The following is a 71,556-nucleotide window of genomic DNA, read 5'->3' on the forward strand; positions in this document are numbered from 1 at the left end:
TTCCCCGTCAAAACGGGGACGGGTTCGGGCAATACCCACGGGGACGGGTTTATTTGCCATCTCTAATTATAATTGATTTTTAATGTAGAATTAATAAGTGTTTAGTTTTCAAAATTAATTAAAAGATAAAAAATTCATGTTGAATGAAAATTTTCTTTAATTCTTAATTAAAAAGTTTATTTTAATATACCTAATAACTTTTTATCTTGATGTTAAAATTTATATTTTTTTCTTTAACAAGATATTTTTTAAAGATAAAATTATTAAAAAAAAAATTCAGATAACAAAACAATTTATAAAATAATTGATCTTATTGATTTTTTTTAGATTTAGACATGTAAATAAAGAAACCAAGAATGTGATAAATAAGATAGTTATAAAAATTTCATCATTTAAAAGAAAAGTTATTGCTAGAATGAATTTTCTTGAAAAATGTTTCATAATATATAGTTTTGTTTCAATAAATTTAACTTTCACATGATAAGAGTGTGTAAATAGTTGAAAAAAAAAAAGAAAATAGATTAAAAACTTCAAGTAATTTTGACAAAATTTTAAAATAAATGAATCAATTTTAGCCAAAATTTTGTTACAAGTGATATTAATAGTTTTGTAGCATAGACTAAATAAACCGTGTTTGAATTTATGTTACACTCTTTTAAGTAAAAAATAAAAAGTTACATCCTAACTAAATTATAACTTTTAATCTAATAATAATCTCAAGTAAAAAAAAGTTGCTTGCTAACTAAATTATAATTTTTAATCTAATAATAAATACTCAGATCCCGACAAATTCTCACTATGACCCAACTTTTTGAAAGATTTTATTTTTTCAAAAAGCGGGAATAATACGTTTTAAATTATCGTAAGTTAATACGAGTAGATAAGTAACTCATGTTAAAATATATAAAAAACATTACTAAAATATTGATTTATAAACAAATTTTAACATCTTAAAAAAACTAGTTTCTAATTTGCAGTTGACAGTTCAATAAACCATTAAATGCAGTAAGCTTTTTGTAGATCTACTCTTGTACGACACTAATGCAGTATTAAATTGTAAAGTGGTACCTTTTTTAATTTATTTTTTATAATATATATAAATAAGAGTTTTCATTAAATATAATAAATTGTGATTTGATTGACGACTTTATTTATTTAAGAGAGAGAGAGAGAAGACTTATATTTTTTAAAGAAAGTAAATTATAAGTTTAGAAGATCATTGTAAGACTTTTATAGTATATGACAAAAATAGTCATGACTAAAAATTAATTTCTTTTGATAACTATAATTAATAAAATATTTAACATTAATAATACATAGGAAAATAATGGTTTGACAGTCTTTAAAAAATATATTCTTATTTTATTACCCTCAATAATAATAGAATAAGATAATAATATATATTAAAATTTTATATATATATATATATAAAATTAAAATATTATTATTTTAAGTTATCAAATGAGTGTATTTTGTTTAATAAATCTCAATATACACTACTCTAATAATTTATATTAATATTATCCTCTATATATAAAAGAGATAAATATTTTTACACAACTTTATAAATATAACTATTACCTTTATTTTTAGTGAATAAGATTGACCTTTTAATAGAAGCTAATAAACAAAATTGTTTTTTATCCAAGGCAAATAAAAACGACCCATAGTTTCAAATTTTCATTAAGTACCAGTAAATCTATGGAAACAATCTGAAGAAAAATACTTTTCTCATAACTAGGCTTTTTAACCATATCATAGGTCACCAAAGTAGTTATTAGTTAAAATTTGATGAGCTTAAAAGAAGTATTAAAACAAAAGTTGAGATGTAAATTAATATTCTGGTTAAACAAAAGGTAGATAAATAAGAAACAAGAACAAAAAATCAGTAAGGCGGAAAATTTTCAAAATTTAACAAAAAAAACTATTTTTTAAATTAATTATTTAAAATAACTACTTATATTTATAATGTAACAGACAAACTTTTCCAATTGTAATGACAAATATTATGCTAAACAAACACGTCACATGACATGACTAGTAGTTGTTCGGTGCAGGGGACCACATGCGACGACTTTATAGACTTTTGGTCTACTAAAAAGCGCGTTTGGGGTGTAAACATGTTAAAAAATTTAGTTTACATTTTTACACATTTGATTTAGAGAAAATAATTTTATCATCTCTGCATCAATTGTTTATTTTATCTCTTCATTTCTCAATTGTTAATTACATTGTTTTATGTATTTTATTTAGGGATTATTTTATCGGGATTTCAATGGTAAATTTCTAGTTTATTCGGCATAAAGCAGTCCAAGAAGATGTGCCATGTAATTTTCAATAAACATCCGTCCATAAAAAAAAGTACATTATAAAGATAATCCTAACTTTACTTTTATGAGTTGCAAATCTAGTTATTTTACTGTTGCAAATCATAATACAAAGTTTATTAGTTGAGCGTCTCGTTCTTTTTACTTTACTTTCTTTTGCTAGAAAAAATATATTTCTCACCAAACTTTTATAATTAGTCACAAAATATCTCAATGATCTCAAGTTTATCAGTACAGTTAGTAGTTTTAATAACTTACCTAATTCAATTTAAAATAACTTTATATCACAATTTGAATTATTTATTCCAATTTTACAATATAATTTCTATATTTAAAAAATATTTATGTAACAGTTTTTCTAAAATAAAAATTAATAAAAATAAAAATCGAAAAAGAACAACTTTTTTTATTTTAAGTAGTTCAAGAACGACAAAGAGAATCATTTATTGTATACATGCCAAAGTGGACCAAATCCATTAGTCTGTCAAGAAAAGGATGAGCCAAGGAAATGATGAGTTGAGTTAGAGTTTTCAACCTGCCAATTCGTTATAGCTCAGCTCGTTGGTTTTTTTCTTTTATGTTTAAATATAAAATATAACTAATTTTTTTTTATATATTATATAAACAAATTTATATATAAAAAAATTTATACATTTAAACAAAAGTAGTGGGCCAACCCGCTAGCTCGTTCTAAGATAGGACGGGTTGCAATGTCTAATCTTGTTTTTCAATAGGGGTAATCCGACCCAACCCATTTTTGGCGGGTCAAAGACAAAGCGGGACAAAATGGGTCGGACTAACCCGTTTTACCACCCCTATTTATTAGCGTTCTTAGTTAGAGTATTTTCTCATCCACCCAATAGTTTATTCCTTCCTCTATCATCAGGAGGTGTGTCAAATATAAATATGTATAAACTTCTACACCTCTTATTATATTACAATTTCAATTTCTTTCTATTAGTTAAATATATTTTTAGTTTATGAACTTTAATGTAAAATTAAATTTTGTTTGTGTTTGAAATTTTAATACATTTTAGTTTTGAATTTTAAAAATGAATGAACATAATTTTTTTAGCATAATTCATTAATTTTGTTTACGCGTTAAATGTGTTTCATAATAAACATTGAAGTGAAAATATGTCAAATAGTATACACAACTAAAATGTTAGTATGAAACGTGAAGTAGAAACATGTCAAATAATATACACAACTAAAATGCTAATATGAAACTCAATTTGACACCTAAAAAAATAAATCTAATATAATTGAACTAAAAACAAATTATATCCATTCATTTTAAAAGTTTGAGAATCAAAATATGTCAAAATATTTAACATTATGAATTCTAATTTTACATCAAAAATTTAGAAACTAAAACCATACTTAACCGTTTATGTATCTACATTTTTTACGTTTTGCGTTTTTTCTACTTGGAAAAAAGAAACATATTACATTATATTTTGATGGAAATTCTTTCGATTCCTAATCATAATTTTTGGATCGTACTATACAAAAACTTCTTTTATGAAAAAAAGATGACTTTCAAATTATATAATTTGGAAAGACTTCCTAAAAAGAAAACTTTAAACCAGAGAGACAAAATAAGAATTTTCATATTTATAAAGTGTAGAAAGAAAATACGTGGGCGCGGAAAGAAATACTCTTACTTGTTGTAATGCACCATGGTTCGCCATTGACCTCTACTAGGAAATGGGCTTTAGCTGGAAGTATACGGGCCGACTCTGATTTGGGCTTGTTTACATTTTTCATCATCCGAAAATTAGTGCATTCAGATCCAAAAATTAGTCAGTTTCTTTATGAAGGTAAAATAGTGCAACTTTTTGTTTTTCTGAAAACGAAAATACGGTTAGGAAAAATAATGAAGATGTAGTAAATGTTTTATCTTAATATTTTTTCAAAAGTAAAACAAATGTGCCAAATAAGATCAGGAAGAATGACTAAAAATTTAGAAAAAATCACAAATAACTATCAAAAATATAATTTTATAATTTTTTTAATTTTTTATTTAGACTTGTGAAATTAATTTTTCGTTAAAACAATATTATTTTTAACTTATATTTGTTGGTGTAATTTCTTTGAATTGTTTTTAAAAGACTAAATTTATTTATACCAATATGATTTTATTCGAATTATATTTTACGATCAAAATTTTATCTGAGTTTGTACTTTATAGAATTATTAATCTTATTTAAATTATTTTAGAAAATATTCGTATTCATATATATATATATATATATATATATGTTGTATATAAAACATTTTAGATTTTTTTTTTATATCTACATGTAACAAGACAAATTATTTAAATAAAACATGTGCAACCCGACTCACTATCATTTTAAACCCAACCAAAATGCTTCTTGCAAAAAAAAAAAAAATCATAAAAGATAATATGTTTGTCGTGAAAACTTTATACATCCAATCAATGTTGAATCTACTTTCACTTTTTTATTGTGCATTTTGATTAATTTTAAAAGGTGTGAGTAATGTACCTGTGGTGGTGTGGAGAATGAGTTTCAAATAAAGAATGTGAAAATTTTCAATAATAAAAGAATGTATATATATACCATAAATTTATTTTACTATTGTTATTTATTATTATCATTGTTTTCTTAATATTAGTATCATTATATAAACTTATTTTTTATTTTATTTTATAATATAGTAATAAATTATGTCACATAATCCCACATAACACCTAGTTCATGCATCTTAAATATATAATATACACACACTAATGCATCTCTAATGTTACGCTGTTTTATAGGCAGACACAGAAGTCTAAAATCGTAATCTAACATTAACTTAACTTTAACTTCACTTTTTCCTCGTTTCGTCACACATTTGAGGGTGGAAAAAAATTGGTTATTTTCAAATATGTCTGCGACTTTCATCGCACACCATCAAATCCAACCATAATTTTTCTTTGCTTTTGTTTCTGTTACCACACTACTCATCTTCAAACAAACACAGTATAAAAATAATAAAAAAAATACATAAATGAGATTTTGAAGGAATTCACTTCTGCAAATCAACATTTCATGGCTCCTCATTAAAATTTATCGAAGATTATGGATGAAGTTTTTATATGAAAAATGTGTCAGATACAAATGTAACATATGTCACATTGTGTGGTTAGTAAATAAATAAGCAAGCCTGAAAAAAAGTATGAGGAGATTATGAAATAAATTTATTTTCGAGTAATTATGGATGAAAGGAATGAAAGTATGCTCTTATTTGTAGGAGTCAATGTAAGATTTATATTACTAAGAATCAAATATACCATAAAATTAAGAACTGAAAATATAAATTATGTCAGCCATAATTTTGTAAGGAAAATGATTAGAAAGAGAGAGATAATTCTAGAAAAGATTTACATAATTGATTATTTTGTTGAAATTAATCAAGGCATTATTTGACTCTAACTTCAAATATTATTGGAAGATTTTAACTCTTTTATACTATAACAAGTTATATTAAGTGTTGAGACTATGTGAGTTTTTTTTTTTTTTTTTTGGTTAGAAGGTGATTAATTTAATTATAATATAATATCAACACTAGTTAATTATCAGTATTATTTTTGCATCCTATACACAATATTGTAATTGATTATTTTTGTCAATAACAATCTTTTCCCCTAATCTCTATGAATCATAGTTTCTTTTACAAAATGTTCTATGTGAGGTTATATTTATGAGAAACTCAATATTTGCCTTTAATAACTTTTTGATGTGTAGTAACTTCTTGAGCATTATTATTTGATCAATTATCATAGAAGCCGTCATATTTTATTTATTTATTTTTGCTAAATGTAAACATATTATTAGATGAATTAGTTAAAGAGACGAGTCAACAAAGTTAGAGGAACTAATTGAATATAATTTTTTTATAAATATTAAATTTTATTATAAAACTGTAATTTTGGATAAAATAATATTGTACAATTTAAATCGAGTTGCTGGGTTTAGATTGAATTTTGACATGGTTGAACTGATAATGAATCAATTTTACTTTTATTTCGTAACTATAGTTCAATTCAAACTCTATCCAATTTGTTGTTTGGCATTTTTACTTCTATCATAAGAGAGCTTTACATGTATAACAATAAGATAAGATTAGTACATTTAATTAGGACTAATCATATCAATTCTATCACCAGAATAGGTTCAACAAAATTCCACGTCAAAGCATTTGAAAATTCGCATGCAATATATTATAACTTACAATTTAAAAAAAAAATTATCAATTAAATATGTTTTTATAACTTACAATATTTTAATATTTTTATGAGTTAAATATGCTTTAATTTATTAAATTTTAACACGAATTTAGAATTTGTTCTCTTCCAAACTTGAATATAATTTGGTTTTGAACTTTAAAAGTGAATTAAAAATGAATAGATATAATTTTCGAAACCCAAGTGAGTTAAAACAATTCTGAGACACCAATTTTAGATTCATTATGTGCTTCATCTACAATTATGCAAAATTTAGAATCTCCAATTTCTTCTTAAATATGACTTCTTACTTTTCTAGAGAAAATGTGTAAGATTTCTTTTTGAATATGATGAGAAGTATACTTAGCATTATACAACGCATTTTCTAACACAATTTGTGTCACTTTATCATTATATGATGCTAGAAGTTTAATCATTTCAAGAAAGTTATCTCTATTACTTGACTATGATGTTTCCTTGTGGCCTCTAAATGCACAAGCTTAAAATGTCAGCCAATGAATTGTGTCAATAGAAGTTTTCATTGCATTGTTATGCGATGAGCAAGGACTATCTCCAGTGTGGTTGAGAAATGCACATCTTTTTCTTGCATTAACCATTTTTCATTATCTAAACCTTGTTTAATAAACACATCTGACCCAGGATGACCATCTAGCTTTGAACTAAATAGAAAACATGTCAAACAATAAGTTTCATCATTAGCCGAGGAATACTCTAGCTAAGAAGGAAAATTTTTAAATCAATTAGATTAAAATCACTTTGGATGTTTTTCCTTAGAAAAAAAAGATAGTTTTCAAGTTGTATTTGATATGAACCTCATTTTAAATAAACTCTTCCAATTTCATCTTTTTGGCTCATTGAATATTCTCATATTTGAAGACATTTTCCTGGATCGTGTTCCAACATATTAATATGAAACTCCTCACTTATAATTCTTTGAACCTTAAGAAAGGGCTCTTCTGCTTGAACAATTGCATCATTAATATCATGCTTCAAAATATTTAGAGGAGTTTAATTTGTCCCGTTTTCATCTTCACGAGTAGCTTCCCTTTTATCACTTTTAAAAAGTAATCTATTCTTTTATTCTTCATCAATATACCTATTTTTAAAAAAATAAGACTAAAAAATAATTTATCATTCTAATAAAAAATTGAGAGATGTAAATACTAAAACAAAATTCGATGATAATCAAACCACAATTAAAATCCAGTTATAAAAAAACACATAGTACAATACTTTTTCTTCTATGTTCATAAAATAAAATATTAATATACAAGAGATTCATTAAAAAAATTATTAAACTAATATTTCACTATCAAGTGAGAAAAGAGAGAATTCTCTTCTTCTTTATTCCTTCGAAAATGGAAGAGAACAAATGAGAAATGAAAGCAAAAATAATGAATCTTTTTCTTTTAAGAAACAAAAGAAAATAAGTGAGAAAGGGAGATGAGAACAATTTGTGAGAAACTCAAGACATATAATGGAACCACAATTAAAATCCGATTATAATATAACACAGTACAATATTTTTTCTTCTATGTTCATAAAATAAAAAATTAATACAAGAGACTTATTAAATAAATTATTAAACTAATATTTCACTATCAAGTGAGACGAAAAAATTATCTTCTTCTTATTTTCTTCGAGAATGAAAAAGAACATATGAGAAATAAGAGCAAAAATAATAAATTTTTTTCTCTTCAGAAACAAAAGGAAACATGTGAAAATGAGAGAAGAGAACAATTTGTAAGAAACTCAAGCCATAATGGAAAAAAAAATAAAAAATATCTTGATAAATCTTTTTATTCTTTATTCTTTATTGTGCTTGATTTTATATTTTATTATTTATTAACATTAATTATTATGTTTATAAATGAAATAAAATATTTGATTATAATCTTTTTTAAAATACCTATAATATCATGGCCCCCTAGTTACCACAATGCTCTACCACTACTTATACCTTTACAGCAAAATAAAAATGGTCTTAATTTAAAATACATCACAAAACAAGTGATATGTGTTTAGAATACGTAAATTTTCATATGATTTTGACACTTATAATGCATGAATTGTTCATATTTTAGAAATAAACATCCATTTTTAGCTTAAAATGATATAATGAGGTATGGAAAATTAGAATTTCTTGAATTTTGGCCTTATAGTTGAGCAACATAGAATGATGCTGAGCCACACAAGAAAACACTACAAGAAAATCCTCTATTAGAAACTAATTTTAGAAACCAAAAATAGTTAGTCACTATAGTGATCAATTTAGATACCAACTTACAAAATTAAAAATTATGGGTTACCAAAATAGTCACTATTATAAATAAAAAATTATAATTGGTCACTAAATTTATGATTAATTAATTAGAGACCAATTTAGAAACTAAGTCATATTGGTAACTAAAACCTAGGTAGCTAATTTTTAGTGACCGATTTTGTAACGCCCCATTTAATTATTAAGCAAAATTAAAAGAAACGTCATACAAAGATAGTACAACAGTGCAATCTTGGGATCCGTAACACAACCCCTACAAAACTAGGCACACCACGATGCCAATGGAAAACCAGATAAAAAGATATCCAACATATAAGAGTAGAGTAATGAAGCATAAGGCAATACATGGGTCATAACCCTTAAGAAAACCCATTAAGAAACAAAGTCCAGCCCATGGAGACTATGCGGTGGAACCATCACCTCCTTGTTGCCCACGGGTGTTTCTCGCATATGCTCACATCAATAAGTTGATGATCATCGCAAAAAAGAGTACCACACAACAAAACACACAACAATAAAAGTAGGGTAAGCTAGAGCACAAAAGATTTCATCCATCAAATCATATATAATTTCACAATATCATACACTCAAATCAACCATGCATGTTATGACTTTTCAGGCAATACACTACAACACGACTCGACTCATCCGGATACGTATAACCTGGTCGAATTTAGCGGATGCTTGCACTTGTGGTGGATACCTCTACTCACCCCCGAGCTGCTCACCCCCGAGCTATGTGTTGCAAGTGTTACAATGAATCAATCCCACACACACAAAGTTAGCCCTTAATGAGTTTCGGGCCTCCTGCTACTCTCACCACAAGAGTCAGTCCGCTCTAAGTGAGACTAACTGACTCCTTAGAGTCTCAGGATGCAATCCTTACCTTGAATCCTTACCAAATTATATAGATGGGGCACCACCATGGACACCCACTAACAGGGACCATGAAATTACGTCCCGACCATTGAAGCACGACCTTGAAATCTCACATAGAGATTCCAAGGAATTACGTACTGACCACATACTATACATATTCAAACAAACAATAATATTTATTATGCTTATAAATATCATGCCAACCTTTATAATCCATCCTCATACATGTTCCATGTTGAATCCATTCCAAATCATCCTTCCCAATTCATGAATATAGAAGTGTAATTCATACGGACACCATGCCACTTTGATTACCAACCATCTCATACAAGTCACATGCCAAGGTCATGTTAAACTTATCAATCACAGACCATAAACCATTCTACTCATACCCATTCGCCCAATTCATGCTTTTAAAAGTAATTGAATCAATCCACAAGTTCAAGTTAAAGTAAGGAATTAAAATTCTGCAGCAATTATCGCTTAAGCTAGACTGATCTCGCTTAAGCTAGAAATTCTCGCTTAAGCGACTTAAGCAAGACTGATCTCGCTTAAGCTAAAATCCCTTGCTTAAGCTAAACTGACATCTTTTTAATGATTTCAACATGTAAAAACACAAAATCCCAAACAACAAAAATTTAAGAAAACACAAGCATGTTGTATAAAACGTTGGCATCATATTTCATGCTTTAAAAGAGTAAACAAATCAATCATGGGAGCATACAAACATTTAACAACTGTCAATCTCGCTCAAGCTAAGGAGCTCTCGCTCAGGCAACAGGGTCTCTCGCTCAAGCGAAAAACTTTCAGTTAAGCGAGATTGAAAACAGAGAGTACTTCGAGTTCTCGCTCAAGCCAGCCCATCTCACTCAAGCGAGAGGCCTTCGCTCAGGCGAGCACTCGAAACTAAAAGGGGGCGCTTAGGCGAGAGCTCATCGCTTAGGCGAGAGCTTTTCGTTTGGGCGAGAAACAGCTCGCTTAGGCGAGCATAGTAGATCTCACCTGCTCTCACGCATGCAAAGCCAAAAATCCATCCAGAAACAATACACCGATTATTTTCACACCATCAAAAGCACATCAAATTATTTATAAAAGCATGAAAAATCCTAGCTTCCCTCACCTGGACAAATGCTAGTGGAAAGCACAGGCACCTACGGCAACGAACCCAACAACTTTAGGAGCATACTCAAGAGGTGGAGCAGAGAATGAGGTTGAGCTGACTTGAATCTGAATGAGCTTCGAGCCCTAGCAGAGCACTGTTTGAGGAGAAAAAAGGAGTAAGATGGTTGATTTTGCAAAGTGGGCAGAACATGAGAGGGTTAGGCTGGTTTAGGAGTTTTGGGATGTCCTATGGGCCAGCCTTAGGCCCAATTGACTAAGAGAGGCCCTTAAATTTTAGGACAAAATTAAAGTGAATCTTACATTAAGGATCTTCTTAAAATTCTTGTTCATCATCCTTATTAATCATATCATGTTGCCATACATTGACGACATTCAATTTGTTTATTTATTTATTTTTTTACAAAAATAGTGTGTTCAACCTACTAGTCTACTTAGACTTTCCATTGATAGATAAATCAACCCATAGTTAGTCATGATGGGGTAATAATAATATGGTATGGAAGATGTTTTTGTCCCTACATTTAATTATGCGTTGCATGATATGATGAGCTCAATTAATCAGTATATTATTTTTCATGACTCATTGCATAAAAATATTATAATTGTACAAAATTAGTCGCCTGCGAACTCAACAATATGCACGTAAAAGTTACTTAATATATTTTTTATTTAAATTAGTTATTACAAAATATTTCAATTTTAAAAATATATTCAAATTTTAGAAATTAGTTATTATTTTAAATTAATATTAAAATATTGTAAATATTTTATCATACATGACATATCAATAAACTAAAAAAAAACAAATTCCTTCATACATATATTTTATATATTTCTTATATATTTCATGTATTTCATATATTAAAAGCCCTAAAATTTCTAATATATGGAGTTGTGATAAACACAAATTATGCAAACCCTTAAAAAATTCATAAATCCAAACAATCACTCTACTATTTATTATTTTTTACTTCTTCAAACTCACTGCTTAAAACAAAACCACAAAGATGACATTTTGTGACTATTTAACCCAATGCTCTATTTTGATTTGTCCTATTCTAAGAAAGACTAATCCTTTTTCTGATATCATTATTGTTGTTGATCACATTAATACAACTCAACAAACATGTGAATTTAAAATGATGAATTTACTGCTTGCATTTTTGAGTAACATCTAGAAAAAAATGTATTTTCCTGGAAACAAGATTTTGAGGATGATGAAAGAAATAATTAAAAATATAAAGTAAGGTGTAAAGGAGTGGATGGGCTATGTTGTGAATTTGAGGGTTTGACCTGTCTCGTCAATTGTGGTAAGCCATATCACGCCCACAGCTAACGCCCCTCACGTGAGACTTTTGGAGTGACAGACAAGTTACAAGAATTGGTCTGGTATGGTTTCTCAACTCCCACTCTCACCTAACATTTCAGTTCACCTTCCTCCAGTATCATCAAAAACCAAACCTCAAACCCCAATCCTTAAAAACATCGAACAGTATCATTAATCCCACGTCCAATTCCCTTCCAATGGACAATTCAACCCAAGATTCTCACCTGCGATCGGAAAACTCCGTCACCTATGAATCGCCATACCCAATTTACGCCATGGCTTTCTCACCCTCCCACCCCCACCGTCTCGCCCTCGGAAGCTTCATTGAAGAATACACCAACCGCGTTCACATCCTCTCCTTCCACCCTGAAACCCTCTCCCTCTCCCCACACCCTTCCCTCTCCTTCGATCACCCTTACCCTCCAACCAAGCTAATGTTCCATCCCCGCAAACCTTCCCCCTCTTCCTCCTCCGACCTCCTAGCCACCTCCGGCGACTACCTCCGCCTCTGGGACGTCCGCGAAAACTCCGTCGAGCCCCTCTCCCTCTTCAACAACAGCAAGACCAGCGAGTTCTGCGCGCCCCTCACCTCCTTCGACTGGAACGACATCGATCACAACCGCATCGGCACCTCCAGCATCGACACCACCTGCACCATCTGGGACATTGAGCGCACCGTCGTGGAGACGCAGCTCATCGCCCACGACAAGGAGGTCTACGACATCGCCTGGGGCGAGGCAAGAGTCTTCGCCTCCGTGTCCGCGGACGGCTCCGTACGAATCTTCGATTTGCGTGACAAAGAACACTCCACCATCATCTACGAAAGCCCCCACCCGGATACCCCTTTGCTTCGTTTGGCTTGGAATAAGCAGGATCTCAGGTACATGGCTACCATCTTGATGGATAGTAATAAAGTTGTGATATTGGATATTAGGTCCCCCACTACTCCTGTGGCGGAATTAGAGAGGCATCGTGGGAGTGTCAATGCCATTGCTTGGGCTCCTCATAGCTCCACGCATATTTGTTCTGCTGGGGATGATACTCAGGCTCTTATCTGGGAATTGCCCACGCTCGCTGCTCCCACCGGGATTGATCCCATGTGCATGTATTCTGCTGGCTGTGAAATCAACCAGCTTCAATGGTCCGCGGCTCAGCCTGATTGGATTGCTATTGCTTTCGCCAACAAGGTGCAGCTTTTGAAGGTTTGAGGTGAGGTCACAAACAAACATAGTTAACTTGGTTGTGTGATAGATAGGACTCTTTTGCCGGATGCTGCTGCAACTTGTCGGTTCTCACTTGTTTTCTTTGGGGTTTTTAGCTTGTGGATTACAGTATGAGTGAGTAAGTGTATACCAGTTAGCGCAAACTAGTTTGCCTCTTCCTCTCTTGGGCCAAAATCGATGTTTCACTTGTTGTTTTGTTGAAAAGATGGAAATCATAGTTGTACAATGTTCAGTGTATGTATTCCCATTTGATCGTTACTAAATTCAAGCACCTTGCTCCTGCTACGAATGGATCTGTGATTTTTAGCATCTGCTTTCCCGCCTCCATAACTTTGCTTTGCTGATGCCTTTGTTTGTTATCACTTAGAGTGTCCTTGCTAAACATTTATTCGTCTTATTATAATCTCAATTCTAAGACCTCTGAATATTATGATGTTAGTAGACCACTATAAGATTATCAGTTTTTTTAACTAACTGCAACTCAAAGATTGGCTTTGGCAATTGCATGTTCATTTGGGGCCCAGCCTATAAGTCGTTGCTCATTAAGGATATCCACTTAGTGAGGTCCGTCTGGTATTGCTGGTGGTTTGGTGTTAAATTCAGGCATTTGTCTGGAGCCATGACCCTAACTCACTTGAGAGGGGGTTTTGGAGGTTAGGGTTTTTTTTGGGTCTCTCAATTCAGACCCCCCCCCCCCTCTAAAAGTATTTTTTTTCAAAGATGAGCTAAGACTGACTCATAGACCATGAATCAAGTTGACAGCGAAAAACACTGATATGCGAGAGGAGTATTTACTAAATACTACAAAAAGAAAATGATGATGAATAAAGTAAATGTAATCACTTTGATATTCTTTTCTTGTTCATTCATGATAAGAGTATTTTATTGACAATTGAAATGTTAATCCAGAAATATTTGGCGCTTGAAGTGGGAAGCAATAATATATAAAGTGGTTAAATATGTTTCCAATTCCTACTATTTGACATGAAATTATAATTCGTTCCAATATAAAATTTTGATACATTTATATTCTAAAACTTTAAAAATGAATGAATATAATCCTTTTAACTCAAACATGTTAAATTTATTGACGTGTCAAATGTATTTCATGCTAGCATTTGAGTCAAATGTATTTCATGCTAGCATTTGAGTTGTTTACATTGGTTGACACATTTTCATTTTAATGTCACATGAAAAAAGAAAAATAACGTAGTTGAATTAAAAAGATTAAATTTTTTATTTTTAAAATTTCAGAACTAAAATATATTAAAATTTTAAATAAAAATATATTTTAATTTTACATTGAAGTTTAAAAACAAAAAATATTTAACTCTAAATAAAATAGAAGAAAAGAATTCACAAGTGCTAATATTATTTGGGCCTGTGAAGATGCAGGCCACACTGGCTAGTACTGGAGTCCAAGTACAGAAAAAAGTGGGACCATAAGAAATGAGAACCACAGAGAGGGTGTACAGTGAATGAAGCAGAGGGAAGCCACGTACTGAGAAGAAAACCCAAAGGCCCCAAACCACAGAGGGAAGCAGAGGAAGTAAAAACAAAAAGAAATCAGAATATAAAAGAGAAGCTGAAGGATGAATATCTAATCCCAAAACACAATTTACAAACCCATCCCTACCTCTTATTTTATTTTATTTTTCTTTCCACAAAACAACTTAATAAATAAAATTGACCAACACCAACCCAACCCCATTCCCCACAATGGACCTCACCCCCAACACGGCGCAACGCCACGCCACCCTCCGCCGCGCTTGAGATGTTCCCACCGCCGCCTCAGCCACTGACGACCCTCCCCTCCCTGCCGGATCTCCTCCTCACGGCCCTCTCCGTCTGCTTCCTCGTCTCCTCCTCCAAGCCCCACATCGCCTCCACCCGCTGCCCCTTCCCGCGCCGCTTCCTCAAATTCCCTGCGATGTCCCTCACCGCAACACCCTCCAAAAGCACCACCACAGCCACCGCCCTCAACACCCTACCCCCGCGCCGCCACAATTTCGCGTCCCCGCAATCCCTTTCCGAGTGGCTCAAGCCCCGCCTCCCCTCCGAGTCATTCGCCTCGTGGGGCGTCAAACCCGGCACCAAAAACGTGCACAACCTCTGGCTCGAACTCTCCCAGGGCGAAACCTCCCTCGCCGACTCCACTCCTCCGGTTCGGACAGTCCACGTCGTCCTCGTCCACATCACCGCCAAACACGGCAAGTTCCTCGTCGAATCGCACCAGGAGTTATCCGATGGCAACGTCCGGAAGCGTGGCAGGCCCTTGTCGGAGAAGATGAAGCCCAACGAGGACCCCGAGTCCGCCGCCGTCAGAGGCATTTTCGAAGAGCTTGGCTCTGCGATTGTTGGTGCCAGACCCAATCCCGAAACCTCTGACATTGTCAGCATCGATCCCAATTCGTACGAGATGCGGGTCGAGGAGCGCGATTCGGGTTCTTACCCGGGTTTGCCCGGTTGCTACGTTTTGCACACGCTAAGCGCCACGGTTGAGGGTTTGCCCGAGGGTGATTTTTGCACGTACGAGGTTGATGAGTACGATGGGGTTTTTGAGGAGAAGAAACTCGCGGACAGGGCTGTGTCCGTGAAGAAGCACTATTGGACTTGGGTTAGTGATGATTCCATCCAGACATGATTCAGATATACCTTTTTTTTTTTTGTGTTTTCATAGTTGAGTTTAAACTGACAATTTTTTCTTTATGTTGGAAGTTTTTATGGATATCATATGAAATATTGATAGCATCGGTTTTTTTTTTTTTTTTACTTGTAATATAGTATTTGAGATGATAAACTGGGATAAATTATGAGAGTGAAGCTGCTACTTGTAGTTCATATCAATAAAGCACGGGCATAGAATTTGCTGTAATTGTGGCGTTTCTTTATTCTCTTTTCTAACCTCAATGATCTGCACTCTTAGGTTTCATTGTATGTGAATTGTCAAATTTCTGAGTTGGGTGTGCTGCTGTTTCCTTCTTGAATGCCAACCACTTCATTTTGTTCAAATGAATTCAGAAATAGGAGTGGTAATGAGATAATTCTGATGTTTCTGTCTTGGAGGACTTCAATGCGTTTTTTTTTCCTTGATTGAAAAAACATGTCTAAGTAAAAAGACGATTACGACTCTTGTATTATTTGTGAGTGAAGCAAGGTTATAAATTTCTGAGAATTTGGTGAGGATGATGACCCATCCCCTATTTTCCATGACAGTTTCTGTATCACTCTGAATGCGGCCATTGCACTCTAATTGTTAGAAAGTAGAAGCCTATTTGCTCGTAACATAAACACGAATCAACCACAATAATATCTGACATCTTTGTCTCGAAACTGGTCATGATTACTCCATATGCAGAACTAGATATAAATATAATTTCCACTTGTGACTTGTGCAATAGTGTTTACTAATTTCATGAGTATCAAGACCAGCCTGTAACCCAAGCCTAAGACTGGCTTGGGCCTAACCATATTTTCTATCTAAATTTGCATTGTGGTTTTGGCATACTAGCCTAAATTTAAAGGAGATTGAATATGACCAGTTGAGAATCTTCTGCAACCAAAATAAAGTGCCTGCAGTTGGGAATACGCAAATGATTAATAGAGACAAATATTTAATACCGCGGGCGGAGAAGTTTATAAAAAGAAAACAAAAAAAACTCAGTTAATAACGCATAGTGATCCAAGTTTAAGGAATTTGATTTCCTTTAAATTAAACAAAGCGTTCCTAAATGAAGAAAAAATAACAAGTTCAATTGTCTCAACCTAGATTAGTCCGAGCCAAAATAATTTTTAAACACCAAACGTGCAATACTTTCTGTATATTTTTTAACAAAATTGTTTCATGACATGAAACATATTACCGTTCATTAATTTTGCCAAAATGGTGTTTTCACTGTTGAAAATTCCTCCTTCACCTCGTGGTCCCAGTTTCTAACTTTTGTAGTGAAATGGCATCACAGATTAAAACAAGCACCATTTTCAGATTTAACAGTTATTTTAAGAGAGGTGGTTCCTATGCTTAACCACTAAGTCTGCTTCAGAAATTCACAGATAAAAAAGAAAAGGTGTACTTCCTAATCTGTGATAGATGAGTACCTACTCATTTGAGTATATACTAATAATGGATTTGGAGTTGGAGAAGGTAGAAGCAAGCTATACGTATGTAACAGACTAATAATATGTACTCAACTAAACTTTTTGACAAATTTGTTAGATACCTTCAAAAAGTTACACGTTGTTCAAGCAAACCAAGTTGAATTTTCGGGGTTTTCACTGACCAACAAGTTGCCTAACATTTGGAACAGACTTTCATGTCTGCAGATCAGTTTTTTCAAACGTGAAGCATCAAACTAACAAGCCCAGCAGAGCAGCACTTCCAAATTGCTGTTTCTCATCAAAGAAATCAACAGCCAATTTTTGGGTCACCTTTTGCCTCAACGTCAAGGTACACTTTTTTAGGTCAAGTCTTATAGGACTTTAGTCTCATTAGTAATTTAGATAAAAAGAAGAAGACAAAAGTATGAATGATTTTATATTTTCTTTCTTTTTCCACTCAAAACAAATAACAGAGTAATGACTTGTGTAATATTCATGGTCTGAATAATGTTACCTGAAGCGACATTGTAGTTTCTCAAAGTAGACGAGTTTAAAGTTACTTTTTGTGAAGAATTTCCTCGTTGGCTGACTTTGTTTATCAAAATTCGAAGTGGGACAAGTATTTGCCATGATGCTTTCTTTCTACAATGTGGAAGAGGGTTCTCGTTTTGAAGACTTGCATTTGTATTTTGTACCAACCTCCTTGTTACACCAATTGAAGTTACTTTATCAGCATTCATCTTTTGGGACTCTGGAGTTTTTTAATGGTGTGGAAGTGATTGCTATTCTCAAGTTCCTTTGTTTTTCCTTCCCCTTTTCACGTTAATATATATAAGTTCCAATTTGTAGGGACCGGTAGGTAGAGATTTTTGGCTTTTATAATCCTCAAAAACTTATCTGAATTTACATTATTTGAGCCACTATAATTTTATATTATAATATGATAGTCTCATCTCAGCTTAAAACTAATTACCAAACCTTCTGCTTTAACTTTTGTAGGTTTACGTTTTACGCATCTGTTTGGTGAGCCATTCGCTTTCAATAGCAACACGTGTGTTCAAACAATTCTCCCCTTCATAGTTCATAATAGGTTAAAATACTTCGATGGTCCTCGTTTTGGTTCAGAAACCTCAAATTGGTCCTCGAATTTTAATTGATCTCAATTTCGTCCTCATTTTTGTAAATGTATTTTAAATCAACCCAATCGTTAACATTGTTAAAATTATTAACGTTAACTTCATTTTAATCTACTGACGTGACTTTATGCCTTATTTTAGGGATTGGAATTAGGTGATGAAGGTAGCACTGCACCATGAAAAAAAATTGCACCCAACAACTTCTTCACTTCCACCCTATCCAAGGAAAAATCAACACCACCAATTACATACCAATTACAAAATTAGGTTTTTCAAAACCAAAATACGAAAAAAAACGTCCACCAAAACAACAAATATCATACCGTGAACTTTGGATAACTCCAAAATTTTCTCCCCCTGTTCTTAGCAGTTCTCGTGATTGTCTTTTCACCGCAATAGCAAACAGGTGTTAAATCGAACCTCCTCACCGCACCTCCATGAGAAGAAACGTTGGAATTTTTCATTTCCCAACCATTGCAAGTGCAGGACGAGCAAGAATGAGAGGGAGACATTACCAATCTTACCAAATCAGAACACAGGAGACAATTTCACCTCACCCTTTTCAAACCCTAAGCTTCAAATGTTATGAACATAAACTCTTTTTAAAAGAGAAACCAAGAACACGTGTGCCAAAACAACTGAATGATACGTCAGAATACACAAAACAGCCACATCATCAGGAATAAACGCCGTTTGTCAACTGATAACGGAAAGGGTTGATTTAAAATATATTTACAAAAATGAGGACGAAATTGAGATTAATTAAAATTCGAGGACCAATTTGAGATTTCTAAACTAAAATGAGGGTCATCAGAGTATTTTAACCTTCATAATACTTACTGTTTTTTTTAATTGTAAAATACTCAAAATACTACAGCCTTTATAAGCTGAACACAAAATTATCAGAAATATAAAATTTGATTTGTTGGTTTTTATTTTCAGAAGGTCTAATTTAATCAAACGTGGAATCTTCATGTAAATTTTTTAAAATACTTGTATAAAGCCTGACAACAACCACTCAGGCCTTTTGACTTGGTTAAATAAATATATTACAAGTAAAAGTTTTTCAAGTGGCAGCTTCAGCATATGCATTTAATCAAGAATTCCGAAAATGCTGGCATGGTTATGGTTGCATTGATGAAGGAGTAGTAGCTCTTGACAAGAATGCAGTAAATAGATAAATAATTAAGTTTTTAGCTATGAATCCCACAGATAATTAGCATCCCCTGGTATATTCGTTTGAGACATGCATGGCCAGTATCATCTCTTATTGTTCAAAAAAGACAGAAAAAATGTAAGCTGATTCATAGTTACCAAAAGTTTGATTAAAGTAAACCATTCATGATTCTTAAAGGCAAGGAATTGACATGTAAAATCTGCAGATTCTTCAAAGAAAGCTACCAGTTTTCTCTCTTTTCTTTCACTCTCTCTTCTCCGAATCACATCTACAGATTCTTCAATCAAAGTTTTTTTTTTTTTTTTTTCTTTTTTTCCTTCGCATCCACAAAACAAACCAAAGAAACAAAGATGACCCAACATCTACTCATGCCTCCACTTCCAAAAGCCACCATGAAATCCAACACTCAACTCCTTTTCGCTTCTATTTCTACCATCCCGGGTGAAGCAAAAGAAATTTCAATAGATAGTGCGATGAAAAAGAGAAAGAGATAAGATAATAAGCATTCTCTTTTCATTTTTCACTCACAAAGTGTAACTTTTTGTCCTATCATTAACATATATTTTATTTACAAATCACTTAGCGGCTGCAAAAACACGTTTCAGTACAAAGGCAACCGAAATCTGCAAACAAGAAAGCCTTGGATTATATCATTACCATTTATACATTGAAGTCAGGAAGAAGATGGTAAAAAATTTAAAGTGTGGTAGAGCACTGCGTCCCTTGGTTGGAGATGAGAGGAGCAGAAGGAACAGAGGGTCCAAAGGCATTGATGGCAACACAGTTAACATTGAACCTGTAACGGCCAGAAACCCAAGTTCCGACCTTCCAACGAAGCTTTCCATTGGCTTTGAGATTCAAAACTAGTCTTCCAACAGTTTGATCACGACCCAGTTCGAAGCCGAGAGAGGGAGCCACAGGTAAAATGTTTCCCACCAAAGAGGCCGTTATGAGGTTACTCTCTTCTTGGCCCTGGTAGAAGGGTGGCACAGGAGTGTCACCGGTAATTTGCTGGCCCTTGTAGGTTGCATAAACTTGAATCTCGTCATAGTAAATGGCGACTTTCTGGTTTGGGTTTTTGGAGAAGAGGGTGAGTTGGATGGAGGAGTTGAGGTTGGGGCCTAAGAGACTGAGCTGGTAGATGTCAACTTCTTTGAGGGAGAATTGAGGCTTGGCAGGGTGGAGGATGAGCCAGATGAGAAGTATTAGCAGCAGAATTGAGGTAAATAATGCTGACAGAGTGAAGTAGAGCTTCTTGTAGTTGCTCTTAATTTTCAACCCTTCTTTGGCACCACAGTGTTTTGGAGAGGTTATTGTGATTTTAGACATTTGTGAGAGAAAGAGGAAGAAAGAGAGGGAGAGAAAGTTGAAAGAAAGATGCTCACAACGTTAAGGAAGAGGGGGTGGGGTGGTTTATAAAGAGAGCAGAAAGTCACAATTATTATGTCTGCTACCATGCTTTTGACTGGTAGCACTCGGCTTCTCCCTCTGCTCATTAGTGTTTAATAATTATTATTAACAAATGTTAAAGCACAAAACTTCTGTAACATTGCTTCAAACATTGTAAGGAAATTCTGGTGTGGCTCAGATGCATACGCGTCTTACTACCATGTAACTTTGCTGAAAATTTACATCACTTTTTTAGGTTTCTGAATCATACCCTTTGTCAAAAGAATAATGGACATCAATTCAGATAATATATTTACTATTTACTTTGGAAGTAAAACTAGTAAAAAGTAAGAAACGCATATTCTAACATACTTTTTCAATATAATTACTACTAAAGAAGTATATATATATTCACAAGATTTTTAAGCAATTTAAACAATTAAAAAAATGATTAAAAATAATAAATTTGTCTGTTGTTTTAAAGTTATCATCCTTTCATGTTTAAAACTAAAATATTTGAGAGAGACATTGGTAACCCATGAAAGATGAGGAAAACTCCTTGATTGTGTATGCACTTTGGGACACAAATGAACTACTTTGAACTTGTAGTTTGGTGCATCCTAATGTCACCGAATCATTTCCGTCACTTTTTCTTACCGAACTATTTATTTTTTCCAAAATCTTTAGCAAGGAAATATTAACGAAGTTTCAGCTTTAACCTTTTCCCTTGAAAACAAAATCTGCAAGTTGATAGTTAAAATGTTAAGAGCACTAAAGTTGAGAGAGAGACAGAGTGTAGAAATGGTAGAATAATGTAACGAGTTGTGTTGTGTTAAGGTAATAGGTATTTACGTTGTTTCCACGGTAGTTCTAAACCGCTATGGTCGTTGTCACCCTTTTCTGTAATGAGATGATTGAGACTGCCACACAACGCTAAGAACCAAATATGTGGCAATAACTGTCCCCTATCCAACCTGTTCTTTTTGGCGCAATTGGGTCTGCACCACCTTACTTTTCCGAAACATCTTAATTCAGACAAAACCTTGTTTCAGCAATTTAAGCAACACCCAAAAAAAATAAAGTGCAAGCTGAATTGAACATCCAACCTCCTGTAATTCGTATGAACTTCGATATTTAATACTCTCAAACATTCATTAAAAAGGCGTTACTTGAATTAGCACCAAATTAAAAGTGTTCTAAACATTACCGATCAAAACTTCCAAGTAAAGGAAATATATCTTTAATGTGTTCTTTGTATACTGCTTGGTTTCTTGGACATTGAAAAGTTATGTATGTAGCATGAAGAGCAAAGAAGAAGTAACAATAAGATGGTAAAGAGAACATGGCAAATAGCCCTATGAAGTGCACGTCACTGGTTGCTATTACCAACTGTAATCACCCAAGTAGGACACATCAGACATAAGAGGGTACACCATAGTTCAGTGGGCCCCACTTCCTCCTGCTAAATACATCAAATATATTGGATGCCCTATTGCCCTAAGATAACTCACATAAGGATAATTTTTGGGAATTGCAAATTAAAATCATAGTATATTGATACCCAAAAAAATAATATTTTTACAACTAATTTTTGACCATTTTTTCTCAATAATATTATTTAAATGATTTTAGAATATAAAAAATTTAAAATAATAAAAAGAATGAAAAAATTACAAGAAAAAATTATTAAAAATTATTTTTTATTGATATTTTTTGTCTGAAACATCAAGTCTAACCCATATAAGAAATTTACATCAGTTTTAGCTAAAAATATTGAGACATTAGTTTTGAATTTTTTTTATAAGGTATTTAATTTTATCATTTAATATGAGATTTACACTCACACACTTAAATTATGTTATATATATATATATGATAGTGGGAAGATGATTGAAGGAAGGGGATACGGTTATAGATGATAGGTCTTTAAGCAATAATGGGATGATTAGAAAAGAAAGGCAAAAGCAAAGTTGCTTTTGTAAAAAGAGACGTAGAGAAAATAGACTAAATAGCCTTTTTTTTCATGATTGGAGATATGGCAGAAATGGCATAGTGCCATCCCCTCTGCCTTCTGCCCATTGGAAACTATATCCTAGCGGCATAGTGTGATATGTTATTCAGAAAATTATGATCTCAGTTTCTTGGTTATGAATAATCTTCATGAACTTTTAAGCAGTTGATTAACCAAATAAATAATAATTATAGTAGTAGTTAAGTAAGGAATTACCAACTGAAGTTCCATCAATAAGACCCTTCTAGTTACAAGTTTAGATATCCCCACAGCAGATTAAAAGTACCTTTTTTCTGTTATTATTCGGTGTTCATCCCTTCAATCAACAGAAGTTGATGACCCCATCATCAAGGGGAAATTTTTTTCTTAGTTTTAGGAGATAAAAGAAAAGTTCCACACTTATTTATATTTGTTTATTTCCTTTTATTATTTCCAGAATGCCAAAGGCTCATCTCATGGAGTATAAGCATTTGGCTGCTACCATTTGTCCATTTCTAAACTATGTATTCTGTTTCTGTCTGCACACATTTCTTCTTGAATTTTATCCACAAACTGAATAAAGAATGCAAATGCTTTATTGCTACCTGCAATTCTTGAAGCAAATACGACTCCATAATTTTCAATTACGCAATTCAAAAATTCAGGTGATAAGGATCCGAGCTCTGATATTAACAGGTGAAGAGGTATTGTTTTAAGCTCTGCCTTTTGTTTTACTTATTTGTATGCAATCGAAAGTGTGTGGACAAAATTTTGAAAAGAAAAAGAAGTTTTTTTTTTCTTTTTCATGATGTAACATTTATTTGACAAAATTAGATAGGACTTGAGAAAAAAAAATTGTATTAAGCTTTTTGTTCTTTTAAAAATGAACTCATCTTAAAATTCTTCAAACAAGTTCTTTTAAAAAAAATTCTTCAAAAATGCCTACTTTTAGAATAATATCTGATGGAGGTACGCTTTCCCTCTAACTATAGAGGTTGTACTTTCCTTTCTCATAAATTAACATGTATTGTACATAAATACATTTTAATCTAAACAAAATTTTACAGTGATGCTTTTTTTCTCTCAAACTAATTTTAAACCATTAGTATCAATTTGATGACTTCGAAAAGTTAAATGAAAATAGTAAACAAAATTTATAACTAATAATAAGAAAGCTTAATATTTTGATTTTATCTCTTTTAACAATAAAATTAATATTAGTGGACATAATAACCCTCAATAACATAACAGATGTAAAAGAAAGAAAATGCATTCTAAAAAGTAAATAAATCACTATTTTGAATTACATTGAAAAGTTGGTGAGAAAGTAAGAAATAACATGGCAAAGGTGCTAAAAAGGTAGATGGCGTCCTGATATCATGCAGCTTCCAATGGAAATCCATGTTACTTCTTTTTCTATTTTTCAATTCTTCTTTTGTGGGGAAGGAATATATGGGTGGTGGTGGTGGGACGGGAATCACTTTCGAAACTCTTTCATATGCACTCTTTAAGAAAAGTTTGCTTGTTAAACCTGCAACCACCTTAGGTAAACCAAATTTTTACAAAAAAAAAAAAAAGGTGCAAATCTTGAACAAAACATAAAAAGTTATTATAAAATATTATAAAGTTATGGCATTATGTAAGAACTCTTGTACGCGATCAACCAGTAGGGAGTCCTTGTAAGAAACAACTTCCTAAAAGTTAATAAACAATGTGGCACAAATATCTCTGTAAAACTTTATAAAATTACAATGATATAATAATACATTAGGTATATTATTCACGATCTACAGCGAGGGAAAATGAGAAAATTGGTTTTAGAAAGCATATACAGAAATCTGGTATTTAAGAATTCAGGAAAACAAAATTTTGAAGCAGCTATATACTATGAGTTCATGCTCTCCTCTCCAGTGAGTCAGAAATCTGTGAATGATCATATTCTTTACCATCTTGTTCTGCAACAAGAGAATCAGGATGAACTTGACGAACAAACTGTCCTTTCACTCTTGGACGCTGCTCTGCTAGTTTCTTTCTGCTCTCATATCGAACCTGTTTAAAAGTACAAGAAAAAGTTAGCATCTTTCTGAAACAATGGTAGACTTAGTATAATAATGTTAAGGGGATAGTGATGAACCTTCTTCTCATAGCATCTCTCTTTTCTTTTCAACCGGAATTTGTTTAGTGCTGCTTCTCTTTGGATGGATCGATGATTGTTTACATTGTTTGTGAGGTCCTCATTCTTGCTCTCTGAAGCTACCCTGACAACGGTAACTTGATCGGCATTGCTGCTACTTCCACAGTTGCTTCCATAACCGATGCTGTTAAGATGGCTTGCATTGCCATTACAGAAACTACTTGACACACTTTGATCAGTTGTAGGAGAGAAATGCCTTCGATCCTCCGCATGTTCTGGTTTGTGTTCCTGTGTGTACACAATGTGGTTCTGGGAACTGTTCCCATTTGGACCAAGAGGTTGATAAAGCTGCTCTGAACTACTCTCTTTAATGTTTGACTGATAAAATGCATTCTGAAAGTTTGGTTCAAGGAGCACAACTGAACTTGGACTTGGCATTGCTTGTGGACCTGACTGTGTACTAAACATTGAAGGAAGTACAGAACGATAGGCTGTGCATAGATCATTGAACCTTACACCCTTTACTGGAATTGGGAGAGAATGCCCTTGCTGAGAGTGTGAGGTTGCAACTTCAGACTCTTTTGATTGGACTGTAGTTGGAGACACGATACATCTTTGCATACCTGGTGCTGAACTATCGGAGTTGCAGCCATTAACAATGTGTGAGATGCTTTTCTCACCATTTGCACTGTGATCTCTTTGATGGTCAGACAAGTTAACTAACGCTGTAGGCGTCAATACTTGCAATTGCCTGTTAGTATACCTGCATCCATTTCAAATATAAGCATATAGTAATTCAAAAGGGCAGTGAATTTATACGAGGCCAATAGACAAAATTCATAAACTTACAAACCTAACAACGGAAATTTTAGTTATCAAAATTTAAAATGTTTTTTAGTTCCGAGAAATTGGTGCTTCATTTAAAATTAAAAGTTTCTCAAAATTATCACTCGATAATCACCATCCTTTAATATATTTCAGCAGGTAGTTTTAACAAAACTGAACTAAACCTTTTAATACATAATTTAGACTAGAGATTTGTTATTTCCGCATCAGTTAGTTTGTTTAAGGCCCTTTCATCCCTGGAACTCCTTCATAGTAAAATAATTAAATAAGGAAAGGTGCAGACATATACAACCAACTGATTTCTACTGCTTAGAGAGAACAGGGAACTTCAACACAATTTAAAATGAGGATAACGAGATTTTAGTAGTTACCGCTTGAAGGCTGAAGCATTCGAATGCATCAGGGTATGCCTTTCTTCAGTGAGTTCATTCTCAAAGCTGCTGGGACGAGATCTTCTCAGAGAAAGATCTAATTGAGGAGAAAAGTCAACCTTGCTTGTGCTATCAACTGTGGGACTTTTTACCGTGCAGTTGGGATGAGTATGAAACGCTCCAATCAAGTCAATAGCTTCCTTAGAAGAGTTAATTTGAACATAGTGATTGTCATGAGCCTCACCACTGATGCTAGCATTCCCCAAATGCTCCGGATCAGCATCCTTGTCATTAGTTGTGCTTGCTTCACCATTTCTGTGCATAGTTAATCCTAAAAAAAATACAAGTTTGGTTCAATTTTAGACATTCTTCCCTTCCAAGTAACTGTATAACAGAAGATTTGCAGTAATGTGGTAGAAACTTACCTCCAGCATGACTGCCATTCATCACCAACGTCTGTCCTAAACGAATGCATGTTTCAACCTCTTGTGTCTCGGCTCCACTTGGATATTCTTCCCCACATTTCAGCGGAGAAAATTCCTGCATGTTATCAACAGGCCCACTCTCAGCTTCCAAGTCAGGCTTAGTACAAGAGCTCTGCAACAGAAAGCAAACATACAGAACCTATATGAAAACTTCATCCGGACAACCCAAACTGAAAGCAATTTTTTCTTTAAACTATCGGAGGTTTATAGAAGTACACAAACATCGAGTTGCATTTAAAAGTACACCAAGGAAATGTAAATTTTGGAGAATTGTTGCCTTACAAAAAGGTGATATGGTTTGGTAGTGTTCCAAAGAAGTTGAAAAGACATTTACTTATGAAACAACTGCTAGGCAATTTCAGACACATACGATTGAATTTCCAAGCTGATTAGAGATTGGCATGCAAAATAGACAACAGTGGATACTGTAATGAGTGTAGTATCACATTATCCTAGCATCTTATAAGAAACATTCTCATTGGCAATGAATTAACCAGAAAAAAAAATTATATTGATAATTAGATGGTTCTATGGAAACTCTGCATCTCCTGGAATCTGGTGAAATACCCAATGTATGCGATTGTGTTGTTCTTAGTCCTTTGCAAAAATGTCTTCAAATAAATGCAATAATAATAACTTCTAGGTTTGGAAAACTAACCTGTGCATCACTTCCTTTCTCAATTAATTCCATATTTCGCTGAATGCAAGCAGCATCACCACTTGAACGATTACTAGCAGCATTATTTTCAGCAGTGGCTTCGACCTTCTGCTGTGCAACACTCTCATCTTGGGGACCATTTATGCCAGTGGCTGACTGACAAGGAAAATATAATAAATTAAAATTTCAATCAGTTGCCAATAACATGGGATATTTTAAGTAAGGAAAAAGGAACTGAAAACGAGTGAATAAGAGTCCTACTGATTGTCTTCTCCAAACATGTTGCCACAAATTTCTCAGTTCATTTTTTCTTATTGGCTTAACAAGATAATCTGCAGCACCCCTCAGCATGCATTTGTATACCGTGCTAATTGAATCTTGGGAAGACATCACTGTAAAAGAATTAAGAAATTCAGATCAAATAATTTAGGTGTTAACAAAAGTTGGAAAATTCAGTAACATCTAAAAAACATTTAGCAGTGATATCATACTTATGACAGGGATGTTTTTGCAAATATCATGCTCCATAATTAAGGTAAGAAGTGCATAGCCAGATATGGATGGCAAATCCACCTCCGTCAGTATTAGATCAACATTGCCCGGTCTTCCCTTGAGTAATTCCCACGCCTTCAATCCATCAGGAACAGCAGCCACTGCTCAAAACAAACGGACAAAGTTATTTTGAAGTTCTAAGAGGGTGTAATTAGTTTCATGCACTTAATATTCTCAAATTAAAGCATTAAACAAGAAGAAAAGGTCGATAACAGAAATTCTTTATGGAAATTGACAACTAAAATAATTATATCATGTAAGAAAATAATTGAATCATGTAAGCCTGTAGTTTCCAAACTGCCAAGACTCTTAAAGCAAGTTGAAAGGAGCCATTAGTTCCTTAGACTTTCATTGAACCCAGATCCCCATCACATAACCTGTCAGAAAATAGATAATTTCTTTTAAAAGGGAAAAAATCATTAAAACGTTATAAAAAGAAATAAAAGGTCCATTTTTGTGTACACATAGTTTTTCTTTTTCATTTCTCTTCCTAACTTATTTTTCTGAATTAAATCCTCACGAGCTTTCCGACTGCTGGCACACTTTATATTACCAAAGATCATATGTCAATCCTTTCTCATATTGGGACTCCAGAGACTTCGATTTCCTATATTTTCTTCCTCTTGCTCCCCCCCTCTCCATTGAGTGTGGTCAATAAAATCCTTAATGACTCTCAGGCCCCAGAAAATAACTCAATGTTTACAATCAATCAAACTCACGGTTTCATCCCCGAAAAACGGAACCGAGACAGAGGAAAAAAAACAGAACAGACCAACTCACATGTTTATTTCACAGCAAACCATTGAACATGCAAGCCACAGAATACAAGATGGAACAGAAGCTAACATAATGCAAAAGGAAAAACGAACCGTAAAACTTCCAAAAAGAAAAAAAAATGCAAACAGTGATATTGACCATGAAAGAAGCAAGCGAGTTCTCATATGCAGGTCGAGTCAATCGAAGAAAAAATACATTAAAAAAAACAAAAACCCAAATTCACAAAAAAAGGAAAAAAGAAGAATGAAAGAAAAGCAACCCGGTGAAATTAAAGACAGAAGAGATAGAAGAAGGTTTTCTAACCTTTGTAGCTGCATTTTCTGAGAAGCGCAGCTATAATCTGCCTTGTTGAGTCATCGGCTTCAACCAATAAGACCCTCAAAATCATCCTTGGAAGAAACTTCTCCCACCTCATCAAGCCCTTCAATTCACCCTTACTCCCACTCCCACTCTCTTCCTTCTCCACTCTCACTGACTTCTCTCCACTCATCACCACCTCGCCCATATTCCCACAGAATGAACTCAGCCACCGGAATCGCACTACAGCATCAGAATTGAGAATCTTGGCGGAAGTAAAACCTCTCTCAACACGCACAGAGAGAGCAACAATCTGATATCTTGTATCCAAATTTGGAGGGTAAAAAAAACATAAAAGGAAGAAAGAAAAAGGCGATGTGTGGAAGCAGGGGTGGACGGGGAGACACCGTTAAGTTTAACAGCGAGTCGATCGAACGGCGTGGGAGAAGACAGAAACATTAACCGCCCTCTGATCCAACGGCCAGCGAAAATATCCTTGTTTCCGAAAATATCTAGACACTTGGAGGCGGTGGCCCACATGGTCCACGTCATCAATCAGATCTGATTTTCGACCAAAGATCTAAAGCCAAAAAGCCATTGGGTTCTCGTGGTTGGTGCTGGTGGTGGATATTTTTTCGCCCTCCTTTTATTTTATTTTTCTTTTGCTTCTCATTATTTCGCTCCTCTCGTTCCCATCCAAATCCAAAATATCAGAATTTATTATGTGTGTGCGGGCATTTGGATATTTTTCCTGTGGGACACCCATTAAGATATTAACACTAAACTCAGATATTTTTCGGTGCTTTCACCCTGCCATTCTATCACATGGTCGACACCGAGACACGTGGCTCTGTTCTAGGGGATACTCTCGTTTTGTGGCTTTGAAGTTGTCAAACGCTATCTACCACACCTCACGCGCCACACCTACATCGTCTCCCAAACTCGCTCTTCCGTTGGATGCCAGAATATCCCACACCGTGGGTCCTCCCTTCTTCTTTGACTTTGTGTTGATTAGAGAGGGAGAGAGTGCGTGTTAATTTTATATTTACCACCCGAGCGTAGGTGTGGTGGAAGCCTCACCTCAAATCAACCTAGGACATTTTTCGATATCCTATTGGTTCTCATAAACCCTTCTTCTTATCTCATCATTAACTATTTAATTACTCCTTTTTCTATCTCTAAATCCTCTAACAACCTTATAAATTAAATTAATGTTTTCGCACTCCTTCCAATATCTGCTACCACTATTTTGTTTTTCCTCCACTTGTCTCTTTCTCTCTTTTTCTCCTCCTTCATCTTCAACTCTTTTTTTTTTTTTTTTTCTCAAATTATAATCTTCAATATCCATAACTTTATTTCTTGCCAACCACTCTTTGTTGTGTATTGGTTTATTTTCAACAATAGTGAAGCTGTACGACAACTGAACTTGAATTTTAAACCAAAAAATCTTTTCTTTTTATTAACTCTAAACGACAAAAACAATTTTGGTTTACGAAAATTACTACTTCCGACGGCAGTACTCTTTTCGAAAACACGTGAAGAATTTATTTAGTGTGGATTTGCAACTGTTTGTTCTTTATTAGTTAGTGTTGATTACTGCCACAATAGAACTTAAAATTCTAAATAACTAAAATTAGAAATAGTATATTGGTAGAAAGCTAAATTATGCAGACATGTATTTGGCCATTCCAGCTATTTGAGGTTGTTATTAATCACGTTTAAGCTCATAATCTCACTCCTATAAACATGCACATGTGATTGGTTTGAAGTCTTGTTTGATGGAAAAAACTGTTGGGTTCCTGTATATGTGAAGTTGTGTCACTTTGGATATAAAATATCTTCAAACATTAATGGTCTTAGATGTTACCACGCGCAAGATATTTTATTTTCAAGATAAATGAAAATTATTAATAAAATTTTATGCTACCTGAATTTAAATTGCACAGCAAGGGATACTAAATGTTTAACCTTTAAGCTGAAGAGATTTAAAAGTTCCCTGCTGAAAGTGATAATGAATTTTTTTTTTTTTTTTGAAGTGTGTGGTGAGTATTGATGAGTGTTTAAGAGAAGGGAAGGGAGAAAAAGAAGGTTAGTTATTGTGATGTGTATGAGGCAAAACATGTGGAAAGCACGTGAAGATAGGATGTGCAAGGGCGATGAGGCTTTTAAACCAGCTTTTTTTATGCAAAATGAAAGCTACAGAACACAAATGCATTCGTGATGAAATAACTTGCACTCTTTTATTTAGGTATGGATGGGACCGTTAGCATAGCAAATTCCTTTTCCTTTCCAACTTTCCCAGGAAATGTAGATATCTTGGTTAAGGATAGTAAGGAGGATTTTCCTCCATCCCATGTTTTTTCTTATTGCACCCTCAACATTTTTAAAACATCACTATTTGACTTAACTTAAGATAGAAAGGTTAAGTAAGATAAAAATCCTCTCTTCTTTCGTAAGTTTCATTTCCTCGTACCCTCAAATGTGTGGGCACCAACTCCTCCGATATTTGGTTAAGAGACGAATTTAAGAATGCAAAACTTAAAAATAAAAAGAAAGCACAAAAAAACAATAAACAAAAAAATGACTTTTTTGTATTTGGGATCCCTTTTTACTCGGATTTGTAAAAAAGAGTCTCTCAATTTTATTTTATTTTTGTAAAACTGGGTTAAGTCGCTAGGATGAGGGTGAAGTCGTCCTCCATGATGACAATTTTTTTTTAAACAAAGTCGTCAGGCAGGGGAACGGTTTTTGTTTGGCGCGTGGTGAAGTCATCTTTGCAGATGACAACTTCATTTTGAGTTTTTTTTTAATTCTTTTTACAATAAATGATAATACTTAAATTAAAAATAAAAATAAACATTAATATATTTTTTAATTGATTAAAAAAAATACAATAATTTAGTTACTGGAAAATAATAAAACAGTCATCTATGTCCTCCAGTTCCACATGTTGGTCTTCTTCTGGGTTTGTTGGGACGTCTTGGTGGTTGTTGTTGTTGTGGTTCATCATCATCATCATCATCTTCATCTTCATCTTGATGACTTTGGACATTTTACAGAATTTGTGGTGATTGGGAAGGCATTGGCGGAGGATAGAATGGCATTGATGATGAAGATCCTGGATAATAGGCAGATGGTGGTGTCATGGTTGTGGTGCCAAACATATGTGATGGACCAACACCATAACTTGACTGATGCGGGAAGAAACCATATGAAGAAGGGACGTGTTGGAATGAGGTGTTTGATGGGTTGCCAAATTGAGGATGTGAATGTCCAAACATTTGACCCTGACCCATAGGCGACTGTCGGAAAAAGGGTTGGGGATGATGTATGAGATCTGGAGAAGACCCAACATGGCCAGTGTAGGGTTTTGAAGCAGGCTGGGAAGGTTCTTGTGACATATCGTACTATAAAATAAATAACATGGTTATTGTCATGAATAAGTATGTAGGATAAATAGATGTACAACATTGTAGTATAAATAACCTCATTGTCGGAAGATTCTATCGATGGAGATATATAGCGGATAATGTGGTTTATGTACCATTGCATATACAGTGTTTCATCACGCAAATGTCTGTTTCCGCTAAACGGTGTACCTTGAATGATCCGATTTTGTCGATCATTCCAAATTGCAATCCACTGGTGATGATGTCCTACCCAATCTCTGTCGTTTCTCCCCCTCAAGTCATCCCTGTGAACTTGATCCAGGTTAACCAGCTCAAGCGGAATGTTTTGTCTTAAACCAAATTGACGCATCACCCTATCCGCCTAATGGATTTCTATTGTGGCGAAGCAAATTATTGGGACTGTTGCTCTGAATACCAAAGGGATGTCAACCACAATCAATCGACTAACTTCTTGTCGAGTGTAAGGCCTCCACAAGAACTAAAACAAAATTGTAGACATTAGTTTGAAATGTTAAAAAAGAAAAAGCTTTGAATTACCTTAAGTATTACCTGTCTTGTACGTAGTTGATCAAATCTCAACCGAAATTCAGTAACTGAAATTGAAGTTGGATTTATCCGATGCGTTACATTCATCCACCTAAAAAAAGTAGCAATTTCAAGTTAGTTAAATGACAAGAAAAAATAATAATTTAAAAGTTAGCTTTTTACCTTTTACAGACAGGGAAACCATCCCCATCAGCCACCTCCTGATCACTTAAAGGTTGAAGTTGTGGGGCTATAGAAGTAATCCTCTCCCAAGCCCAACATTGTAACAAGATAATGCATCCACCAATATTTTCTTGGCGTAGGTGAATGCCATGATCTAGGCAACGATATAGGCAGGCCAAAACTGCAGACCCCCAACTACAATTCCTGACTACATTCAAGTTAGCTAGCCTAAGTAGATACATGACATGTACCCTAGCTGCAGACGTGTCTGGCATTAAAATGCTTCCAATCAATTTGAGAATGTAAGCTCTCGCATATTGAGCAATAACCTCATTGTTTGCATTTGGTGGAAGTTGTTGGAAAGTAGAGTTTAACCAAGATACTCTAATTGAGTTCCCTCTTATAACCGTCGGCGGTGGAATGACACCTAGATGTTCATGGAAGGTGGCGAATATGTCTTGAACCGTAATGGGACCAGTGACCACATCTCCGTCTATCGGTAGGTCAAGGAGGACGACTACATCCTCTAGTGTTACAGTAGTCTCTCCATGGGGGAAGTGAAATGTGTGAGTTTCTGATCTCCACCTTTCTAATAAAGAACTGATGAGGAAGTGGTTGACATCCATGTCTGGGATATATAAGTCCAGTCTGTTGAATTAAATTTATGACACGGGGATCAAGTATGTCTTGGTTGTTTAGTATCCAAACTCCAGCTCTTCTCGGTCTAAGAACTCGTTCTCGTCCTTCCCATAAGTCGTTAGTGATATGTTCGTGTTGAAGCCGAAATAGTGACATATCCCGGGGTAGACGTCCATTTTGTGCCATGCTAAACGTGTTTAGAAATTGAAAATAAAAATTAGAACATAAGTCTGGAAATTAATTGATAACAAAATATTAAAAGATACTTAAACCTTAAAAGTAGAAGCAATGAAAGGTGTGCTGAAGTGTTGAAAACTCTCCCAATGCGCGCAACCTCAAAGGATTTTCTGCCAATCCAAGTTGAATGCACAAAGTGATAAATATGTGCAAGTTGAGAGTATTTGAACCAATGCTAGAATTTTCTTCACGTGATTACACAATGCACTGTCCATCAAACTTTAAAAGTTGTTCGTGGCATGTGGTTGTGAGAGCATTCAAATAAAGCACAGTCAAAGTTGTCACCATTTTGGATGAATGCATGCAAATTTTTATTTGTGCATGGCATAGGGAGTAGGAGGAATCTCTGCCAGTCCATTATTTACCCTGATTTCGTGGTGGTGCAGCGCACAGTCAACAACACAGTCAAACAAATTATTTGCGCGCGCGTGATGGTGTCAGGCTGAGTAAAGACAAAGTCATCATTAACGCGGACGACATGCACCAATTAAAGTCATCATCCGTGCGGACGACAACCCATTAAAGTCGTTAGGCAGCCTAACAATTTCGCTTTAATGGCCACCAACTCCGTCCTGACATGCACCAGTTTGTGTTTAATGAAGTGGGTGGTTTAATTAATGAAGTCGCTTACTTTTAAGAGAAAAACGTTGTCATTAAAAGCGGCTTCAGTGATATTTATTACAAAACCGTTGGCATTAATAGCGGTTTGTGTCCAGTAATAAATGTGTTGGTGCGCAAGAAGTAGGGTTTCTTAAAATTAATATTTATACTCATTTGAGTATCATTTCAGTAGAGACTCCTTCATTTTGTTCGTACCTTCATCAAATTTACATACAAATGGCAGATCAATTGAATCAATATCCATATATTTTGTCTGATTTTAGTGAAGATGAGTTGGTTACCAACCAATAAACAGTCCATACAACGGATCATAGTGGGTCATCAAGTCACACCTCACTTGAAGCTTCAAATCCAGTGACTAAAAATTCACTATGTATTGGCATGTCTTTTGACACAAAAGAGTCCACAATGTCATGTATCAAGCAATACCATATTGACAATGGTTATAGATTTGCTGTTGTTGAGAGCAAATCTGAAAAATTTATATGTCGATGTGTCGACTACAAAAAAGGTTGCTCGTGGTGTTTACAGGCTGCTTATAGCAAGCAGAGTTTGAATTGGGAAATTAGAAAGATTGACGGATCACACACGTGTTTGTCAACCATGCAACCTGCAGATCATGTCAATCTTGATTCCAACCAAATTGGTTCTATTGTGATGAACTCTGTAAAGGAAAATCCTTCCATACCTATCAAAAGTTTGGTAGCTAAAATTAAAAATCGTTTCGGATATTCAATTCATATGACAAAGCCTGGAATGGTAAGCAAAAAACGCTTGCTAAGGAGTTCGGAGATTGGGAAGAGTCTTACAATGAACTTCCCATGTGGTATCAAGTTGTACAAGAAAGCAATCCCGGCACAATAATTCAATGCACTGGATCTCCTGTACAAGTAAGTGGCCAACCTGACCCTTCTTGCTATATTATGGAACGCGTATTTTGGTCTTTTGGACCATGCATCCAAGGGTTTAACTATTGCAAGCCAATTGTCCAAGTAGATGGCACATTTCTGACAGGAAGATATTAAGGGACATTGCTAACAACACTAGCTCAAGATGGGTCACGTAATAAATTCCCTTTGGCCTTCACAATAGTGGAAGGAGAAACAAAGGAGGCCTTAATATGGTTTTTTCAACTCTTAAGGGAGCATGTTACACCACAATCAAACCTCTGCTTGATAACAGATAGGGGAAAAGGCATATTGGCAGCCCTACAATTTGAAGAAGTACAATGGGAAGCAGATAGACTACAATCAATATACTACATACGTCATATTGCTTCAAATTTCAACAAAAAATTCAAGAATCACGAATTGAAGAACCGGTTAAAGAATATGGGTAATAAATTTTTTCTTTCATTCACCACATTCAATAATTAAACTAACTAATATAATTGTATTTTTACAGCTTACGAGGTGAAGCAACCGATATTGGATGCTAAATTGGCAGCTTTGAGATCCCATTCACCAGAAGTGGCATCTTGGATCGACAGGATACCATTACAAAAATGGACTCAGGCCTACGATGGAGGTAGTAGATTCGGGCACATGACAACAAACCTGGCAGAATGTATGAATTCTGTTTTAAAAAGAGCTCGTTCATTACCAATTTGTGCTCTAATTAAGGCAACATTTGAAAGGACCGCAACATGGTTTGTTGAGAGAGGGGTTAAGGCAGACTCCATGTTATGAGCAGGCCACCAATATACAGAGGAAATTAATGCTATCATTAGAAAAAATCAACAACAAACAGGAATGTGTCAAGTTCGTCGATACTCGAGAAAATAATGAATTTCAAGTTCAAGAGATGTTTTCTCCACATGATCACCGCCTACCAATGTCTTTTACAGTTAGATTAAATGATTGGTGATGTGATTGTGGTCATTTTCAAGCTCTTCGACTGCCTTGTCATCACGTAATAGTTGTTTGCTCTTTCTCGCATATAGACCTAACCTCATACATTCATCCAGTTTATAGCCTCTACAACATCAACAAAGTTTATGAAATACAATTTCATCCGGTTAGGAATAAAGAATATTGGTCACCATACACCGGACCAAATTTCATTCCAGACCCAAACATGCACCGTAGGATAAGGGGAAGACCACCAACTAATAGAATCCATAATGAGATGGATGAACCAAATCCAAATAGACGAAGCAAATGTTCTTATTGTAGAAATGAAGGACATCATAGGGGCAATTGTCCCTATCGTTAGTAATTTTATTATGTAATTTTTATTGTGTTATTTTTATTATGTAATTTTTATTATGCTATTTTTATTCTATTATTTTTATTATGTTATATTTATTATGTATTTTTAGGTTGTAAATTTAATTATGTTATTTCTATTATTATGTAACGTATTTTTTAAAATTAATTTATTGTACCAATAACAAAATTAATTCCCAATAAATTAAATGTAATATCGACTCTTAAGAAAATTGTGTAAAATAAATTGATCAAATTTTAGAGGCTAAAAAAAAAGAAAATTGAAAATTTTAAAAAATAAAATAAAAGTGCAACGTTAAAAAAAAAAATTGAAACCGGTCTTCTACCTGACGACTTCAGTGCAGAAACTGGCTTCCTGCCTAGCAACATCGATTTTTTTTTTTGAAAAAGGAAAGCAGCGTTGGGGAGGACGACTTCACCTTTAATGTCGTCCTCCCCCTGACGACATGACCCAAATTTACAAAAAAAAATTCAAAGGACCCATATTTACAAATTCTTGGTCAAAATGACCCAAAATTACAAAAAAGCCCAAAAAAATAGTTAAAAACGAACAACAAGAGAGAACTCTCTTTGCTAACTTTTTATAATAAAGATTTGCAAGGAAAATTGCTTAAATATGATAAAATATCAATGAAAATTTATAATTACCATATTTCTTCCTTATACACAATTGAATAAATTTAATTCACATAATATCAATAAATATAAATAATAAAATAAAATAAAATAAAAAATTATTATTATTATTTACATAATAATAATAATAATAATAATATAATTGTGAGATTCCTCTATTCTAATATTTGGTCTAAGTATACCAGTCACCCTACACTCAAACAAAACACTTCCCACCCACATAATTTTTTCCTCAGTTTCTCTTCCAAACAATTACCTCTCTATTCTCTCTATAACTCTAATCCTTCTCCTTCTTTTGCAATCAAATTTTGGAAAAGAAACTCCTACAAAGCTCCCTATTGATTTCACTCCCAGCTTCCTTCCTCCGAGTAAGTCAATCCTCTAATGTTTGGTTTTTGTTTTGCTTTGAATTCGAAGTTCTGCCTCTGTTCTGGGATTAATCATTGATTCCTTCTCTTTCTATGTCCTGGAGATGTAATTTCTTAGGTTGAATTGAGATTTCTGCCCTTAAATCAAATCAAGGAAGTTAACCCCGAGGTTTGTTGGGCCTTATCAGATTTCGAGGAGAATTGGCGCTGCAGCTTATGAGATCGCCCTGCCGTCGCACTTGGTGAATCTGCACAATGTGTTTCATGTCTCTCAGTTGAGCAAATACATAGCAGATCCATCTCACGTGCTAGAGTCAGACGATATTCAGATCCGGAAAGACTTGACGGTGAACACTAGACCAGTGCGAATCCTTGACTCGCAAGTGAAAAAGCTACGGGGGAAGGAGATCAAAACCGTGAAAGTGCTTTGGGACGAGACTACTAAGGAGATGACCTGGGAAATGGAGGATCGCATGAGGCAATCCTATCCTCACTTGTTTCCTGGTAAGTCCTATTTTCGGGGACGAAAATCTTTAAAGGTGGGGATAATGTAAGACCCGGGAAAATTAAATAGTTAATTAGGAAGTTATTTAATAAATGCGGGTAATCGAAGCCTTTAAGAAATTTAATGCAGAGGGACATGATGTGGAAAAGTACTAGCTCAAGTGGTTGAAAGTACTTTGTTTGTGTGAGAGGACTTGGGTTCGAGTCCTATGTATGCCAATTGTGTGATTTGATTGATTATTAATTTTATTAAATTGCATGGTTATGTGGGATACTAACATAATTACATAATTAGAGGATTTAACATAAACATGCCTTGGTTGAATTGGTTGTGTCCTAACTTTGGAAATTCAAGGGTGTGTGTTCAAATCTCGTTCATAACGAAATAACTCTCTTTATTTTTGCTAATGAAAGAACCAAGAGGGTTGGAATTAGAGGGCACCAAGAGAAGTCAATTTTGGGGCAAGAAGAGAACCATCATGTGTGAAATGTTGCTGGTGTGCCTGAATTTTCGTGCTCTATGTGTTTGGGTTTGGAATCTTGTGGTTTTTGTGTACTGTATGATTAACCCCTTGAATGGAGTATGTCTAAGGTAAGGGTTTCTTTTTAATGTATGATTGGGTATGGTCTCATCTCTGGTTTGAGAGTCGGAGTGGGGAATTATAATTTGTTCTAGTGAATGAGTTGTAAATAATGTAACATTGGGTGAATTGGTAATGAGCGAATTGTGTATTGGCATGGTTTTGTGGTTGGGAATTGCATTTTGTGTGTGTAACAGTGAAAATGTCTGGTTTTATCGCCCAAGCGAGCCAGGCTCACTCAGGCTAGAAAATCAGGGACGTGAGAATATTGGTACGTCGACCTTTCGCCCAAGCGAGGGCTCAAAGATTTGGGCGACAGTTTATCTCGCTTAGGCGAGTGCATCTCGCCTAAGTGAGAAATCGAGCGTTGTGGTGTTCGAGTTGGTGCATCTCGCCCAGGTGAGGGGTTTTCGCCTAAGCGAGAACTCGCGTTTGTTTTTGGTGGAGTGTTTAACTCGCCGCCTAGGCGAGGGTGTTGATGTTAGGCGAATGGGGGGGACTCGCCTAAGCGAGTAAGGTCTCGCCTAAGCGAGTAAGGTCTCGCCTAAGCGAGTAAGGTCTCGCCTAAGCGAGTTCACGTATTCTGTTGCTGTCACAGGCTCGTCCAGGCGAGGGAGCCTAGCTTAAGCGAGTCAGGCCTGATCGCTCTAGCTAGAGCTTCTTGCCTAAGCGAGATGTGTGGTTTGTGTGTGTTGTTTAGATGCAATTGAGGCGAAACTTGGATCAGGGGATGTTGTGCCATGAGCGGGTAGGTTCATGGATGGAGGTAACACGTGATGATATGAGCGGGGAGGTTCATATTCAGTTACTCTCGTGTGAGGATACAGGCGAGGTAGGTTCGTATGGTTCGGCTCACACTCGAGAGATGCTGCGTGCAGGGAGGTACGTAGCTGGTGGATCACGTGTGTTAGACTACGGGCGGGCAGGTCCGTAGAGTAGGACTACGAGCGGGGAGGTTCGAAGAAGCAGGACCACGAACGGACAGGTTCGTGCGAGCATCATAAACCCTGAGTCCAAGGCTAACAATGTTAAGTGAATTGAAGGTTGTAAATCCTTAAGAAGTTAGGGACTGGTCTAAGAATTAATTGGAATAGAATAAAAGGGTGTGCTAATTTTATTTCTGTGTTATTATATGTTATTTAATCTTTTATAAGCTCACCCTTTCTGTTTGTGTATGGCGATGATCGTGTAATTCTTTACACGGGAGCAGATGGTGTTTCAGGTGATGCCGAGAACGCTCAGGCGACGGAGTGAGGGCTAGCTGGGTTTAAGCTAGGATTTTGTTTATGTTAAAACTTATGTTTTTATTTGTTTTGGAAAATTGTAAGGTTTTAAATGCTACAATTTTAATAAATGTGGCGCGATGTTTAAACAATCTAATTTCCCACGTTTTTTGGGAATAATAATATCATGATGTTTTTTTATTATCTTTTCTTTATGTATTTATTTAAATCAGTAATATTCCTTAGGGATGTTACATATATTGAAACTCCAATAATCATTCACGCTCAGGTAGAGTAGAATGGATTATGTCGTGAGGAGTAGCAGAAGGTCCTAGTCCTTGGACTTGATCAAGTCTTAGACGAGAAGGGGACTTACCTTGTGAGTGATTGGGTGATAACCCCTTGAGGCCAAACTCTGCAGAGTTTGGGAATCATCACAGGTGCATGCCACCAAGAGGTCCAATGTCGCTTACATAATCCAGATAATTAAGTTTAGAGTCATTTATCTTTCATGTGTTATGGTGATTTAAGTGATTCTGTTGGAAATATGAACATTAATATGGTGTTTATAATTGGATTGTAATGTTTCTTTTAATCAAATTAGCTTATCATTCTTGCTTGTGTCTGCTTTTTTATGTGGTTCCCCTTTTTGCAATGATCATTAATCATTTGGTATGAGTAGAGAAAGATACAGGTGAAGATACTCCCTTCTTGGATAGGAATTGAAACAACAGAATGAAGTTTCATGTAATAGTCTCTGGTTTATGTTTTGATCAGAGTTGGAACTTCTGCTAACTCCTTTCTAGTATAGGTTGTAAATATAGTTGGTACTTCTATAGTTATTTGGATGACAATATTAATACTCTATATTAGCCTATTTCCACTATCTACTCTGTTTTATCATAATATAATATTTTGTTTAGTGGCGTAAAAATTATTAAATGGAATGTTACAATAATCACAGGAAAATAAAAATAAAAATAACCAATTACAATTTTATAAATTTAAATAATAACTTAAATATTATTGTAACATAATATATATATATATATAAAGAACGAATCAAACGAATTGATTCATTTAATATTTATATATATAACATTAATTCGTTTCTTATATATTATTCAGTTATTATATATATATATATATAATTTTTATTTTTTAATAATAATAATATTATTATTATTATTAGTGAGAGACACAAATTAAAATATTATGGTTTTGTAATATGTTATATGTACATTTTTGTTTGTTAAATTAAATAGTATAATATAAATTATTTCAAGTTATTATTGAAAATATTAATAAATTGTTTCAAGTTATTAACAATATTATTAATGAGCTATTTTTTTAATTTTAAATAATAATTTTATTTTTATTTTAACATCATTTTTCTTATTTACATTATATTTATTATGAAGGGTAAAATAGTAATCATACAATTTAATCTATTAAAAATAAAAATTTATTAAAATTTATCAATCATATCATACACAAATTTTTACAAACTTTTCACGCACATCCACTTAGATCATACTATATTTTCCTTAATCCAAACACCATCATCTTTACCTACAAATAAACACAAATTGATCCACTCCTTCAAATCCACACCATAATCCAAACATAGCATTAGGGTGTGTTCTTTTGTGTGGATGGATTTGAGGGAGAGTGTGATGATGAATTTGTGTGAATTTGAGTGAATGAATATGTGTGTTTTGTTGAGTGGATTTCGAGGGTAAAGTAAATAGATTTGAAGATAAGTTGTATGAAAGTTAATGAGAGATTTGATTGATGTGATAGATAAAATAAATTGTAAAAATAGATAGAATTATAAAATTACCAAAATATCCTTTATGAAAAAAAGAAAATGATTTTGTAATTTGATGTTACAAAAATAATTACAAATAATTAACACATATTAAAAAATATTAATTATATGAATTTTTAAATTAAAAAAGTTTAAATTTTTATGAATATGAAAAAAGTTATACAATTAAATTTTAAAAAAAGTTATACAAAAATTAATAATATTAATTATTATATATATTATTATTTTTTATTTAATATTAATTATTCTACATATATATATATATATTATTAATTATTATATACTTCAAAATATTAATTATTTTATAAATTAATTATGATATATTAATATATTAATTATTATATTTTTTATAATATTTTAATTATTATATATTTATATATATTATTATATATATAAATATATTATTATTTATTATATATAATAAATTATAATAATAAATACTAATATATTTATATATATATATATAATAATTAATAATATGTATATATATAATTAATAAAATATATAATAATTATTTAAAAAAATATGATAGTTCATATAAATAAGTGGTTTTTTAATTTGTAAAATGGTGATGTATCCACTCAAATATCTATGGTTCAGAGAGGATGAAATTAATTTGTTTTTTTTTTTTTTTCTGAATCTGCTCCTTAATTCTCTTTTAAATTGGTGCGTGCATGTGAACATGATTTTGCTGACAAATTCGTCGCAGCAAATATGTGGTATTACCATATTTTAGTAATAAAATAATCATTTCATATATTTTTATCATAAAGGATATTTTAATAATCTTCAAATTCTATCTATTAAAAGTTTTTTTTAATCTATCACATTACTCAAATCACTCACTAACTTTCATAAAATTTATCTCTAAATCCATTCAAAAAAACACACATATTCATCCAGTCAAATCTACACAAATTTATCTTCATACTCTCCCCCAAATCCACTCTACTAAAGGAACAGACCCTTAGTACTCCTTCACCCCTTGCAATTAGAAGTGTTTCAGATTTTGAAATTTGATTTAGTAGTGTTTCAGATTTTGAAATCCAATTTAGTATGGTCTCGAATTTCGAAATTCAATTATGTTATTTTTTTATTTGATGTGCTTTGCTTTTGATATTTTTCTTATAACTTTAGTTATTTGGTGTGTTTTGTTTTTTTTTCTTCTTTTTAAGTTTAGTTATTTGGTGTGATATTTTTAATGTTTGTGAGAATTTTTTTGTTGCAAAAATAGAAAGAACACATGATGCCTTTACATACTGGGCTGAGAGCTTTGCACAAGATGAAACATATTGTTTCCTAATACCTTATTTAGTGAGCAGACTTAACCCAAATACAAATGAAATAAACAATATTGTATTTCTCTGTTTGTTCACAACTTCACAAAGTATTTATTATAATGAATGATCTATGAGCCGTTGACATATTCAAAGAATAAGGTCATTAATTACAAACATGTCGAAGGCGATCAACACAATGAATATATTGTAGCAGGATGTGTCCAAAAGAGGTCACTTACTACCTCAGATTCATGTACACATGTAACCTAATGGATGTTTTCACCGCCTCAGAACACACATAATAACTAAAATTAAAAAATACATAACAAAAATAAGAACACATAAAAAACAATACTAGATTTTGAAATCCAACAGACTCCAAAGTCGGACTTTGACATTTGTGAGATTCAAAATCCTGATTTCAAAATATGGTAAAATCCAAAATCAGATATCGAATTTCGATTTCGAAAATCCAAAATTGGGTTACAAAATTTGCGAAAATCTAGAATCAGATTTCAAAATCCGAAAAATTCTAAAATCAGATTTCAATATCCCGAAGACTTTAAAATTGGATTTCAAAATCTAGCAGACTAAAATTTGGATTTTGAAATTTAGAAAAATCCAAAATCGGATTCCAAATTCTGGGGTGTGAATGGGTTTTGTATGAATGGCTTGGTAATGAGGATCACTTCGCCAGGTGACGCGAACAGTGATGGTTCAATTTTAATGTTTTTGAGCTTTCTAGGTTGATTATGATCGGAGAAAAGGAACATTATCTATTGGTTGATCACTATAATGCCAATAACTGTTGAATTGCATTGTGATTGCAAGTTAATTGCGAAAATGATATGAACATTCTTTTAAGGTTTGGAAATGTGGGGTTTTTGATGTTCTGGGATTAATCGTTGTAGAATGGATATGATTTATTCTAAATAATTGTACAATTGTAAGTGCGATTACTAGTGGAGTTATAGAAATAGGCAACAAAATGAAATTGGGGAGCTTTGGGGCTTCATAGGTGTTGGGAAATTCTGGAATTTTTCCAGAGTGGTATGCACCACCTGGCGACACGAGGCCTGCCGCCAGGTGCCAGCGCAGTGAACATTGTTCTGCGTGGCTGTGAGGTGCAATTTAGGGGCTAGATATGTTGGAGTCAAATTGGGGTGTGAAAAGAAAAATGATTGGTGATACATTGAGATAGGGTATGATAGAAGCAAGTAATGCATAAATTAAGGAAATTAATTAAACCTTAGGTTGATTGGGCTTTGGAGGAAGAGTGATGCAAAGGAGGTAGATAGGAGGTTAGTTGCACTAGTACTGTGAATGATTGGTTGCATAATCTAACGTGATATTAGTTTCTTCTGAGACTTGTCTAAGTTATGGTATGATTATAGGATAGATGGCAATTGTCATAGTCTATGATGCATGGATACGGTACGTGTATCGGATACGACACGTATTCGATACATCGATACGTTTATTTTTTAAAATAATAAGATACGATACGTGATATATGAATAATGAAAGGTGTATAGTAATTCTTAAAAATATAATAAATATATAATTGTTATTGTGTGAATCCAAATTAAAACTATATGTATTAAAGTTGTCAACATAAAAAATATAAATTATTGTCATCATAAAAGTACGACTATAAGAAAATGACCAATTTTAGTAATCAAAAATATGTTAGACACCAATTTTCTACTTAAAGACTTATTATTTTGGTAGTCAAGACCTTGGTGGCTAATGTTAATGACCAATTTAGAAATAAATTATTTTAGTAGTCAAAACCTTGGTAGCTAATGTTAGTGACAAATTTAGAAACTAATTCATAATATAAAGGTATAAATACACATTTGGTACCCAAACTTTTTCGGAAAGTTCAATGTGGTACCCGAACTTTAGGAATGTTCAATTTGGTACCCCAATTTTCTAAAGAGGTTCAATTTGGTCCTCTCCGTTAAGTTGGAGTTAACACCGTGTCCGTACAGGACACGTGTCAAGCCATGAAATTTTTATTTTTATTTTTTATTTTTTTTCAAAAAATTAATTATTTTTTTCAAAAAATTAATTATTTTTTTCAAAAAATTTAAAAAACTGCCACGTGTCAATTTATCATCGTGCCACGTGGCAGCTTACAAGCATGACACGTGGCAGTGTAATAGTTGTTTTCAATTTAGTACCCCAATTTAAATTTTTGGTTCAATTTAAGTATTTAGGTGAAATGATTTGATGTATATATATTATAAAAAGTTATTGTAACATGTATATATAGGTTGTAATTAAGCTTATTTACTAATTTGGTCTCAAATGGAAGATGACGAAATTGAATGATTTTAAAAAATTGGGTACTAAATTGAACCAAAAATTTAAATTGGAGTACTAAATTGAAAACAACTATTACACTGCCATGTGTCATGCTTGTAAGCTGCCACGTGGCACGATGATAAACTGACACGTGGCAGTTTTTTAAATTTTTTGAAAAAAAAAATTAATTTTTTGAAGAAAAAATTAAAAAATAAAATAAAAATTTCATGGCTTGACACGTGTCCTGTACGGACACGGTGTTAACTCCAACTTAACGGAGAGAACCAAATTGAACCTCTTTAGAAAATTGGGGTACCAAATTGAACATTCCTAAAGTTCGGGTACCACATTGAACTTTCCGAAAAAGTTTGGGTACCAAATGTGTATTTATACCTAATATAAACTATTTTAATTATCAATTTAGAGATCAATTATATTTTTTTCGAACTATTTTAGTTGCCAATAATTTTTATTTTTTAAATTTGTACCTAAATTCGTCACTATATATAGTAAGTAATTATTTTTTGTCACTAAAATTTTCTTGTAGTGTACTACGACTTTATAAATTAGATACTTCATTTATAACTATCAATAAAGTATCCTACAGTATCGGATACAGATACATGACCTAAGTTGAAGTATTAGTGCATCATAGGTCATAGTACATGAGATGATACCAACACTTAACAAATTGATGCATAATAGTTGAGAATTGATGATTGGAAGCAGCTTGGACAGTTCCTAACTAGACTTGTGGTATTATGGATAAGTGTATAGTTCATGGGTAGGCACTGGCGTTATGAAGGAGACCTATGAGTTATAGTGCATGAGTGGATTACTCAACTTAGGGGGCTAAAGTGAGATGGGTTGTTATGATTGGAAGTGGTGTAGACAGTATTGGATTAAGCTTGTGGTACTTTGGATTAGTGGTAATGTGGGTTAGTGAGTGAGCAACTATGTCTGGACTAGAACAACAACCAGTACTACACAAGTACTGGTGTAATGTCTAGCGGTGATGTCTGACCGCCAGACGATAACTATAATCATAATGACATTAGTAGTACGTGGCGCCTGACGACGAGTTATGTTCCGTCAAATGATAACTGTAGGTTCAGAACACCAGAGGCGTGTGACGCTTGGCGGTTTATGACGTCCGCTTGGCGGTCTTGAACAAAATTTCGTTTGACGAATCTGGAGCAGCACCAAACTATAACACAAATGCCCGAATAATGGTTTGATTTGGATGTGCGTGCTTAAAAGAACTACTAACTGAAGCAAAATTGTGCTTCTCTGACGTGTAAGTAAAACTGTTGTGCTTGATAAAAAAATATGTGCGTTCCAATTTGTTTTAAATTAGCAGAAGTGTTTTGTTTGATCAAAATTATCATATTCTTCTTTGTATTTCTCACGTGATTTACAATTATATATTGGTTCTAAAAGATACAAGACCCATATATATAAAATGATTATGCAGTACATACGTTATGAAATGAAATCAAATGCTTGTGTTTCAGAATTCAAATGCTTAATGTCTGAAATTTTTTAGATTTGGTTACAGATAAAATGGGCCACGTGTGACACTTGAATATTCATCCTCATCCGACAAGAAGAAAGAGACAACCCATATCCAATGCTGTCACTCTCACTCACTCTTGCTCCACACTATCATCCCCTTCCTTCAGCTTCACCAAAAATCCTCCATCTTCATTCTCCTTCATCCACGCTCTTTCCAATGGCCACTCTCTTTAGTTTTCACACCACCCTTCGCCCCTCTTGCTATCTTCCATCATCACCCTCCTCACTTCCACACCCCTTCTCCAACACCCTCTCCACAACTTTCTTCGGCAACACTGTAAGCCTCAAATATGCTGCCACTTCCACAACCAACAGTGCCCGTTCACTCTCTGCTCGCATGTCATGGGACGGTCCTCTCTCTTCCGTCAAATTGATCATTCAGGGTAAAAATCTCGAGGTATGCTTGGGTTTTGGGTTTACCCCCATTTGTTTTTCTTTAAAAAGCAACGATCTTTGAAACACCCAATTCAGCTTTCTTGAAATTAACCTAATCAGCTATTTATCTTGGTTTTTAGCTCACTGATCCTGTGAAGGAGCACGTGGAAGATAAGGTGGGAAAGGCGGTGCAGAAGCATAGTCACTTAGTGAGAGAGGTTGATGTGAGACTTTCTACTAGAGGAGGAGGTGAATTTGGGCGAGGACCCAGAACTCGTAGGTGTGAGGTGAGCCTATTTTCATTTTCAAGTTCTAATTTTGGTAGTATGGGATGGGATTGACACACATTTACCAAGTGGGTTTTAATTCTTTGATTCTGGTTTGTCTTAGGTGACTTTGTTCACTAAGAGGCACGGAGTGTTGCGGGCTGAGGAGGACGCTGAAAGCACCTACGGAAGTATAGATTTGGTATCATCAATCATTCAGAGAAAGTTGAGGAAAATAAAGGAAAAGGAGTCGGATCATGGTCGCCACATGAAGGGTTTCAATAGGTTGAAGGTTAGGGAGCCGGTGGAGCAATTACCTGTGACAGAGGATGAAATATTATCCCCAGAGGAGGAAGAAGAATCAATTGATGAGGTTGGTACTTGGTTCTTCATATTTAGGTCTTATTGTTTAGTTTCATTGTATCTACACTTAAATTAAGCTTCATGTCATGCCTACTTCCTTTGTTTGCTCTGTTATGCTTTTACTTTGCTTTCTGATTTTGCATATCTTAAATTGGATTCGTAAATTTTTATTACTGTTTCTAAACAATACTTTATGCTCTTTCATTCCCCCCAAAATACTTGATGCTAGATTGTGATATATTCTAGAAATAGAAGTGAAAGTGGTTCTACATAGACATAATAGAAAAATTGGTTTGTGTGGTTGGAAGGGTTGTTCTGATGGTGTTTTGCAATGAGTAATTCAAACCTTGCACTTAAATTCCTCTGCTATCTGTTGTTAATAGTCTAGTAGATGCATTATTGCTTAGCATGAGCCAGGATTTTTTCTCTCTTTCCTTACATTGCTTCTACCCAAATTGTGAGCTGTCTTAACAGGTTGTTCGCACAAAGTACTTTGACATGCCACCCTTGACTGTGTCTGAAGCAATAGAGCAACTTGTAAATGTTGATCATGACTTCTATGGTTTTCGAAACGAAGAAACTGGTGAGAAATTAGTTTATATCTATCTATATTTTGTTTGGATATGCTTCTCCCACCGTTTTCTTGCATCTCGTCCCTAACTAGGGGTACTTTATCTTTTATCTTTTGATATCCTGGGAAATTAAAATGATTTTCGTTTGCTTCAGGGGAAATTAATATTGTGTATAAAAGAAAAGAAGGTGGATATGGACTCATTATACCCAAAGGGGATGGTGAAGCAGAGAAATTGGAGCCTGTTGTGCTTGAACCAGCTGCAGAACCCTCCCTGAAAGAATGATATGCACCTGCAAGAATTTTTCTTTTTGTTAGAATATAAGAGCTTGTACATGATTAGCGGATACTAATGGCAATTTCTTGGAGCCAGTGCAGAGGCAATTTCAGTGTAGTCTCTGACCTTTTAAATTGCAAAATGAAAGGGATGCACCATTTTCTGCGCACTGTATTTGCATATAATTTCCAGAATATGTCTTTTCTCCACACAATTTCATCGCTGGTTTTGTTCTGTTTCTTGTCTATTGCTTATTCAGATTACACCGTGAAAAGTCAATAATTTGTCACTCCTTTTGTTTTATGAAATGCAAGTGATTGAGTCACAGTCAAACACTTGTTTAGGTTATGTGATAAACTAACCGGGCAGAATTATCTTTAGTGTATGCTGCTATGCTGGTTAAGCCAGAGAGAGGAGGGATCGATAGCACCTTTATGTTGAAGTGCATTGTCCCTATATCTGTGATGGAGTTTCCAAGAAATGGAATGTGAGCATTATGTTGTTCCTTTGGGCAGGGCATGAGATAGCATGGTTATGAAAAGTAAGATTTTGAATACTGTTTAACATTCAATATAACCTACATTTGGATTCAAGATCCCGCATTCAACCAAATTGATGGACTCTCTGCCCCCGAATGGTTGGTTCTCGTTTAATGATGCTTTCGCGAATTTATGTGGGTTTCTGGTGAGTCATATCTTGACTATTGCTTGAAAGCTTGAAAGAAGGGTCATTCTACCATGACATTCTTGGGTTTTATTAAGCATCGAAGGGGAATGAATTATTCTAAACAAAATAAAAACAATGGTTAAATATGATTTTAGTTTATAATTTTGATGCTAAATTGAAATTTATTTCTATTTGAAATTTTGATATATTTTAGTCTTCAATTTTTAAAATTGAATGAATATAGTTCTTTTAACTCAATTACGTTAAATGTTTTGAATGTGTTAAATATATTTTATGTTAGTATTTGAATTGTTTACATCGTAGTTCTTGTTTCAATATGTTAAAAAATGTTTTTGATATGTCAAAAAAGTTTAATGTAATTAAATTAAAATGAGTATATTCATTAACTTTTTAAGTTTGGTGACCAAAGTTTTGGACAGGGACATATTTGTGTCAAAGTTTAGGAACTAAAAACACATTTAAGCCTAAAAGTAATAATTGATGTTGTTATCCGTTTCTGAATAGTTATATCAATTTTAGTTCTCCCTTTTTCTAACCCTTTCCTTATGCATTTATAACCGATCAATAATAGTTTTTTCTCTTTTTTTTTCTACTCACGTGCCTTTGTTTTTTTGTACCAGTAAGTTGACATGGTTCATAAATGTTACATTCATTTGATATGGTGCCATGACATCTTTTTTAAAAATTTAACCAATGGTAGGCAGGTTGATAGTTATCAAAAGGGTAAATTGGTAAGTTGTGTTTGAGTTTGAAATTTAAGGTAAAGGCTCTCTTTTGACATTCGTGGTTTCTTCTTTCATCTCCTCATTCTCTCTTACATTAGGGTTTGTTCATCTCCTCTTGTCATTCTCAGTTGTAGTTGGTTCATTCCATATGCTTTCCTCATTGTTATTTACATTTAGACTCATTCCATTTCCTATCCTGATTGTTGTTTGCATTTTGGGATTGATGTCATAGGTGTTTATGGACCTAATTTACCCACTCCTAGTTTTCATGAAATAAGAGTTCCACTTCTTAACATGAAAGTTGAGTACACTGAGAAGTTGTTGCAAGATCATAAATTGCAGTGGAGCAAACATGGTTGTTATATTATGTTAGATGCATGGACTAATCAAAAGCAAGGATGTATGATTAACTTTTTGGTAAGCTTCCCTACAGGGACAATGTTAGTCAAGTTCATTGATAGTTCTAACTTTGTGAAGACAGGAAAAAAACTATTTGAGATGCTTGATTCACTTATGGAGGAAATTGGAGAAGAAAAAGTTGTTCAAGTTATAATAGATAATGAGAGCAATTATGTGTTGGCTGGTAACTTGTTAGAAGAGAAAATACCCTATAACTATTGGACTCCTTATGCTGCCCATTGTATAGATTTGATTTTTGAAGACATTGGAAAGCTTCCTTTGATAAAGAAAACAACTCAAAGAGGAGTTAGTCTTGTTTGCTTTATCTATAGCCAGTATAGTACCTTGAATTTGTTGAGACAATTTAAGAATAAGAAGGAATTAGTAAGACATGTTACAAAGTTTGCTACCTCTTATTTATCGTCACAAAGGTTGCATTAAGAGAAAGAAAATTTGAAAACGATGTTCACTTCTAATGAATGAAGCAACAACAAGTTATCCAAGGAAGTAAGGGGATGGAGGCTACAAAATTGTTCTCATGCCTTCATTTTGGAATTAAGTAGTATTCACTCTCAAAGTCATGGCTCCTCTTGTTCATGTGCTTCGTCTAGTGGATGGGGAAAGAAAAACAATTATGAGTTATATATATGAAGCAATAGAGAAAGCTAAGGAAACAATAATGAAATCATGCAACAAAAATGAAAGTAAATACAATGATGTATTTACAATCATTGATAATAGATGAACATGTCAACTTTATCGTCCATTGCATGCAACTGGTCACCTTTTGAACCCATAGTTCTTTTATTCTAACCTATACATGGAATATAATTTGGAAGTTACAAATGGATTATATAATTGCATTAGGAGGTTGGTGCTAAGTAAAGATGTGCAATAAATTTTTTTAACTGAGTTGCCTTTTTAGAAAAGTGCAAGTGGACTCTTTGGTGATGATTTTGCCAAAGAATCAAAGAAGACCATAGTCATAGATGAGACACTTAAACACTTTCTAAATTGCGCTAAGATATAATGTTTACGTTCTAAGTTACTTTCTTTGCTTTTGTAGCTCAATGGTGGAAGAATTGTGGGCATGCAACTCCTAATTTACAAAAGCTAGCAATCAAGATTTTACGTTTGACATGTAGTTCATTGGGATGTAAGCTGAATTGAAGTGTTTTTTAGCAAGTAATAACACAACTCATTTCATTATTATCTTATTTGTAAAGTGTAGAAAGAAATTAATTCACATATTACTTATCCATAATGCGTATTCATTCAAAGAAAAGGAATAGGTTGGACCACAAAAGGCTGCATGATTTGGTTTACATAAAGTATAATCAACAACTTGCTCAAAGATATGATATTTGGGATGAAATGGACCTTGTTCTTATGATGATATTCTTACTAAAATTAACGTTTTTATTAAATATTTCTAAAAATATTTAATAAAAACGTTAATTTTAGTAAGAATATCATCATAAGATTTATACAAAAAGTAAATTGAGTATCAATTTAATGAGGAACAATATTGTTTCATTTTTACAAAAATTGGGATTAAATTGGAACTAAAAACAAATATAGGGACCAAATTGAATCATTTTGACACGTGATACAATTGTGAAGTAGCATGTGTAAAAAATAATAAAAAAATAAAAAAAATCACAAATTGACACGTGAAGTTGACTTTAACACCATTTGGTCAAAATTGACAACAATGACCAAATTAAATCATTTCTAAAAAAAATCAAATTGAGACAAAAAAAACTGGAAGACCAATTTAACATTACTTGACAAATACAAGGACCAAAAGAGTAATTTAACCAATTTTTAAATATTACAAAATTAGCTCATAATTTTTTTTAAGAATGTTATTTTTACTTATTAATTCAACACAAACATTATACAAATATAAAGAAACTTATTTATATACTTATAATTTTTCTTTTCAGCAACATGACTTAAATAAAATAACTATTTTCCTTCAAAATTTAAGTATATTTTTTTTCGGAAACTTATATCTTTATTTTTTTTCATTTAAACATAAACACAAATGAAAAGAATTTAGAGTAGATAAAAGATACGTTTACAATGTAGTCGTATCAAGCTTGCATACTTAGGGTTAACACAAAGGACACTAAAGTCTATGACATGATAATGTAGAGATTATTAACAAAGTGGAAGCTCTTAACAGTCAAGAAATTCATACTCAATCAAATGGAAGTCCAAGATCCGGTACAAGGCTTAGGACATTCATGACATCGAGTAAGAGTTAAATTGATAAAAAAAACTTTGCAAAAAATAGTGATTAATTTAATGGAACTCAATTACATAATGAGATCTGACATGTGGAGGTCCACATGAGACAAGAATTCCTCACATGTATTATTTACTTAAAGTGAGAAAAAATATCTGCTAAGGTTCTTACTTAATCCTTTTTTATCTTATTAAATCTTTTTTTATGTTATTAAGAATTTTCTATATCTTGTGAAGATCTTCAAGGTTTATCAAACCTGTTTGTGATGTCTTTTTTTTATGTCTTTTCCATCTAAATAGAGTTCAACAGATTAGATCATTGATAATATCATTCTTTAAATCTTATTTTTATTCATATAATTTTATTAATATTATGAGACACTTTCAAACTCTAATCAAGTTCAAAATTCATTAAAGCTAAAATAAATTCTCAACACACGACTTTTACTTAAAATGCTATTAAACTAAAATTGTGTTTCACGACTTTTTATTTAAACCGAAATCATGTTAGTCTAATATGACTTTACCTTTTTAATCAGAAACTTATGTTAGTTTAGCAAAACTTTTTTACATTGAAGTCGTTTCTATGACTTGCCCAAATTCACAATCTTTTAAAAATTGTCCATTTTAATAAATTTGATAATAAATTGCATCAGATGGTGAAAAAAAACATGGACTTGTCCTTTTGCTTAATTTACTTACCAGACATGTGACGGTTGCATATAGGATTGCTTTGAGAGAGTACTTTTTTTCTCAGAAATCATATTTTAAGAGACTGCTGCTTATTATAAAAAAAAATATAAGATTATGTAAAAATAAGAACTAAAAAGTAAGATAAATGAGATATAAAATGTGGACCAAAACTGAAGAATTTTAGTTGCAAAGACAAGAATTGTAAAAGTTAAAAGAGATATCATATGTTAATCGTGTATTTATTTTGATTAGTTGAAAATTTATTTTATTACAAATCCTATGTTGTTAGTATATTCACAGCAGATGCCAAGTGAAAAATAAGTTTGCTAAAGAAAAATGTATCTTTTAAAACATCATTGCAGGATAAAGAACCTGTGTTTTTATACATGATTGCAGTGATCACACTTAAAGATTTTTCCCCCTCTTTTAACGCCCAATATGAATTCTTAGTTAGAGCTGAAGAAGTGATAGCACGACTCTTCCTACTAAAGTTTCTTGGATAACGCTTTGAGACACAAGGAATGAAACAAAAAAGGGGCATCAAAACTGAAGCAGAAAAAAGAAAAGTTTGATTACTCACCTTTATGTTACTATGCATGAGCCTTTCTTGGTTTACCAGTGAATGTCTCCTCTGAAACAGATAAAAGCTTATTGATAGACATTCCTGCACCTCTAACACTCTTCTTCACTTCATACCTATGCTTAATCCTATCATCTAACTTGTACCCAAGGAATGCAGGAAAAACCAGTAACTCCTCAGTGTCACGCCCCATTTCCTCTATCAAGTACTCCATCTTCATCTCCAAAGAAGCGTGATTATACTGCAGTATCTGTGGATGCTTCTTGCTCATGGCAACGATCTCTTCACATGAAAACCCATAATTCAAGAACATACCAATCACCTTCTGCATGTTCACACTGTTTGTCCTAGTGGCAGACCTAACTGCCACTGCGAAGTCCTTTGTCCTGAACCTATATCCAATCTTCACCAGCAACACCAGCTTATATGCAATGTTCTCATGGAATGAAGTGCTGAGAAACGTGGGCGCTTTAATCAGGAACTTGAAGATGTCATCTGAATCTAACCCACAGTCCTTGAGAAACTGTATTCTTGGACGCAGTTTCCTCTCTCTGCTGGCAGTAACAACAGCCGGATACACTTGAATTATCCTAAATATCTGTCTGTAATCTAGCTCAGCAAAAGAACTGAAAAACCCAACATGTCCCTCCACATGTTCCACACTATAGTTCAAAAAAAGGGGAAACCTAACCAGCACTTTCCCAACACTATCCACATCCCCATCACTAAGCTCCATCAGAACATTGACTCTTGGAATAATTTGAGCATCCAAATCATGGTTCAAAATTTGAGGGCGTTTAAGAATCAAATCAATGCCACCAAAGGGTTCGAAGAAAGCTAAAGTTCTATCGATTTCATCAACCGACCTGCCACACAAGACCTTTGCCAAGCTCACTTTGTTGAGCACATGCACAACCTGGTCAACGGGAATTCCACGGTCAACGAGGAACCGAACCTTCTGAGGAAAACTCGCCAATACATTTTGTTCCGTAGAAGATAAGAGGCGATTCAGTCGCGGTTTCTCGAGTTTTCCTTGCAATTCGTCTCGAAGGAAGGTCAACAAAGGGTCAATTTGGTTGTCTGTTAGGACAGTTGGGCGCTTTGTGATTAATTTGCCGATAGCGAGAGGGTCGAAGTCGAGAGATCGTAGAGAACTAAGACGAGCGCGCAATGATTCTACAGACAAAGAGGTTAGGTCAGGGTTGTTGGAGAAGAGCACTTGAGTTTCCTCAAAGCCAATCCCAATTTCTTGAAACAGAGCAAAGAAGGACGCTGAAAACACGAAGAGCGCAAGTGAGTCAGTAACAAAGGTGTTTGAGAAATTGCCTCTGAGGAGTTAGCGGTTTACCTACCGGCTTGAGCATCAGAAATGGGAAGGGAATTGGTGCTGCGACGGCGACGAATGGAGTCGCGGTTTGAGAGTTGGGATTTGACGTGGATTTTGGCGAGTGAGCATTGGGGTTGAGGCTGAAGTTTAGTGTGAAAGGTTGAAGAATAACGAAAGGGTGGGTTTGGTAGTGGGAATGGACAGAAGATGGTAGAAGAACACGAACACCAACAGTTACCAAACAGAACAAGTGGCAACACCATCTCTGCAACGCCCAAGTATACGAAATTGTGTTTCTGAAGTGGCAGTGGTGAAAACGGAAAACATGCCCCCGGAATGAGCAAAGCACAAAAAATGAAAATTTGTAACTTTTAAATTAAATAGATTTTATTTGTTTCTTCCCTTCGGTCATTTTCTCCTTTTCAATTATTTTGAATTATTAGGAATTTAGTATATAAAATAATTTAAAATCTTTAAATATTGTTTACACGTCCATATATTTATTATATTTTACAACCAATATTAAAATATCTTTAAATAATTATTTCATGTCATGTAAATATCATAACTTGTTAAATAAAGATGTATAGTTTAAGAGAATTTTATGAGTAGAAGACATGTTTGTTATATAAATAAAAGGGTTAAATATGTTTTTGTCCTTTAATTTTTAGTGAAAATTAAAATTAGTTCTTTTCTGAAATTTTGGCTCAATTTAATTTCTCAACTTAAAAAATGTGTGGGTTTAGTCCTTTAAAAAAATTTTGTTAAGTTTATTTGATGTTTCAAATACGTTTCATGTTTCATGTTTCATTGATAACATGATAACATTTGAGTTGTTTACATCGTTTGACTCATTTTCACTTTAATATTAACTAAAACGTATTTGAAACGTCAAATAAACTTAAAAAAAAATTGGTTAAAAGGACTAAATTCATGTATTTCTATGATTAGAAGATTAAATTTGGTCAAATTTTCGAATAATGATTAATTCTAATTTTCATGAAAATTAAGGGATCAAAAACATATTTAACCCTAAACAAAACTAGTTTCTACACCCACATCAATTTCTCTTCTAGTTGTGGTTGTGTTCCTTTTAAGAGATAAATTTGAGAGGGAATGAGTGGATTTGGAGGTGAAGTTGTGGGTGTTTCTTTTAAGCAATTTGAAGATAAAAGTGAGTGAATTTGGGATAAAGTTGGTGAGAAATTTAACTAATGTGACAGATAAAAGAAAAGTAATAATATATATAAAATGAATATTACAAAATTGCTCTTGGTTTAAAAATAATATAAACATTAATTTTGGAGGAGTTAGTAACTCATTTTTAAAAATGTGGTCTAAATAATTTTGGTAAAAAAATTTATATCACAACTGGATTAGGAATCTCATTGTGCATGTTCAGGAATATCATATAATGAGCCTCAAAAGTTACACTCACAAGAAAATATGTTTGAGAAAATATGATAAATTAAGAATGTGGTGAGGAAAACATTGTAAAACAACATAAAATTCACACAAATCTCTTTGAAAAGCGGGATGAGATTATCCACCATCTTGCAAATCCATCCGTGTATTTATGTAGAAATCGCTTCAAAAGAACACCAAATTCTCTTCATATTTGTCTTACCAAATATGCTCTATAGTTACGTCTTATCAAACGAACACTTTAGAGTTCGCAAATATCTTCTCAAGCAATCAAAACGTGAGATCAATCGTAATAGGGTGCTTAATACAAGTATGTATTCTCTCAAACCAAAAAACTCTAACGCTGAGGATGTGTTCCTTTGGTATGATGGATTTGGGAGAGTGTGTGAAAATGAATTTGTATGGATCGGAGGGGATGAATTTTTGTGTGTTTTTTGAGTATGTATAGAATGTGTTCTTTTGAGATGATGAATTTTAGGAAAAATGAGTGGATGAATTTAAGTGGATTTTGAAGTAAAATTTGTGTTGTTTCTTTTAAAGTATTTGGAGGTGAGAGTGAGTGGATTTGTGAGTAAAATTTATAAGAGTTTGTGAATGATTTGATTGATATGATAAATAAATAAATAAAAAAGTTTTAATAGATTAAAATTTAAGATTACTATTTTACCCTTAAGATAAAAGTTAATATATTATTACTATAATATATATATATATATATAATATTATAACAAATTATATATATTATTATAAACCCAACACATAACACCACCCATTATGCAAATGCAAACTCACACTCATGGGCCTCCTTCACACACAACGCAAGCAAAAACAAAGATGAGTTGTGCGCACAAAAAACAGATTACACCATAGGGATATAATGATAAATTAGTGGTTGATTCCTGCAAATCACTTCTAAAGTGGTGAGATGGAATAAGGATAATCTATCGTAAATCAGTTGTGTTCCTTTTTCCCAAATTCATTCAAAGAAACACATAAAATTCTAAATTCATCTCTTATAATCACTTCAAACAGAAAATTAATAGAAACGAACACACCATTAGAGAGTAAAGTAAGTGGATTTAGAGATAAATTTTGTGAAAGTTAGTGAGAGATTTGATTAATATGATAGATTAAAAAAAATTGTGAAAATAGATAGAATTTGAAGTTTATCAAAATACCCTTGATGGTAAAAATAAAATGATTTTTTAATTTGATGTGATAAAAGAATTAAAATTAAATAATATGAATTTAATAAAATTTATATAAAATTAAATAAAATTAAAAAAAATTACAATTACAATTTTGTATTAATGGGAACAAATTTTAAATTTAAAATTAAAGACAACAACACCGGTTACGTAACCGGTATCACACACTCACATCACCAGTACTGGTTATGTAACTGGTGCACACACACTCACATCGCACCGGTTATGTAATCAGTGCATACACATTCTCACACACAACGCCAGTTATGTAATCGGTGCATACATATTCACCACCTTATCTCACACACTGATGCACACACTATGAACACCGGTTCACACACAATAACACCATGTCACTCATAACCTTCAACCACACAACACAACTACATTACTATTGTCCAACACTCAAACCTTCAGAAGTTATCCACGAACAGACACACAAACACGCAAAATATGTCATGTGTGAGGGTTAAAGTGGTAAAATAGAATAATCATCCACAAATCTTTGCATCCCAAAAAGGATGAAACAATTGTTAAATCTGCAAATCCGGACGCCCTTTTCTTCGCAAATCACTTGAAGAGAACACATGCATTCTTTACAATCCACACATTTCTTACAGAAAAACAAATTTTAAGAAAATAAATTCTATCAAAATCTAAAATAAAAGAAAACTTGATTTGTAGTTTTATTTTACTTTTAAATTAAGTAGATCCAAAAAAAAAAAGCACAAATTAAAGGTGTGCTTGAGTGTCCTTGCAAATAAATAAACTGAGGTTTTTCAAACTTTCAAAGTTGTCGCTTCCACAATGTAGTTTATGCAGTTTAAAAAATCCCAAATAGACCCAGTTGTTAAAAGACAATTAAAATTTTAATGGTGAGGATTATTTGAAATTCCAAGTAGCTAATTACAAACTTTTAAAGTGTAAAATATTGATTGAAAAGAATCCAAAACAAACTAAAATCCCAGTAGACATGAAAGGAACTTGCAATGGCACATTTACAAAAGTATTGTTATAGGATACACATTATGATATTTTCCTGCAACTAACGAGAATTAGTATGTATAGAAAAAGTGTTAATATAACGTTATTAAAATAATTAACAAATTATCTATAAGTCTAAACATTGGAATATTAGACGAGATCTGACTCTACTATCTAAACCCCTGCCCAATTTGATGGTTTTGACTGAACATTTACTTTTAAAAAGACTAGTCCGTTTAAATTAAGTTGCATGTAGTATAATTTTAATTCAGATAATTAAAATACTTTTTTTACTATTTATTTAGTAACTTAATACAACAATAACGAGATTAGGTCGAATTAAGTCATTAGTTAAATAATTGAAATTGTATAATCACTTCTTAATCTTTTAAAAAACTTCATAATCTAACATTCACGTCATTTATTAATTCTTGTCAGATAGCAGTAGTACTTATAACAAACACAAACAATCTTTCTTAACTTGTTTAAAAGTTAAAAAGATAATCATATATCTACTTTAAAACTCTACAATCCTAAAAAAAATGTGGATTATACATTATTTACTATTAAATACTATACAAGGAATAAAATATTTATGCGACCATCTATGAAATTGGTTTTCACACAAAAAAGTACTTGATGGATAATATTCTTGTCATATATTTATTATGTAATTGAATTGTATCAGATGTATCCGTCTGAAACTTAACTAATCGAATCTAATGTTAATGGATACACTAAATGAAACTTAATTCGATCCAAAGAATTCAATCCACAAAAATATAATTGGACTAGCCACTTCCACCCACCCCTGAACATGAAGCAAAATATCGAAACAATAACCAACTCAGAAAAGCAACTCATGGCTGCAAATATATTGGTGAAAAAAATATTTCAATTGGGGAAAAATGGACTGCAATTTACAAAAGGAAAATGTTTTGACACTACAACTAATGTTTAGAACAACAGAGACAAGCCCTCTTCAAGAGGACATGGTTTTTAATTGATAAATGCCAATGGAAGACCAGTAGTGCCACCATCAAATCGAAGAAAGGGCAAAGCCTGCATCATAACTTGCTGCAGCTAACTTCAAATTTGAAGTTAAATTACCTGTAAAAACTTGAATTATTTTCTTACTCTTGGTTTGTTGAACTTTGTTCTCTTTCCTTTGCTCTTTTACAAGGCAATGACTGTTATTAAATGACTGGTATGTTTTCCTTTCTTGAATTTTTGGAAGACCTGAAAAAGGGAGAGAACCAGCAAGATGTTAAAGCATATTTCTAAGTCAACATAGAAACTTAAAGTACTAGAAGAGAAATGAATGGGTGAAGATCAATCTCCTTTCATTCCTTGTTCTTCACATACTTCCCACGAAAATGGCACTGATTAGAGCATTAAAAAAAAAACCAGTAAACATAAGCAGCTTGCAATAAGTACACTTGCCTCCTTTGGGGATAACGCTTTAGATCACCCTGTGTGTCTTTACAGGCTTGTCTCCTCTCATGTTGATTACGATGTCCCTGAAAAATGACAGCACAAGAAATATAAAAATTCTTAGGACTGAAAATTATAAGTATTTGAAGCAAGCAGACCACATCCAAAAAATGTGAATATTATCTCCATGACACTAAAAAGAGAACAGTTCTTTAAACTGATTGGCTTATTACTACTTGGATATCTGTGATTATGTTATATCTTTTCAAGCAGTTGGATTATGTTATATATATATATACACACACACACATTTATCCGTTTATGAACCGATAGAACAACGAAAAGGAACGCAAGTGCTTTTACCAGCTTTACTATGTAGAAGAAAAAAAATAAGGAGAAACTTGTACTCATTCTGTGATGTCTATCATCAAGGTAATTCTCAAACAGCACAAAGCTCATCGCAACAGCTGTTGACAGAAAACTGCCTCGCTCTCAATTTGCTAGAACAAGGCAGCATAGATGTATCTAGGGAAATTTTCTCAAAAAGCTTACGGGAAACTTAAAGGGAGGTGTAGAACAGTAATGCATCAAAACCAATTGACCACCAAAAACAGAATTTAAATAAATCTAATCATTCAAGGGCATGCAGATTGAAGTACAACAAACTATTTATTGAAACAATGTGGAAACTTAAAAAAATACAAAGATAATACTATGATTGGAATTTAATACAACTGATTGTTTTTAATAACAAGGAACAGCATAAATTATATATGAAAATTGATTGTCTTAGAATGGGAGTGAATAACTTAAGTGGCTTAAGGGCTAGTTAAAATACATCGACTCATAGGAAAATAGTAAGACACGTTTTCTTAGTACTATTACTCTAAAAGTAATTATGAACAGCTTAAAATAAAAGTAAAATAGAAAACTGAATACTTTTCAGAGGGCTTTATCATTTATCTTTGAAATACAGTGAGAGGCTTGTACATAACAGAGTCTCCTACCAGTAAACTTGATCACCAGGATGTTATCTTTCATTTTCCTTCTGGATGTCAGGTGTTGTTGTCAACCAATTACAGTATTGTATGTAGTTGAAGAAATCCTCATCATACTTTTTATATTTGGGAGAGGAGGAGACAATACAAGTATTATTAACAGATCTACAAGCCCATCTCAATAAACATAATTAGGAGGCCATAAGCACCATACTAACTTCCAGTACTGTAATACTGTGGTTTGCCCGCTTATAGTTAGATATATTTTTCTTTATATTTTCTTGCTCTTCTATTAAGCTTCAGGGAGAATGACAAATGGTATTAAATGCTGATAAAATTTGTCTAAAAGAAGCACTCTGACCCAATAGGTAATAAACCTTTTATTCAATACACTGAAACCTCTTAAAACACAAATCATAATGTTTATGAGCACCCAATTAAGTATATTTCTTACCAAAGAAAACATAAGTTACCTACGTCCGCACCACAATCATCTAAACATTCAATAACTAAACAGTAGTAAAATTATACTTGAACACACAAAGCACTCCTAATCAAAGATTATACAATGGTTATAAATATGGGGAAGGAATAAGATAAGAATCTGTAATGAAAAAAGTTAGTTATTTTTGGGTTCTAAATAACACCAACATTTCTATGATATACATACATGCATAAACACACGTATATATACAGAAGCTGTAGAGTGAACATTTTGATGGGTTTATCCTACTGAAAGCAAACCTTATCATCAAGTTTAAGAACATGAGTCAGAACAGGAAATATAATGATTAAAGAAGCCAAAAATAGTAGTACAAAACCTCCAGCAGAAAGTGATAAGAAATATTGAGATAGATCCCATGCAATCATAAAAATCGGGAAGAAAACTAAACACTTTTTTAAGTTGCACTAGAAGTTGCAATTTTATTCTTCATCAAATCGCTGTCAAATCTAAACAAAACCTTCCGTACGTACAGTCAAAAGAACACTGACATTACCACTCCAAACTTCCACCAACACAAATCTTGAACAGGATATAGATCAATCTGCCGAAACCAACATAAAATATAAAGGCACCACCATTTTTCAAGCATGCGATAACGATGCAAACAACAAAGCACATCCAATAACAGTAACAAAGAATAGAGAAATACAAAAAACAAAGCAAGTGGCAAACTCCTCGTATGTTATAAAGAGTAACTTAGTTCAAAAATTAAACGCAAGAGCCTCAGCAAAGGCACAAGGTATGAGAACTTCAATTTCAAAGTTCAAACCGGAGCAAAAGCATTCCAATGGTTGAACATATATATTCAGAAACAAAAGCTACGTACGCTCTTACTTGGAGTTGTCAATTGCATTGACATCAACGTCACGATGCACGAGAGTGGAGTTACTCTTCCTCTTGGCGAGAAACTTGTTCTTAGGTTTCCTCTCTCTGACTTTCCAAACGTTGTTCTTCCTGAACACGAACTTGTCCACCTTCCACCCAGGGCAACTCGTGTCGATCACGGTCACCTCGCTCTTCGTGAAACCCTTCAACTCGTTACCCTCCTCCTCCTCTTCGCCGCGATCCGCGACGGCCTCCTCTTCCACTTCCGCCACGAACGCGTCGCCTCTTGGGGCGGCGGCTGCGACGGCGACGGCGGTATTGGCGGCGGAGGAGGCGAGGAAGATTTTAGGGTTGGTCTGTTTCCTGGGGCATTTTTTGTTGGTTTTAGTGATGGTGGCGCCCATGCAGAAGAGCTCAGCGAGGAGGGCCGTCATGGGCTTGGGCTCGTCTCGGCCTGCGGAGGGAGGTTTCCGGGGCGGGTCATTGGGGCGGGCCTGGGGTGACTGGGGAGGGGCAGTGAGGAGGAAGGAATCGAGGTCGGGCTCGTCGCCGGTGGGGATGCCCTTGCTGGACCGGAGACGGTCGAGCCAATTCAGACCGGATTTTCCGGTCTGGACCGAGCAGAGCATGGTGGTTGAGGAGAGAAAGAAAGTGAATGTGGACGACAGTGGTGGGAGTGATAAACGAAACCAAACAAAAGAAAGAAAGGGGAAAGAGGAAGAGGAGTGCGCAATGCGCGTCGTGAGTCGTCGGTGACTGCCACGTGGACGACAAAGTGATATACTGTGTTTTAAAATCGGAGAAAACTTATTTATTATTTATTATCTGTTGTATTTAGAATTTTATCCTATTTATTACCGATGTACTTATACTTTAATGAACATAATTTATTATTTTAATAAACATATTAAAAAAGAAAAAACACCTGCAATATCTGTAAAATCGAAAGTCATGTGAGTAGGCAGTGTTTGGTGATTACACTTACCTATGTGTGAATGTATTTGGGAAGTGGCGAGAGTAAAATCAACGTGGATGTCTTGTGAACCACGCCCCTCAAAGACCGCTGAAAATAGATTATTACTTTCCTTTTTTTTTTCTACTTCATCCTCAATAAATAAACAAATACTTTCTATTGCAACTGTTAATGTGATGTGAATGAGGTATTTATTGCAACTGTTAATGTGAGTAGGGTATTTATTGCAACTGTTATAATTATACGTTGGTTTATTAAGAAATTATAGTAAATTTGTAATTGAAATTATGGAAGAATTGTGTTGGCAAATATTTACTATATTTTGTTTATGCTCAGCTTGCATACAGAATTCACATCTTAATACTTCCCCCAGTTCAAAACAAGACTCTTATAACTCCAAAACATATATAAAAATTATTCAATTTATATATTTCAGTCAAAAGATATCTGTAATTCTTTTATATATTTTTTTTAATGTAAGTAATTATGCATAAACCACTTAGTTATATGTAGGGATACTATTAAATTTTTAAAATACTATTATTTTTAAATAGAGATTGATATATTTTAACAAAAAAGTATGCATAATTCTCCATAACAAAATTTTTAAATGGAGGAGATTGTTAAATTAGTGGATACATTTATTTAATATTTGTTTAACAAATAAATATTTCTGAAATTTAAAGATTCAACTTGATCTTAATCATTTAATAATTTGTTTAACTTTCAAACTGTACATAAAATTTAAACAAATATACTATATCAATAATTTCACTTAATTTTCGACAATATATAATTCTATATATTAGTAATACATAATTAATAATATCAAGCTCCATTTAATAATGATGATTTAAATATATATATATATATATATATATATAAAGAATTTATGTATTTAGTTTTAGTTATAAATTATATTCAAATAGTATTTATATTTTTTTCTTCAAGAAGTTAGGGTTTAGAAAATACAAAGTTCAAATTATATTTATATGTTATATTTTACTAGAATTAGAAATTTAAACCAATTGTATTAAAATAGGCTCTCTTTTTTTTCTGATCGGCGTATTAAAATAGGTTTGTTTGCTATAATTAGTTCAAGCAATATTTTTTGTGTGGCTCATTGCATATTTTAAAGTGTTTTAACTTTTTTTTTATTGAATTGACATGATTGTAGATAAATATACATAACTAGTGTTTATATGCTTACGCACTTTTTTTTTAATGGAATAATATAATTATTATAATATTTAAATAGATAGGCTTTAAATATCTATAAATATATATATATATATATATATATATATATATAATAAATGTGATTTTGAAAAGTTTAATAATTTTAAAAATTAAAATATTATATGGTAATATATTAAAATATTTTTTATGTAAATTTTTAATATTAAAATGTATAATAATAATTAATTGATACGTGGTTATGAATTTAAGAAATTATTTTAGGTAATATTTAGATAAATTAATAAATAAATTGATATAAATTAATTAATTAATTTGAATGAAATATTTTTTAATATTTAAAATATGTACGATAGAAGTATGAATGCAATTATAACTTATATAACTTATATTCTTTTCTACGTATTAATGTGACATCCCATTTTAAATAGATTAATCTATCAAATAAAGCATCACATCTTTATAACAGTAGAGAGCAAAAACTGACAGAAAAACTATAGTCAAGGAAGGCACTTTTACAGTCACCCATGAGAGTACTTGCAAGGAAAATTAGGCATACAACCATGCCATAACCAAAACATAATCCAAAGTTCAACAATTACACCAAAACAAGACTCCTAGAACTAGGAATAACACAAGACTATTGTCATTTAAACACTGCTCCCAAGAGCCAAAGGGGACAGGGCCCTCTACTCCGCACCACCGTTACCGTCAGGTCCACCTTCCACATGCTTCCCATCTGCTCCCACCGATAGGGTGATCATTGCAAAAAAGAAACAGACAAGTACAACACGAAGATAAAAGGGTAAGCTAGAGTGAAGATATGGGTTAACAAATTATAGAGTACGTACAAGGCAAGGCAAGGCATTACATTTAACAAAAGACACTCAGATCATGCAAGAACAATCAAATGCAGTTACTATGACTCGATATCCGGATCATACACTTGATATAGGATTCTAAAGGAAGTATGCGCTTGTGCTGGTTTCTAGACTCTGCAGATTTTAGACGCAGGGGGTTATCACCCAACCACACACAAGGTTAATCCTTTATTGTCTCGGGCCTAAACTGTCCCAAGACAAGGACCTCCTGCCACTTTCACCACATAACCCATTCTGCTCTACGTGAGCGTGAATGCTTATTAGAGTTCAGGATACCTTCCTTTATCTAGACATCTCCTATATCAAGGTATACACTAGGCATGCATATATATATATATATATATATATATATATATATATATATATATATATATATATATATATATATATATATATATATATATACTTATCACTAGGGGTTTCCCATGAAACTCCCTCACCAACACTATTCACATGCCTATCCATCACCCAATTCTCATGAAATTTCACCAACAAATATATCATGTTTCTCATTTCATACTTATCACATGCATACCACATTCAATCCAACAAAATCATAGCTTATTACCTAACAACACTTTTATTCAAAACCCGTTCAGGCATACACACCAAGCCTGGTCACATACTATGAGCAAAGAAATTAATTCACACACATATAGAGTCACATCAGCCAACAAGCAGTTCCTGTCACAACATCTCGGCCAAGCTAAAGGTCCCCGTCCAGGCGAAAGGGTTCCTTTCGCTCAGGCGACCCCTCCTCGCCTAGGCGAGAGCGCGACAGTGGCCACTGCAAGGTTCTAGCGGGTTCTCGCTCAGGCGACAACGTCTCGCCTAAGCGAGACTGCGCCTTGCTCAAAAATAAAAACCAGTTGCCAATGCGACAACACGAGCTGGAACCCAGGGTGAGTCCCTGCTATTCTCGCTTGGGTGAGATTAGTAGGTTCTGCACCTATTGATACATGCACTACCATCTCAACCAAGCATACACACGGGTTTAAAATAGATTCACGAACCAGACTATAAATGAGCAGAATAACCTAAGAGCACAAAGTTTCTAGTTTCTCTTACCTTTTTGGGGTACTAACACAGAGAATGGTAAACCAAGCAAGACCAAACGAGATTCTGGAGCAACCTACAGAACTGAGAACGAACACTCATGGAGATGAGAATGGGTATTAAGGGAAACCTACAACAAAACCGAAGTTTTTAACTGAAAAAGAGGAAGGATGAAGTTAAAGCTCAACTTACCTGAGAGCATTAAACAGAGAAGCTTAGCTGGAAACGAAAGAACTTATGCCCTAGCAGAGCTCTAACTCAAGGTTCAGAGGTGTGTGAGGGAGGGAGACAGTCTCTGAAAAATGGCACAAGAGAGGGAGTGAGCTGCAAGAGTGACAGAGGGCTCCCTACAAGGCTGGCCTTGGGCCTGCGAAAGGCCAGCCCCAAACACAAAGAGCTGAAAAGAAATGGGGCTTACAATCTCCCCAACAACAAAAATTTTTCGTCCTCGAAAAATAGACTTACTAGAAAAGGTGTGGATAAGAACTCCTTATGTCTTCCTCTAGCTCCCAGGTAGAGTCACCCGTCCTACGGTCCCAGATGACCTTCACAAGACTGGTGGCTCTTCCCTTCCGCTCTTTAACTTGGCGATCCCCCAATGCCACCGGTTGCACCACTACTCGGAGATCCTCCCTGACTTGCACATCCTCCGCCTCCAACACATGTGATGGGTCAAAAACATACTTTCGTAGTTGTGAGACATGGAAGACTGGATGGAGATTAGCCAACTGGGGTGGCAAGGCTATCTCATAAGCCACGAGCCCTATCCTCCTCAAGATCTGATACGGACCCAAGAACTTAGGAGACAACTTCCTTGAGCGGATAGCCCTCCCCACAACAGTGGTTCGGGTCACCCTTAAGAACACATGCTCCCCAGCCTCGAACTCTAGGGGTCTTCTCCTCCGGTCTGCTTAGGTTTTCTGCCGACTCTGAGATGCTTGCAACCTATCTCTCACCAACTGCACTTTCTCTGTGGTCTGTTGCAACAACTCAGGTCCTACCAAAACCGACTCGCCATCCTGGTACCAACATAAGGGAGTCCTACACCTCCTCCCATATCAAGCCTCATAGGGCGACATCCCTATACTCGTCTGGTAACTGTTGTTATAGGTGAACTCCACCAGTGGCAACACCTCATCCCAACTGCCAAGATGATCTAGGATGCACGTCCTCAACAAGTCCTCCAAGGACTGAATCACCCTTTTTGATTGGCCATCCATCTGAGGATGATAAGCAGAACTCATCCTCAACCTACTACCCATAGTCTCCTGCAGCGTCTGCTAGAACCTTGAAGTGAATCGGGGGTCTCTGTCAGACACTATGCTACTGGGTACTCCATGAAGCCTCACTATTTCTCGAATGTAGAGCTGGGCCAACTTGGCCATAGACATTCTGAGATTCATTGCCAAAAAGTGAGCACTCTTGGTCAGCCGATCCACCACCACCCATATAGCATCATGCCCTCTCACGGTACGAGGCAGGTGGGTAACAAAATCCATAGCTATGCTATCCCACTTCCACACCGGAATATCCAAGGGCTGGAGCGTTCCACCAGGTTTCTGATGCTCCACCTTAGCCTTTTGACAAGTCAAACAAGCGGATACAAACTGTGCAACTTCCTTCTTCATGCCTTGCCACCAAAAATTCTCCTTGAGGTCTTAGTACATCTTAGTCATGCCAGGATGCAGACTAAGACGACTCATGTTTCCCTCCTCAAGCACCAATCTCCTCAGCTCAGCATTATCTGGCACACAGACTCTGCCTCTGAACCTCAACACACCGTCACTACCCAAGGCAAACTCCTTGGCCTGTTCCGATCCCAGCAGTTCTTTCACCCTCTGTAAGTTAGCATCTTATGCTTGCTTTTCCTTTATCAAGCTCAGGAAGTCACTAGATATAGCTAAGGTGTTGTACCTAATGAATTCTGGTTCCAACTCAACGTGTATCCTCATATCTCTAAAGCTCTCAAGCAACTCCAACTCTTTAATCATCAAGTGTGCCACATGTACCGTCTTCCTACTCAGTGCGTCAGCCACCACATTCGCCTTCCTTGGGTGATATAGGAGCTCAAAATCATAGTCCTTTAGGAACTCTATCCACCGTTTCTGCCTCATATTTAACTCCTTCTGATCAAAGAGATACTTCAGGCTCTTGTGGTCACTAAACACCCGAAACTGCGCACTATACAGGTAGTGCCTCCAAATCTTCAAAGCAAAGACCATTGTCGCTAGCTCTAGATCATTAGTGGGGTAGTTCTTCTCATGAATCTTCAACTTCCTTGAAGCATAGGCCACCACCTTCCTTTCTTGCATCAAAACGCAACCAAGACCCTGATGAGAGGCATCACAGTAAACCTCAAAGGGTTTACTTACGTCTGGAATGATCAAAGCGGGAGCACTCGTCAGCCTCTGCTTAAGCTCCCTGAAGCTCTCCTCACACCTATCAGTCCATGCAAAAGGGTGGTCCTTCCTGGTTAGCTGAGTTAGGGGGGCTACTATCTTCGAGAACCCTCTATAAACCTCCGGTAGTAGCCAGCTAGACCCACGAAACTCTGAATTTCCGTCACGGATTTGGGACATTCCACTGTATCATTACTTCCACCTTAGCTAGATCCACAACTATACCTTGAGCCGATATCATGTGCCCCAAGAACTGCACCTCCCTCATCCAGAAGTCACACTTCAACAACTTGGCAAACAGTTGCTTCTCCCTCAAGATACCAAGCACTATCCTCAAGTGCTCGGCATGTTCCTCATGCGTCCTGAAGTAGATGAGTATGTCGTCTATAAAGATCACGACAAACTTATCTAGAAACTGGCGGAAGATCTTGTTCATGTAATCCATGAACAAGGCTGGAGCATTTGTCACACCAAATGACATAACTACATACTCATAATGCCCGTATCTGGATCTAAAGGCAGTCTTCTGAACATCCTCTATCTTCACCAAGATTTGGTGGTAACCCGATCGGAGATCAATCTTTGAGAACATCGACGCTCCATGTAGCTGATCCATCAAATCATCTATTCTTGGTAAGGGATACTTGTTTTTTATGGTCAACTTGTTCAACTGACGGTAGTCCACACACAGCCTTGAACCGCATCCTTCTTCTTGACCAGTAACACTGGAGCTCCCCAAGGTGAAGCACTAGGCCGTATAAGCTATTTCTGAAGCAACTCTTCAATTTGTCTCTTCAATTCCACCAACTCTGCAAGAGCCATGCGGTAAGGAACTATTGACACGGGATCCGCTCCTGGTACCAGATCAATGGAGAACTCTACTTCTCTCCTCGGGGGTAAACCTGGTACCTCTCCAGGGAACACATCCTCAAACTCTCGCACGACGGGAATTACCGTTATTCTCTCCTCTTTCTCCACCTCCAACTAAGCATAGATCAAGAAGCACTGAGCACCCTCCTTGATCTCTTTTAAAACACCTTGAGAGGACAACAACTTCGGTTCCTCTATGTCGGAGAACAACAACTTCTTCTCCCAACAATCAATGAGAACGCGATTGTCAGAGAGCCAATCCATTCCCAAGATCACGTTCAAACCTTGCAGAGGTAGACATATCAAGTTCACTTTAGACATGCGCCCCTCTACTTCTACTGGACATCTAGCACACACAAAAGACGTTCTGACTAACCCAGATGCCGGCGTAGACACCACAAGATCGAATTGTAGCTCACTAACTGGCATACTCAACTTAAGCACATAAGACTCTGACACAAAAGAGTGTGTCGCTCCAGAATCAAACAGCACACATCGGGGTTTTTCCCCAATCAAGCCACATCCAACAACAAGATTACCTGAGTCTGTCGCCTCCGTCCCAATCATAGCATACACACGGCCTGCTGCTCGGGGCCTGCTGCCCCCTCTCCCCTGACGAGTCTAAGCTGGAGTCTGCACCGGGGATCTCATTGCAGTCCCCCTGGAGGAGGGGCAATCCTTAACCAAGTGCCCCGTCTTCCCACAACCATGGCATCTCCGTGTGCTTGCCAACTGCGGGCATGCACTCCTCAGATGTGGTTCGTTGCACTGATAGCATCTAGGCACCGATGATTGCTGAGGGGTGAA

The 71,556-nt window shown here is 34.3% G+C and overlaps 9 protein-coding genes and 1 pseudogene across 10 annotated transcripts in view; 4 read left to right on the forward strand and 6 right to left on the reverse strand.

Moving 5' to 3' along the window:
• Positions 1-12,181: 12,181 nt before the first annotated feature.
• Positions 12,182-13,726, forward strand: LOC114196343 (protein TRANSPARENT TESTA GLABRA 1). The gene has a single exon (XM_028086958.1). The coding sequence runs from the start codon at positions 12,392-12,394 to the stop codon at positions 13,400-13,402; it is 1,011 nt and encodes a 336-aa protein (XP_027942759.1). The 5' UTR covers positions 12,182-12,391; the 3' UTR covers positions 13,403-13,726.
• A 1,110-nt stretch (positions 13,727-14,836) lies between these two features.
• LOC114196288 lies at positions 14,837-16,600 on the forward strand. The gene has a single exon (XM_028086886.1). The coding sequence runs from the start codon at positions 15,192-15,194 to the stop codon at positions 16,059-16,061; it is 870 nt and encodes a 289-aa protein (XP_027942687.1). The 5' UTR covers positions 14,837-15,191; the 3' UTR covers positions 16,062-16,600.
• A 3,719-nt stretch (positions 16,601-20,319) lies between these two features.
• On the reverse strand, positions 20,320-21,235 carry LOC114162138 (NDR1/HIN1-like protein 26). The gene has a single exon (XM_028045925.1). It carries the CDS (start codon positions 21,155-21,157, stop codon positions 20,525-20,527), a length of 633 nt encoding a protein of 210 aa, XP_027901726.1. The 5' UTR covers positions 21,158-21,235; the 3' UTR covers positions 20,320-20,524.
• Positions 21,236-24,877: 3,642 nt separating this feature from the next.
• Positions 24,878-29,947, reverse strand: LOC114163269 (two-component response regulator-like APRR5). Of its 2 annotated transcripts, XM_028047484.1 has the most exons (9): positions 29,334-29,947; positions 28,552-28,630; positions 28,193-28,354; positions 27,963-28,093; positions 27,702-27,857; positions 26,984-27,155; positions 26,559-26,889; positions 25,342-26,104; positions 24,878-25,256 (listed from the first exon to the last, which is right to left on the reverse strand). In XM_028047484.1, coding segments are annotated over exons 2-9 (1,872 nt in total). In that variant the 5' UTR covers positions 28,553-28,630; positions 29,334-29,947; the 3' UTR covers positions 24,878-25,100. The 2 variants fall into 2 exon arrangements, with proteins under 2 accessions (XP_027903285.1, XP_027903284.1); XM_028047483.1 differs by lacking the exon at positions 28,552-28,630 and having other exon boundaries at positions 29,334-29,945.
• Positions 29,948-35,350: 5,403 nt separating this feature from the next.
• On the forward strand, positions 35,351-38,728 carry LOC114163650 (annotated as a pseudogene).
• An 8,790-nt stretch (positions 38,729-47,518) lies between these two features.
• Positions 47,519-49,564, forward strand: LOC114196072 (ribosome-binding factor PSRP1, chloroplastic). The gene is made up of 5 exons (XM_028086581.1): positions 47,519-47,875; positions 47,994-48,140; positions 48,244-48,492; positions 48,957-49,065; positions 49,209-49,564. Exons 1-5 carry the CDS (start codon positions 47,534-47,536, stop codon positions 49,337-49,339), a joined length of 978 nt encoding a protein of 325 aa, XP_027942382.1. The 5' UTR covers positions 47,519-47,533; the 3' UTR covers positions 49,340-49,564.
• Positions 49,565-51,526: 1,962 nt separating this feature from the next.
• LOC114196148 (transcription termination factor MTERF8, chloroplastic) lies at positions 51,527-56,355 on the reverse strand. Its single transcript, XM_028086698.1, has 3 exons — positions 56,020-56,355; positions 54,668-55,939; positions 51,527-51,748 (listed from the first exon to the last, which is right to left on the reverse strand). The coding sequence occupies exons 1-2, from the start codon at positions 56,255-56,257 to the stop codon at positions 54,678-54,680; spliced, it is 1,500 nt and encodes a 499-aa protein (XP_027942499.1). The 5' UTR covers positions 56,258-56,355; the 3' UTR covers positions 51,527-51,748; positions 54,668-54,677.
• A 4,103-nt stretch (positions 56,356-60,458) lies between these two features.
• On the reverse strand, positions 60,459-64,092 carry LOC114164720. Its single transcript, XM_028049467.1, has 3 exons — positions 63,383-64,092; positions 61,055-61,131; positions 60,459-60,850 (listed from the first exon to the last, which is right to left on the reverse strand). Exons 1-2 carry the CDS (start codon positions 64,000-64,002, stop codon positions 61,074-61,076), a joined length of 678 nt encoding a protein of 225 aa, XP_027905268.1. The 5' UTR covers positions 64,003-64,092; the 3' UTR covers positions 60,459-60,850; positions 61,055-61,073.
• Positions 64,093-70,641: 6,549 nt separating this feature from the next.
• LOC114163651 lies at positions 70,642-71,316 on the reverse strand. Its single transcript, XM_028047950.1, has 2 exons — positions 70,915-71,316; positions 70,642-70,863 (listed from the first exon to the last, which is right to left on the reverse strand). The coding sequence occupies exons 1-2, from the start codon at positions 71,314-71,316 to the stop codon at positions 70,642-70,644; spliced, it is 624 nt and encodes a 207-aa protein (XP_027903751.1).
• Positions 71,317-71,370: 54 nt separating this feature from the next.
• LOC114163652 overlaps positions 71,371-71,556 on the reverse strand; it is an 855-nt gene continuing 669 nt past the window's right edge. Inside the window, exon 1 of the mRNA XM_028047951.1 lies at positions 71,371-71,556. This exon is cut by the window's right edge and continues 669 nt beyond it. Coding sequence (XP_027903752.1) covers positions 71,371-71,556 — 186 coding nt within the window.

Source organism: Vigna unguiculata, chromosome 9 (assembly GCF_004118075.2).
Source record: "Vigna unguiculata cultivar IT97K-499-35 chromosome 9, ASM411807v1, whole genome shotgun sequence".
NCBI lineage: Eukaryota > Viridiplantae > Streptophyta > Magnoliopsida > Fabales > Fabaceae > Vigna > Vigna unguiculata.

Coding starts and splice junctions, on each gene's coding strand:
- LOC114196343 (XM_028086958.1), top strand. CDS start 12,392: ATGGACAATTCAACCCAAGATTCTCACCTGCGATCGGAAAACTCCGTC.
- LOC114196288 (XM_028086886.1), top strand. CDS start 15,192: ATGTTCCCACCGCCGCCTCAGCCACTGACGACCCTCCCCTCCCTGCCG.
- LOC114162138 (XM_028045925.1), bottom strand. CDS start 21,157: ATGTCTAAAATCACAATAACCTCTCCAAAACACTGTGGTGCCAAAGAA.
- LOC114163269 (XM_028047483.1), bottom strand. CDS start 29,535: ATGGGCGAGGTGGTGATGAGTGGAGAGAAGTCAGTGAGAGTGGAGAAG. Junction 27,858..27,962: donor ATGTTTGGAGAAGACAATCA/GTAGGACTCTTA, acceptor TTTCCTTGTCAG/TCAGCCACTGGCATAAATGG. Junction 27,156..27,701: donor AGAAAGGAAGTGATGCACAG/GTTAGTTTTCCA, acceptor TTTCTGTTGCAG/AGCTCTTGTACTAAGCCTGA.
- LOC114196072 (XM_028086581.1), top strand. CDS start 47,534: ATGCTGTCACTCTCACTCACTCTTGCTCCACACTATCATCCCCTTCCT. Junction 48,493..48,956: donor AAGAAGAATCAATTGATGAG/GTTGGTACTTGG, acceptor CTGTCTTAACAG/GTTGTTCGCACAAAGTACTT. Junction 49,066..49,208: donor TTTTCGAAACGAAGAAACTG/GTGAGAAATTAG, acceptor CGTTTGCTTCAG/GGGAAATTAATATTGTGTAT.
- LOC114196148 (XM_028086698.1), bottom strand. CDS start 56,257: ATGGTGTTGCCACTTGTTCTGTTTGGTAACTGTTGGTGTTCGTGTTCT. Junction 55,940..56,019: donor CATTTCTGATGCTCAAGCCG/GTAGGTAAACCG, acceptor TCGTGTTTTCAG/CGTCCTTCTTTGCTCTGTTT.
- LOC114164720 (XM_028049467.1), bottom strand. CDS start 64,002: ATGCTCTGCTCGGTCCAGACCGGAAAATCCGGTCTGAATTGGCTCGAC. Junction 61,132..63,382: donor AATGCAATTGACAACTCCAA/GTAAGAGCGTAC, acceptor GTCATTTTTCAG/GGACATCGTAATCAACATGA.
- LOC114163651 (XM_028047950.1), bottom strand. CDS start 71,316: ATGATTGGGACGGAGGCGACAGACTCAGGTAATCTTGTTGTTGGATGT. Junction 70,864..70,914: donor AGTTGTTGTCCTCTCAAGGT/GTTTTAAAAGAG, acceptor ATCTATGCTTAG/TTGGAGGTGGAGAAAGAGGA.